Raw genomic sequence first — 63,271 nt, forward strand, 5'->3', positions numbered from 1 at the left:
GGCAATTGGGCCTGATTCGGCCCGCAGGCCTTAGTTTGCCAACCCATGCACTAATGCAAAGAAACCCAGATTGTGGGAAATAAAAATGTACAGAAGTCTTTCTAACAATACTGGTAGCATTATTTTGATTTGACTCTCCATTTACGTACAATTCCCCTCCCTATATCCCTAAAAGCCACTTACAATGAGATTTTGGTAATACTGTATGGAGTGTTAAGTAATTGATTAATCAGTTGCAAGACAGATGATTAATCAGCTAAAAATTCTCCAAACATTTGACATCCTTGCTTTATAGTGAAGGTAAATTACTTTGGACTGAATGATTTTGCTGAATCTTTCAGGGGATACAGTGCTAGTACTTTCATTCTCTTATGTTTATTCTGAGGGCAAAGCATTCAAATTGAAGTCACCCTGTTTTATGCATGTTTGAATTTAACAGACAATGGAAAAGAAGCTCAACATTTCAACTGAACAAATTGGGAATGTATCAGAACAGTAATTAGGCTTTATTGGCAGTGTCGAGGCTGCAATAATACATTCCTCTAGGAATTCTTAATTTAGCAGTCAGTCTCAAAGCATTTGTAAAAGATTATAACTTGTTGCCTGCAAAATTAAATCCATGAACTCCTGTCACTTCAAGACTGGCAAAAGCAGAAGACAACAGAAGATGTGAAAGTAGTGGTGTAAAATGAGAAGTGCAAGTTCTGAAAACTTGTTTCTGCTTTCTGGCCTAAAATAGCCAGCAGCAACTGCTAAAACAAGTCTTGCTAACCTCTCCTTCAACTCTAGACTAACTCATAACAGGTTGGTTTATGAACTCCTTTGATGGCTCAGTTGTGCCTTGGTTTGGATACAACAAATTCGATTTCTTATTAGAGAGTAGGGCAGGGTAGCAATTTGATTTAGTTCACTTTTAAAGGCAAATTTACCCAATTTGCACTTTTCCAATGCACCTTCTTTGAAATTTGCACTTCTCTGACTATTCCAGTGCTGTTCTCTAGCCATGTAATACGCACAATAATGCATGTATTAGTGGGGTGGGGAGAGAAATATCAATACACATTATATTATGGGAAATGGTTTTGCAAAAATGGCATATAAAATAAATGTGTCTATTTTAAGAGAAATTCACACAAAAATGCTGATGAGGTTTCATAAACCCTTTTTGGGGGAAGCAGAATTCGCAAACTGACATGGCAAGGTGGGTGAACTGAACTGAAGATTGTGAAATTAGATTCTGAGAGAAACCAAACCAACAGATTCACCCATTCCTAGCAGAGAGTATCCCTGTAATGATGGTTGGTGTGCTGTAATAATTTGTAATGGGAAATGGGAAAGACTGGTTTGTCATTCGGAGAACCCATAACTCAGGTCTTCCTTGACCCTTCCCACCATGCCTAGCTGAAACAGAAAAATTACGCATTGACCACGTGCTTGCCAATATGCTTGCTTTGCATTATTTAATCTGGAGGCCAGATTAGAGATCACGTGAGAGATCCGTGAAGAAGACCTATTGGTTTGTTTGCTTTTTAAGAGCCACCTAGGCCCTCAGTTTGGATGATGATCATGGGGTGTGTGGGTGTGATCCCCCTCCCACAAATTTTCTGTTAAAATTCTTCCCCAGGCTTTTACTTGCCCTACCAGTGAAAAGAGGTACTTGCCATTTCTCTACAAGGGTAAAATGTTTTCTTTGTACCTTTCATGTATACACTCGGACATTAATGTTTGCATTACATTAATGCAAATTTAGTCAATGTGCATGGAAGGGGGAGGGAGGGAGGGGAGAGATGGCTACTTATTATATGGCCAATATGGAAAAAACACAAAATACTGTTACTCCTTTACAGTTGGGGAAATCAGGTCATGTAAATGGGTCATGCAAATTTAGCTCAGTGGCTGAACTCCGGTTGACTTTGCTCAGTCCAGCTGTGCAGAGGCAAACACTGGTTCTTCACTTGAGTATTTTTCCATTCCTTTGCTGATGCTCCACGGTTTCCTGCTTCCTGGGGGTGTACATGTGAAGAAAAGGAGGGATGCACCTTCTTTGTAAGTGACAGTGCCCACATTTTTGTACTTCTCCCAAAGCCCAAACACAGGGGGGATATCTTTGTAGCAAAACAGCCTCTTGCATGAAGTGCCCCTTCTTTACGATTGACAGGGAACCATACCCCGAGGGAAGCAATATTGTTATCCGATCTCCTCAACACCATTTTAGCTGATTGCTGACTCAGGCTGACACGTTAAACCTTAGGGGAACTCACTGTTATTAGTCTCAGGCTTTCTCTGTGTAAATATCACCAGAAGGTCATGTAGACAGATGGAGGGGGATCGGCAAATGGAGGGGTAGTGTGTAAAATTGCAAATGCAACAGGAATTTAAGCAAAACAAAGGTGAATCTAAACAAGCACGCACTGCCTTGGTGGGTAAAAAGCACTGTTTATTTAGCTGTTGTTTGCTTGGCAAATATCACTGATATTTCACCATGAGGGTTAGCAGGAATTTTTAATCAAAGCGTTCCTGAATTTTAGTAAATGTGGGGAAAGGTCCAGTCCTCTATTTAGCCACAAGCAAAGGAAAAGCAGAGGAGGGGGAGAGATAAACATGACAATAGAATGGCAAGTGCTGTCCTACTAAGAACTAACTTAAATTAGGGTTCAAAAGGACTCTAGTTTTCAGCCCTAGGATTCAGTCCAGGTGTGAGTATCTTTTAAGCTTAAACATGTGCAAAGTGCCACTGAATAGCCACAAACCAACCCCACACAACCTTGGCCACATACCCAGCATACATGCAAAGCACTGTGATACCGCTTTAATAGCCATGGCTTCTCCCGAAGAATCCCAGGAACTATATTATAGTTAGTTAAGGGGGCCATGGGAGACCCCTGTTCCCCACATAGTTCTGTAAGTCCCTGGGAAGAGGGACTGGTTGTTAAACAAAGGTGCCAGCTTGCGAGGGAGACTGGGGAGTGTTAGGTTTTTCCTTTAAGACTGATGTGGTCAATGGCGCTACACAGAGATGTGTGTTTGTAACCTTGATCCGAATATTAACACACCTGTGAGCTTTTGCTAATTTGAATAATTGAAGGTAGAGTTTGCTTACTGTAATGTGATTGGGTAATTGACTATTTTGAATTCTGTATTTAAGCTACCCAAATGGTTCATGGGTGTGGTGGTGATGGATTGTGAAATGAGAGGAAAGGAGTAGAGATGTGTGTTGTATATAATTGTAAATAAAAGCAAGCAAAGATACTGAAGACGACTTTGTTATATCGTTGACCCTGCCGCTGTTGCCACTCGGTTGGTGCGTATTGCCCAACAGGGAGATGTGGCATCGGGACGTCGGGATGACCCAGGGGCGGAGCCAAATGCAGCAGTAGCGCTGCTTCAATGGCTGGCAGCTCCTCCTCTCTGGTCCTCAGCCGCCTCCTCCACCTGACGCTGGACGTGGGTTGCTTCCCCCACCTTTCCCTCACACAGCCAGAAGAAGAGCTGCTGGCCAATGGAACCATGCTGTGCTATGCCCAGTTCCACATTCAGGCTCCTCCTGCCACCGCCACTGGCTGGGGGCTACTTCCCCCTCCTTCCCCTCCCTGGCAGCAGTAGGAGGAGAAGGAGCCGACCACTGAAGCCATGCCACGCTCGGCCTCCTCCGCCCCTATTTTTTTCAACACAGGGGCACCTCCCAAAAAATTATGGGAGATCCAAGACAGCTGGGCCACTACGAGTTGGCACCTATGTTGTTAAACCATAGCTTCCCTAGCTTCTGATCCGAATATTGAATCTTCCCAGGAGCAGGAAGACAGTATAGATTTGGAACAGTGGTTTGCAGAGGGACATCGTTCAGAAGGCAGAAGCTGGGAAATATTGGATGGGGAGCAGCTAGGAGAAGAAACACAGAGAGAGGGGGTTAACTGTCTCTGGAAAGCATTCATCCGCTCTCCCGAAGGTCAAGAAGAGCTGAGAAAGTGGCAGAACAGAAAACACACAAAGCACAGAGGGTACCAGCTCAAGATTACAACACATAGGAGTGGCGTGGATTAATGGGGATGTCAGGGGGTGGGATTCTTAATTGGGAGCACCACCATTCCTAGGAGATGGGTTCTTTGTTCTCACACTGTGATTATTAAAGTTTCTAATGGGTAAGAAGACTCCTTTTCCATTTTTCTGCTTATCTACTGCCACAGGGGGAGGAAACCGATTCCCTGAAGCCTGACACCATGATTCTTTGAGAGATTCATATGGTTGTGTAGGCAGCCCTCCAAATAATTTTGTGATGCTCCTGTAAATTACCACAACATGGCTTACCTTGCTGACTTTCCTGGAACACATGTCATTTAGGGCCAGTTTCCCCATTGCAAAAGCACGTGGAAGTAAACTGATCATATCAAGCAGTTTACTCATCTGGAGATTCTTTGTGCAACTGACAGCGGCTGCTGTTGCTTGGAATGCTAAACAGTGGTATGAAGATTCTCAATGTGTTGCCAGAGATCTTTGGTATATATTCTTGTATAATTTATTTGCTTTTATGGATGTTTTTGAGCAAGGCTGGAAACGCTTTCCCAATTCAACCTCAAAGGTGAATGAGGACCCCGTTCAGAAGGCTAGCTTCCCCATGAAACATCCACATTATTAATTTATTCTTATTTATTAAACATACATAAACAAATATTCTCTGGTTGCCTTTACAGAGCACAAAAGCAAAATCCAATCCAATTCAGTATTAAAAATGCAGTATGCAATGATTGAAACAGCTATTAGTTCTTTGACGTTTTTCTTCGAGAAATCAAACCCTCCCATGCCACAATCTTGTTTCGAAAAACTGATATTTATTGGTTTGTCATGCATCCCTCCCGAGAAGCTAAATTTAGCACAAGTGTCTGGGCAAAATGTCAGACGACACGAGAGGATATCTGTTGCACAACATACCATAAGAGTGTGTAGCATTTAACTCGGTTAAAAATAGTCATATACTTGACAAATGTGGCAGGCTCCTGTATTATATCAAATAGATAGTGTGATAAACAAACTTTACAGCAATAATAGAGGTCAAAGGTATGCGGGGAAGACTGAACAGAGGCAATCCAACAAACTAGTAGAACAAGTTATCTTATGCTTAATCAGTTTTTGGATGATCTCTCTCTATTTCTAGCAACTAATACAGATCATTTTAAGCAATTTTAACTAAAGAAGGACAAAAAACACCTGCCGTTAACAAATAAAATAATTCCTAGACAAAATTTTGAGGGAGGTGGGGGTATTATGTAATTTTTTACATGTTGTAAGCCACCTTGAGCATGGTTTCGATTATGGAAAAGTGACATACAAATAAAATGATGATGATGACTGTTAGATAAACTATTATATAGTCATTATATATGTACACACATATAATATTTCAGTATTTTTCCAAGCAGCAGGCAACAGTCAAATTTTTGCAGAAGTCCTAAAATCTGTGATTGAAAAAATATATACACAAAAGTATCTACTATCTATTTCAGATCATGAAATGGAAGCCAACGAATACTCAAAATAAGTTTCTTTGCTTCTTCCTAACCTTGGGGCAAGGCCTTTTCCGTGGTGGCACCCTATCTTCAGAATACCCTCCCTGGGACCTTTGCCTGAGCTTTCTATTTTAAGCCTGTGATTCAATGGAGAATGACACAGGATCTGTTCTAAATTTGCTCCAGACTGGTTGGTAACCCTATCCTGAAAACAGTAGTCTGAAACAGGAGCTGCTTCCACGCTGCACATTTACTGTAGAATAACCACAGTTTGCTCACTCAGTTTTTTTACAGGGCATCTGCATGATATCCTGAATATAACATCCTGCTCCCATATTTTCTCTGTTCAGATTCCACCCCCACCCCCATCTGAGCTCAGAAAATCTTATTTTTTCCCCTTAACACAACAGAACTGCACAATTTCTCCAGGTGTAGATGACCCATTGCACAACAATTCAGATTCTTTGACCAGTTATGTCAGAAAGATCCTCCTGATGTTTAGCCAAACTCTCCTTTCTTGTAACTTGAATCCATTGTAAAATAAAAAAAATTCCTTCAGTAGCACCTTAAAGACCAACTAAGTTTTTATTTTGGTATGAGCTTTCGTGTGCATGCACACTTCTTCAGATACAGTGAAATGGAAGTTTCCAGGCACTTATGTAGAGAAGGGGTGGGGAGGGGTGGGGATGGGGAGGGGGGATCACTCAGAAGGGTGGTGGAAATGGGTGATTGACTGACTGATAGCTGTTGATGACCGCAAACGACTGCAAATGGTTTTGCATGAAAAAGCAAGGGTGGAGATGGCTGAAGATCGCTTATCATGTATAATGAGATAAGAACCCGATATCTCTGTTCAAACCAGGTCCCTCCATGGTTTTGAGCTTGGTGATAAGTTGCAATTCAGCAACTTCTCTTTCCAGTCTATTTCTGAAATTCTTTTGTAGTAAGACAGCTACTTTGAGATCTTGTATAGAATGTCCTGGGAGATTGAAGTGTTCTCCTACTGGTTTTTCTGTCTTCTGGTTCCTGATGTCAGATTTATGTCCATTTATCCTTTGGCGTAGGGTTTGGCCTGTTTGTCCAATATAGAGAGCTGAAGGGCACTGTTGGCATTTGATGGCATACACAATGTTAGAGGATGAGCAATTAAATAGTCCTGAGATGGTATGTTGGATGTTGTTGGGGCCAGTAATGGTGTTGTCTGGGTGTATGTGGCAGCAAAGTTGGCATCTGGGTTTATTGCAGGCTCTGGTACCAGTGTCCATGTTAAGTCTGGTGGTTGTATTATTGTGGGTGAGGAGTTGTTTAAGATTGGGTGGCTGTCTGTAGGCAATGAAAGGTCTTCCTCCCAGAGCTTGAGAAAGGGAGCGGTCATTGTCCAGGAGAGGCTGTAGATCTCTGATGATGCGTTGTACTGTTTTAGCTTGGGAGCTGTATGTGATGACTAGTGGTGTTCTGTTATTTTCTTTTTTGGGTCTGTCTTGCAGCAGGTTCTCTCTAGGTATCTGTCTGGCTCTGTTGATCTGTTGTTTAACTTCATCAGGTGGATATTTTAGTTCTAAAAAGGTTTGCTGTAGATCTCTTAGGTGAGATTCTCTGTCTGTAGAGTTGGAACAGATGCGGTTGTAACGTAAGGCCTGGCTGTATACGATGGATTGTTTGGTATGTTTGGGATGGTAGCTAGAAGCATGTAGATATGTTTGTCGGTCAGTTGGTTTTCTGTATAAGGTGGTGTCTATACGTCCATCCTGTATTTTTATAGTAGTGTCCAAAAAATGTATTTCTTGCATAGATTGGTTATTGTTAGGTTGATGGTGGGGTGAAAGTCATTGAATGTCTGGTGGAAGGTTTCCAGGGTCTGTTGTCCATGTGTCCAGATAATAAAAATATCGTCAATGTATCGCAGGTACAGGAGAGGTTTGAGTGGGTAGGAGTTAAGGAAACGTTGTTCTAAATCTGCCATGAAGATGTTGGCATACTGTGGGGCCATGCGGGTGCCCATGGCTGTGCCGCTGATCTGGAGGAACAGGTCATCACCAAATTTGAAGTGGTTGTGGGTAAGGACAAAGTGGCAGAGTTTGGTAGCAAAGTCCGCTGTGGTTTTATCTGAAATGGTGTTCCTTATGGCTTGTAAACCATCATTGTGTGGGATGTTGGTATATAGAGATTCCACATCCATAGTGGCTAGTATAGTATTGTTAGGAAGATTGTTCAAATATTGTATTTTCCTCAGAAAATCTGTGGTGTCACGTACGTAGCTGGGAGCACTGATAGCATATGGTTTCAGAACAGAGTCCATATAGCCGGAAACACCCACTGTAATGGTGCCAATACCTGAGATGATGGGGCGTCCTGGGTTTCCTGGTTTGTGTATTTTGGGTAGAAGATAGAAAGTTCCTGGCCGAGGTTCCGCTGGTGTGTTTGTGAGGATCTGTTCTTGGATGTGTAGGGGTAGCTCCTTAATAATCCATTGGTTTGAGTCCTACCCTCCAGAGCAGCAGAAAACAAGCTTGCTTCATCTTCCATGTGACAGCCCTTGAGATATTGAAGATAGTTATCATAGCTCCTCTCAGGCTCCTCTTTCCCAGGTTAAACAGACCCAGTTCCTTCAACTGTTACTCATAAAGCTTGGTTTCCAGACCCTTGGTCATCTTGATTGCCCTCTTCTGCACATGTTCCAGCTTGTCAACAGCCTTCTTAAATTGTGGTGCCCAGAAGTGGACACAGTACTCAAGGTGTGGTCTGACCAAGGCAGTATAGAGTGGTACTATTACTTTCTTTGATCTGGGCTGGATCTAGACACAGTAAAAAAACAAAACCCGTTTTAGGAAAATGTGTTGTAAATCTCATACAGTCAAAACTCCGCTCCCGAATGCCTCCATTTTGGAATGTTTCAGCCCCCAAACGCTGAAAACCTAGAAGTAAACGTTTTTCAGAAGCTGAATGTCCGATGCTGCTTCCGCATCGGACTGGGAGCCAGTGTGGTGTAGTGGTTAAGAGCGGTAGACTTGTAATCTGGGGAACCGGGTTCGTGTCTCCGCTCCTCCACATGCAGCTGCTGGGTGACCTTGGGCTAGTCACACTTCTTTGAAGTCTCTCAGCCCCACTCACCTCACAGAGTGTTTGTTGTGGGGGAGGAAGGGAAAAGGAGATTGTTGGCTGCTTTGAGACTCCTTCGGGTAGTGATAAAGCGGGATATCAAATCCAAACTCCTCCTCTTCTCTTCTTCTTCCACTTGCGTGCAGGAAGCTCCTGCAACCAATTGGAAGCTGCACCTCAGTTGTCGAACATTTCGGAAGCCAAACGGGCTTCCAGAACAGATTACGTTCCACAACCGAGGTTTGACTGTAATGTAATGTAAAATCACATTGCCAAAGATCAAACTCTACAGTGCCATCTAGTGTCACAGTGTTATTATGCATTCATAATGGTTTTGGATGGTTTTTTTTTTTTAAACTAATGTAGCCAAGTCCCTGGATCATAGCTGCCAAGTTTTCCCTTTTCTCGCGAGGAAGCCTATTCAGCATAAGGGAAAATCCCTTTAAAAAAGGGATAACTTGGCAGCTATGCCCTGGATACTATACTTTTGTTGATGAAGCCTAGAATACCATTAGCTTTTTTCGTTGCTGCATCACACTGTTGACTCATGTTAAGCTTGTGGTCCACCTTTTCTGTCTTTCTGTCTATCTATTTGAATTTATATACTGCCCTATACCCTATACCAGGCATCTCCAAACTGCGGCCCTCCAGATGTTTTGGTCTACAACTCCCATGATCCCTAGCTAACAGGACCAGTGGTCGGGGAAGATGGGAACTGTAGTCCAAAACATCTGGAGGGCCAAAGTTTGGGGATGCCTACCCTATACCATTGGTCTTGCTCACCCCTGGCTAGCAAGACCCAATGGTCAGGGATAATGGGAACTGTAGTCCAAAAACAGCTGGAGACACAAATACTGGAAAACACTGTTCTAAATGAACATACATACAAACAAACAAATACTATGCCTTCTTTCATGCTATAGTTGTGATCAAGCAGACAAAAAATATATTCATCCGAAGCGATTTAGCAAAGAGGCTGCTGCAGTGTTTGCGCTCTTTTGTTTCCAGCTGTGCTGGGGAGAGGGGGGAGAGAGAAAGAGAGAGAGGCCGCTCCCCAGGGAAACACAAGGACAGTTCTCCCTGGGCACTCGAGGCCTTGATCCGCACTGTGTGCTGGGGTTGCCAGGGGGATAGTGGAAGCACCAGCAGGCAGAAAGGTAACTGAAGTAGCAACGCAGAAAGTTCACCTGGCACACTGAGCCCTGTGCTTCCAGCTTTGCAATTAGATCTGGGTTTGCTGCTCACACACGTCTGTCTCTGTCAATGCAGCGAAGGCAGCACCGTCGGGCTCATTTGGTCGTGCCGAGATAAGCTTTACACAAACTGAGGCAAACTGGACACTTCTTTCCCCTCTTGACCGATTTCCCAGGGGGTGAAACTGCTGTGCACGACAGTACACAGGATTCCTGCAGGAAAGGGGAAGGAGAAGCATTTCCGCACCCCCCCTCCCTTCCTAAAGAAACATGACTTCTCTGATGATGACAAGGGACAATGATCCCAAATACTTTCTGCAGGTGGAAAACGGGCCGGGAAATGTTTTCGTGACCCAGCTAGGAGAACACAGGTAAGGTGGCCCTTAACATGTGTGAATGTGTGATGCATTCCTTAAAACAGGGGTGTGTGGGGCAACTTTTATTCAGTTTGAGGGCCGCACTGTCAGCTGGGAAACCATCTGGGGGCCACACGCCAAGGTGAGTGGGGTCAGGGGATGCTGCCCTAACCCCCTTGTACAGAATCATAGAATCATAGAGTTGGAAGAGACCACAAGAGTCCAACCCCCTGCCAAGCAGGAAACACCATCAAAGCATTCTTGACATATGGCTGTCAAGCCTCTGCTTAAAGACCTCCAAAGAAGGAGACTCCACCACACTCCTTGGTAGCAAATTCCACTGCTGAACAGCTCTTACTGTCAGGAAGTTCTTCCTAATGTTTAGGTGGAATCTTCTTTCTTGTAGTTTGAATCCATTGCTCCGTGTCCGCTTCTCTGGAGCAGCAGAAAACAACCTTTCTCCCTCCTCCATATGACATCCTTTCATATATTTGAACATGGCTATCATATCACCCCTTAACTTTCTCTTCTCCAGGCTAAACATACCCAGCTCCCTAAGCCCTTCCTCATAAGGCATAGTTTCCAGGCCTTTGACCATTTTGGTTGCCCTCTTCTGGACACGTTCCACGTTACAGTGGGTTACATTCTAGCCATGGAAAAGATAGGTGTGCCTATAGGCATGCTGCTGATTTGTATACATGTTGGATGGGCATACTGTACGTATTTTCTGGCAGGCTAGTTGCATTTTGATTCTTAATATTTAATTAGCACATTTATGCCCATCCCTTTCCTCCAAGGAGCTCAAGGTGAAGCAAACACTTCTCTCCCTCTCGGTTTTATCCTCACAACAATCCTGTGAGCTAGGTCAGGCTTGAGAGACAAAGGCTGGCCCAAAGCCACGCAGTAGGCTTCACGGCTGAGCGAGGATTCGAACCCTGGTCTCCCAAGACCCTAGCCACTACTCCACACTGTCTGCCATCGTTGGGACTGCTTGCTCAAGGAAATTACCATTTCCAGGTTACACACCAAAGGCTTCCAACAGGATACAGAAAAACATAACAAACCCATTCTTATTCCGATCAAATCACTTGGTGGTACAGCTCAAGTGGATCTCATCAAACTGCACGGCTAGGGCCAGGGATGATGTCACTGCTGCCTCTTTCTGCAGTGTTAAAGTGCCAGAACAACAGTAACACAGCGTATAAAACGGTTCCCACAGACAGCCCTGCATTTGGTGTTTGTGCTGCATGGGGCAAAGATTTCATGCTGGCGGGGGGTGGGGGTGGAGTGGAAACACACCGTGGAATTTTTTTAAGCTGTTGACATCATTTAAGATCTCCACATTTACTCATGAGAAAACAGCAAGAACTTTGCAGAGAGCAGCAAAACACGTGGGCCCTGAATTTGTGGCGATTCTAGGGAAGTCTGACTAACCCCTATGCATCCTCATGAACTTAGATGCTCAGCTGGCGGAGACAGCTTTGAAAAGGCCTGGGTGGATTTGAAGAATTATTTGCAGCTTCTACATGTGGGCGTCTCTTTAGCTGTCTGCAATATGTCATGGGTCTGCCAGATAATGCTTTACAGAAGACTTTACAACACTGTAGACTCTTTCTCCACGGACTTCAGCTGTAAGTGTTACCTGAACACGTGAATGGTGAAAGTGTGGGGAGGGGCAGGGCATTCAGGCTAGCCTTGCTCCCAGTGTCATCATGCCCGCTCCCCACTCAGTCCCCAACACAATATGGCGAAGGTCATCAGAGTTTTTGACTGAGGGCTTATTCACACTTCCCGCTGCTTTCCACCAGAGAAAACCACTCTTTAGTGCTCAATTGGAGCAAACAGTGATTCAGGTTTCCTTCAGATTGCCATTTGTTCCGATCTATCGCTAAAGAATGGGTTTTCCCTTGGAAAACAATGGGGAAACCGCTCAGATCCATGCCTAGAATAAGCGTGGGTCAAGACAAGCCCTGAGTATCAGTAGACTCCTGCCCATTCTGAATTGAAAAATTTCCTGTGGGGAAATAAAGCATTGGAAAAAGATACTGGCTCATATTACTGCTGGGTGGTTGAGCAGGGAAGAGGGTTCTTCTTACTCCCCACAATATGTAGGAGAATTATTAAATGTATTGTATTGTCTGATCCAGACTGAGGATTAACAACTTGCGCTGAAGAGCTGCCCTGGATGATTATTTTTTTTTTGCACCTTCTGCTCCAGCACAAGATCTGGTTTTTCCTGATCAGGTGGCAGCCCAACTTGTTGGTATAGAAAATGAACCCTTGCAAAGCACAGCTGCAGGATTAGAGTATGTGTAATTGCAACTTGGATTTGCATTCCACATTTGGTTGCTCACACTAGGACCTTGATTTGCCATGGGCTTCTTTTCTAGCCATTTAATCTGATTCATTCAGGTATGCTTGCAGCAATTGCCTGTAAAGGAGGACTCTATGTAGAAAAGACTTTCCCAATTCCAACTCCCATCAACCCCAGCCAGCATGGCCAGTGATCAAGAATGAGGGATCTCCTAACAACTGCATGCACCCTTAACAAACTATATTTCCCAGGATTCTTTGGGGGAAGCCATGAGTGATATAACATTGCTTTAAATTTATGGTGTAGATGTGGTCCCCCAACTGCACAATATACATTTAAAGCAACATCACACCACTGTGTGGTTTAACAGTTAATCCCTCTTCTCAATCCCTCTGGGAATTGTAGCTCTCTTGAAGGAACAGGTTCTCCTAACAACCCTCAACACTCTTAACAAACTGCAGTTCTCAGGTTACTTTGGGAGAAACCATGGCTGTAGTATTATGCTACTTTAAAACGATAGTGCAGATGTGGTCCTTATTTGGATACAACCCGAAGCAGGATTCCCCCCCTTTAGAACTCTGTAAATTAATGTATATTAATAAATTCATTAATTGCTTCATTAAAACATATATCAAATCAGCTAGCAGCCCAATCCCATATGGCTACTCATAAATAAGCCCAATGAGGCTGACTCCTAGAAAACCGCATGTGTGAACGCAGCCTGAGTTTTCATTGGGTGACAAATCTAATAATTTGTGATCAAACCTTAATTCCCCCCCCCCCTTTGTCCTGTCATCAGTCCTGGTTCCTCTTCAACTGTGTTGAACACCTCTCACTGCAGTATGTGCCAACCCAGATTTCTTGGAAGACAACTCCCATCAGTGGACGGAACTGCAGTTCAATACATCTGGATGGCACCAGGTTGGCAAAGACTGCTCTGATGATAGCAGCTGAGTGATAGGACCATGGAACAAACCCAGCAGGTGGCACTATGACTGTTTTGTCGTCTCCTGGATGGGGCAATGTAAAGGTCCCACCTGGATTGCTTGAGTTGTGACCTTGTAACCCTATGTTGCTAGCGGTACTATTTAGGAAGGAGCCGCTGCCGAACTACTCCCCTTAAACGTTGCTTCCTTGTGTTGAAAGGGGGGAGATGCCTCCTGTAAACTTGGATGTTAAGGGATTTACCCTGTATAGCATGGGCGTAGGCAGGGAGCAGTTGCCCCCCCCTAGAAGCAGGGCCGCTGGCCAGCCTGCCCCGCTGCCCGACGCTGCCCGGTGTCGTCTCCCTTCTCCCTGGCTGGCTGTGGGGCGGGTGGAGGGAAAGCCCCAGAGCCGCGCAAAGCATTTGATTGGCTTTCCCTCCGCCTGCCCCACAGCCAGTCAGGGAGAAGGGAGACACCCTCTGGGGCTTTCCCTCCACCTGCCCCACAGCCAGCCGGCTAGAAGGGACGTCTCCCTTCTCCCTTGCTGGCTGTGGGGCGGGTGGAGGGAAAGCCAGCTTTCCCTCCACCCGCCCTGCCGATCGTGGAGGGGGAGGAGGGGGTCGGAACAGCCCAATTTCAGGCTGATCCTGGCGCCCCCTCACCCCTGCCGATCGCGGGGGAGGGGGGTCGGAGCAGCCCGATTTCAGGCTGATCCTGATGCCCCCTCGCCCCTGCCGGTTGTGGAGGGGTAGGAGGGGGTCGGAGCAGCCTGATTTTGGGCTGATCCTGGTGCCCCCTCGCCCCTGAACGACCATGGCTTTCCTTGCCCCACTGTGGCCCCTCCCCCGTGCCTTGGCCCCGCCCCTTGCCCCCCTAATTTTGATCCTGGCTACGCCCCTGCTGTATAGGGTAAGTGCTCAAGGATGAAGCAAGATGCCATAGAGGTGCCATTGTGATGCTTCTGGCCATCTCCCCTAACTCCTAGATACTGCTGTTGTCACTGCTGTCAGCCTCCAAAAGTTAAAGCATAGATTTATATCCTGGAGTTTTAAGGAGCATGGACAGGTGGGTGACTTGTAGCCTGGGGGCTCCATTACCATTTTATGCAGCCCCCCAAACCTGCCACTATCCATTTCTTTCTGCAGAGATCCCACATTCCATTTATTTTATCACTGTTGTTGCTGGCTTTGCCTCCCTCCATCTTTCTATATAGTTTCTCGATAATTGGAGAAGGCGGGATTTCGTTTTTTAAAAAAAATCCACCCGCAATTTGATTTTAAAAAAATCCTGCTGTTTGTAAGACTCCCGTTCAAAGGACTCCACAGCTTCTGCGTTGAAATATATGGGGCGATCAGATTCAAGAAGGGCATACAAAAGAACTCATTACGTGGTTGTTGGCAATAGCTAGGACATCTATTGTACAAAAATGGAAGACATTGCAAGAATTGCAAATTTCCATATGTGTTGAACATTGTGATGAGGGGGGGGGGAGAGAATAGGGCATAATTTAAATGCTGGAAGCTCCAGAAGGTTGCCAGGCCATATGGTGGGATTTCATTTCTTACAGTGCTGCAAATAGCCTCTGGGACTGTATGGCTTTGCCTATGCATGAAATACGGCAGGGGTCAGCAAACTTTTTCAGCAGGGGGCCGGACCACTGTCCCTCAGACCTTGTGGGGGGCCGGACTATATTTTGGAAAAAAAATATGAACGAATTCCTATGCCCCACAAATAACCCAGAGATGCATTTTAAATAAAAGGACACATTCTACTCATGTAAAAACATGCTGATTCCTGGACTGTCCGAGGGCCGGATTTAGGAGGTGATTGGGCCACATCCGGCCCCCGGGACTTAGTTTGGGGACCCCTGAAATACGGCTTTCTGAAGGGTTTGTGAATGTTTTATATATCATTATGTCCCTCCATTTTGATTTTGTATAGACTGAGAAAATTTATATGTAGTCCCTGCCCTCCCTACTTGGGTTATATCTCATGGTGTGTATATACAACAGATAATAATAATAATAATAATAATAATAATAATAATAATAATAATAATGCTTCCATCATGTAAGTATGTGTGTGCATGTCTGAATGTGCAGCACACAAAATTTAGAAAGGAATTACATTTACTTGCTTTCTAAAATGTGGTTGTTTTGGTCAGCTTTACATAAAAAGAAAAGAAAAGAAATTCTCTGTATACTTATTTCAGAGTAACGCTGTGTCCAGGATCAGGCTTGACCCAAGAGTGGAGCTGCCCAGGCACAAGAAAGCTGCCTCAGCAGCAACGTTGTGAGCCATGATGCAGCCAAGGAGAGGGGCGGCAATATTGCCACCAACTCTCCTCTCTCTGCCCCCGGAGTGGAGCTGCAGTTGGCAATGTTGGTTCGCCATGCAAAAATGCTGCCTCCACAGCTCTTTCACAGCTCCAGTTAGGGGACCTGTTGTGGGGGCCCCTTCAAAAAAATGTGCCATGCCTCCCCAACCACCTATGCTATGCCACTGCCTGTAATACGCCATTGATCACCCGGACCTTGAGAATGAAGATGGTGCCTGTTTTCATCTTCATCTACATAAGCTCTAGTTATCTCCTGCTTGGACTACTGCAATGCACTTTGCAGGTGACTCGGAAACTGCAGTTAATCCAGAATGCGGCAGCTAGACTGGTGACTGGGGGCGGCTGCTGAGACCATATAACACAGGTCCTGAAAGATCTTCATTGGCTCCCAGTATGTTTCCGAGCACAATTCAAAGTGTGGTGCTGACCTTTAAAGCCCTAAACGGCCTCGGTCCAGTATACTTGAAGGAGCATCTCCACCCCCATCGTCCAGCCCGGACACTGAGGTCCAGAGCCGAGGGCCTTCTGGCAGTTCCCTTGCTGTGAAAAGTGAGGTTACAGGGAACCAGGCAGAAGGCCTTCTTGGTAGTGGCGCCTACCCTGTGGAACACCCTCCCAGCAGATGTCAAGGCAATAAGCAACTATTTACTTTTAAAAGACAACTGAAGGCAGGCCTGTTTAGGGAAGATTTTAATGTTTGATGCTGTATTGTTTTTAATATTCGGTTGGAAGCCACCCAGAGTGGCTGGGGAAACCCAGCCAGATGGGCGGGGTATAAATAATATATTATTATTATTATTAGCTCATCCAAAGTTCCATTTCCTGGTCACACCAAAGTGTGACGCAACATTGGGAGCTGCCTTTAAGGGTCTATGACAACAATTTACCTTTTTTTTAATATATAGGGAAGAAGAGGATAAAGATGCGCCTCAGATTCCTGTCATGCGAAAGGTCAGCTGCCTTTGTCATTCTCTTTCTCAGACAAGAGGGCCAGGTTAAATATAGGACAAGGCTTCTGTTTCTTTATTAGGTGTGCTAAAAGCAGAGCTTTGGCAGAAGTCGAGCAATTCTCCAATAATAACCGTGCTGGCCGGGCCGGGGGGGGGGGGGTGTTGAACTGGTATCCAGGGAAGATAATATTCTTGTAACTGTTTTTTTTTTTTTTTAACATACTTTTTATTAATTTTACAAAATACAAAAAAACAAAAAAACGGTACATACTTAAACCCCTTTTCCACCTCCTTCCTACCCACCCACATGGGTCCTCCCCTGCCACAGAAGTATCCCATGTTTGTGAACAGTCAGAAATGGTCCATTTTATGCTTGGATTTCTGTCCTCCTCCCCCTCCCCTGACCCCAAAGCCCCCCCCTGCCACCAGGGAGCTCCAGCAAACCAGGGCAGTACGCAGGAGGACATCCATCCAACCATCTATTGTTATACCAAAAAAAGAAAAAAATAGAAATAGGAAAAAAAGGGGAAAAAGAAAGGGCGAAGAAAAAAAAGAAAAAGAAAAAAACAATACAAAACAGAAAAATTTTTCTTGCATTCATAGTTGAAAAACCATATTTTATGGGCTTCCCCTCCCCCCCTTCCCCGGTTTTCATCCCTTTTTTATCATCTGCAACAGTTTCTTACTTTATAAAAATACACCTTTGTATCTTATACAACTTATAAATCAATTGTTAACATTTTCATCTAATATTCAAATCACTGAAAATTCAAACTCCCATTTTCTCTTCCCGTGCCTAATTTTTTTTTCTCCCTCTATAAGCCTCCATATTTTCACATTTTCCAAAATCCATTCACTTTTAAAACTATAACTATTCTCAATTTAACCTTACATCCCCGATTACCGGCTCCACCCCCCCCAATCCAGCAAATTCCAAAATCAGCAGACCAGTTATAAACCTGTTAATCCATCCTTATAATCACAACATCACTTTCCCTTCACCCCACCCCCTGTTTACAGTCTCTTGCCATCCAGGTCACCATACAGGACCCCTGAATTTCTTCTCTTCTCTGCATATTTTTTCCTTCTTCCCTGTGGGCGTTCTGGAGTTCCAATAATACCAATCGTGCCCCCCTCAAAGGCAGGGCACTCCATCCAACTTTTTGTAGAGTAGAGTCATCATTTTTTTCATGGTGTGTTTCATTTTGTGTTGAATCATCACAGTCCTCATCTTCATCTTTTCCTTCCCCATCATTGTCATTCTCACATTGCTCTTTTTCAGTGTCAAAAGCTTCATCTCCTAGAAAATCATATTCCGCCATCACCTCCTGAAATTTCTGCTGTAACTCCTGTCGTCGTGTCTCCTCTTGACATAACTCTATTCTTGTTTCCCACATTAAGGTCAAAACAGACCGCTGGAACTCAGGGGAACACTTTTTTGTTGACATATTTCAGTCCTGCCAAGGTCAAAACTTATCACGTGGGGTGGAATATGATCACAGTTTATTTTCTCGACTCCATTTTAACAAGCTGGCTGCATTCTTCAAGTCTTGTTAACAATAAAGTTCGAACTCACATTTCACAAGCACTTAAGCCAAAAAAGAAATTCCACAAAGTCCAGAAATACAAAGTGAAGTAAAAATTGACTTATAAATCCTGATCAACTCACTGGATTGCCTGGGCTGCCGGCTCCCGAGGGAAAGAAAGGTTTTTCTTAGGCTTTACCTCATTGCTGCAGGGCAGTCATAAACCACAGTCTCTCTCCCCTTTTCACCCTGCATCAAAGGGGATATTCTCTTTGATGCCTTTGAGGGATCCTTTTGAATTACAAATCTTCTGTTTATGGCTTCGGGTTTCTATTTACTGTCTCTTTGTTGCCGTGGGGGGGGGTGGCTTCCTCTTTTCTCCCCTCTCTCCCAGACCAAATTGTTTTATAATCCAAATCGTGAGGTTACTTACAGTCTTTTCCAATCGTTTTATTTTCGGAAGAATCCAGCGCTCTCCGCCTTCGGCTTGAAGCTTCTCCCTGCTAGAATAACGTTGCCGCTCAAAATGGCCCCCGCGACTTCTACCCTCCTCGCTCCGGAGCTCTTATTAGAGCTAACCGAAGAGTTGGGGAGTCCGGATTGGGTCTGTGCCGAGCAAATTGCCCTCGGGACGCCCTTCCCGAGGTTCTAAGGGGCGCAGCGTTGCTCTCGAATATTCTTGTAACTGTTAAAGCCCTACTTGGGAGTTTGCCTTCTGTGCTAATTCAACATGCAAGAGGGAAGAGCCGGCATGAACATGCCAGCTCTGGCCTTTTGTCAGCATGTGCAGTGGAGAGCTTGCTTGACTCATGCAGGCTGAGGCTCCCTGCATATGGGGAGCCTTGGCCCTCCAGATGGCCACTGAACTACAACTCCCATCATCCCATGCCTTGTAGCTCTGCAGGAGCGTGTATTGTTCAGCCTGGAAACTGAGGTACAGCTCTGAGGGCATTCTGGAAGTTCCCTCATTGTGAGAGCACCCCTGAACATTTTTTTAGAAAAAAGTTTTTTGTGTGTGTGAGTGTGTGACACACACATGCACACACATGTACTAGATAACCTTTGAGGGCCCTTCCAACTCTACAGTTCTCTCTCCTTCCATTGCTCTCTCTCTCTCTCTCTCTCTCTCTCTCTCTCTCTCTCTCTCTCTCTCTCTCTGTATATTTGTAAAAAAAACCAGTTTTGTTTTCTAGAGCATCAGTGACATTTTGCAGCATCGCAGAAAAGCACTGCAAAAATTTCGGCTTCGGAAGAAAGAAATTGAAAATGAGCAGGCTTCTGCAGAACTGACTGCAAAGAAGCAAGAGTTCAAAGAGAGGATGGAAGCGCTGGCCCAGCGAAGAGAGGCGCTTGAACAAAAAGATCAGGATGTAAGCATCACTCTGCATCTATAAGGAGGGCACTTGGAGTCGGGTTCTAGGCTGGATCTACATTCATCTGTTAAACGTTATTTAATATAACGTTATATAGCGTTCAACACAGTTTTCCATTGCCAGTGGCTCCCTACTCGTCATCGCCCTCTGGTGTCAAATTTTAATAATGCATTTTCAGGGTGATAAACCACGAGTGTAGATCTGCCCCTAGACTATGGTCTGCTTCACACATGCTGTTCAGCCATAGTTTTAGCATTGCGGGAATGAGCCTCAACAGTAAGCCTCGGGCTGACACCCTTCTCCTTCCTCCTGAGGTGCAGCTGTGTGAAAAAAATTGGAAGTAAAGTATTTGCTTCATCCTTTAAATTAGAGTTCCCCAGTGTGCCTGAACTTGAGGACCTCTCATTAGTTAAACTGTGAGAAGTTGAGTTGATAACAAGTCAAGATCAATAGCCTGCTGGATCAGGCCAATGGCTCCTTTTGTGCAGCATCTTGTTCTCACAGTGGCCAACCAGATCCCTGTGGGAAACACACAGGCAGGGCCTGAGCACAAGAGCATTTTGCCCTGCAGTTTCCAGCAACTCATACTGCCTCTCCTCATGGAGTCAGAGCGTAGCCTTTGTGGTTAGTAGCCATGGATAGCCTTTACTTCCATGAATTTGTCTAGTCCATCTTTCTCCTTCTTTGTTCAGAGGAAGAACCGGATTCTTGAATTTGACGCATATATTCAAGAGTGTCGTCAGAAGAAGGAGCGTGTCATTCAGCTGTTCCACGAGGAACACAGGCTGAAAGCCCTAAAGAAGCGTGAGGTATTCAAACTGAAAAAAGAGCTTAAGAAACTCCAAGTTAGGTATGTGACTGGTGCTTTTAAGACGGATTTGAGACTGAGCCACGGGTATCTGGGCAGGGGTGCAGTGAGGCAATCTTAGACACTGGACTTCTGGAGGCCCCATCTTTAGATGCCAATGTGTAGCTATTACTTCACTTACTTCAAAATGTTGTAAGCCAGCCTTGCTATATTTGGGGACTCCTGCTGGGGACATTCCTCTGAGTGGGGCTCTGGACTTCAGTCCCAAAGTCTTCTCCTGATAACACCACTGCACATTATTCTCCAGCCGGCAAGCATGGCTAGCTTTCCTGATCTGAAGGTCCTGTGCCCTGGCAGAATAGAATCATCACCAAAATTATATTTCTTAAGAATGGGGGCTTGCTAAGAGGGCCATAGCTTCAATGGGGAAGGATGTAGTTCAGTGGGAGAGCATCTGCCTTGCATGCAGAAGGTCGCTGGTTCAATCCCTGGCATCTCCAGGTAGGACTTGCCAGTCAGTGTAGACATTATTGAGCTCTGAGTTCTGCTGGTGCCTACCTCACTTTCAACTTTGGCCCCTGGTTAAGAAGACCCCGATTGCTTTCTCGGGGATTTATTACCAGTAATTGTTAACTCTGCTTTGTAATAATAAGGGGATCAGCCACTCTGCGTTTTAAGATAGTTGTGATTCATTCATCTGTTTTTATCTTAACTAACCAAAGGGTGGTTCCAAATGTATCTGTGTACCTTGCTCCGAGTACAATTTGATATAGACCTGGTCACAAATATTTTGATAAATGAATGAAACAAAAGCCAAGACAGACCCTTTTGGGTCCTCAGGACATCATCTTGATGGTGCCGATCACATTTTTATCTGTAAGCTACATTGAGTCCCTGTCGGGGGGGGGGGGGAGGCGGCATATAAATAAATATATATATATACAGTGATCACTATCACCAGCTTGAGCTAATGAAGGCTGGTCCATTAGAGCAAAAGGGGCAGTATTCCACCAACTTCACTGTGCCCCCAGCCAGCTCCTACCTGCCTGCCTTTTTAGTTACATCCATGCCACAGGCAGACACTCAGTCTCTGTGTTGCCTCGGTAGAACTCCTTAGGGACAAGGATGAGAACATAACTAGAGTTAGTTGACTCTGCTCATCACTGGCTCTGGCTTTACCTACTGTTGACCTCTCTGCCCTCCTCCCTACCAGTCCCTATGGGCACCAGCCTGCCAACACTGGGCTGAGCTGGTCTTATCACTCAAACGGACAGCTGGCAGGAGCTGGTGGTGCGACGAAAAATGGGCCATCTCTGCAGATGTTTGGCAAGCTTGAGATGGGGGAGGATTGTCCCTCACATTTCTAACTGAGTAGTGCTACAGCAACGATCCCTTTCCAGCAATTTCTAGTCATTTGTTGATAAGACGATTTTTATTGTCTGAGGCATTCCAAGCACCGCTAATATATATTTCTTCAGAAAAAAGAAACTACAGAAGAAGATGGCAAAATACAAAAGCTTACAAGATTTCCTGAAGGAAGTTACCGCCACAATCCGACCAGGTGAGTATAACCATTAAACTGGGGGACGACGACTCTGTACTTGACAAATGCTTATTTAGATTTCTTGCCTTTTGACTCATAAAAGGATCCACAAGACATCTTTCATAAACCACTTTTGAAGAGCCATCAAAAACAAAGAGTAGCACAAAAATACCGAAACAATAAAAACATGACCCTGATATGTGTTTTCCATGTACAGTATAGCATAATCCTCCCTGTTTTCAATTGCAGACTTTCTTGGATATCCGGAAGACTCTGTGGTTGAAGCCCTCATCAAAAGGCACAAGACACTGTTTGAGGAAAACCAGAGCTTGAGGAAGAATTTGTCCACTCAGCAGTGTCACATTGAGGAAACCCAAAAAGAATTAGAGAGCTTGCGAGAGGAACACAACATCACGACATTTGTAATGTTCACTGAGCATGTAGTTTCTATGAAGCCAAATCCATTCATTCCACAGGTCCAATTGTACTAAGCACCGAGTGTGCTGGTTCTCTTCTGAAACCTTAGAGAAGGTCAATTCTATCTTCTGAAACCAGCCAAGCTTTGAGAGTATTTGCAGCACATAGGAAACCCATGCTGTGTAATTCAGTAGGATTCTCAACTTGTAGATCCCTTCGGAACAGGGCCCAATTGACTCTATAACTGGTCACACCACAAAGCCTCAGAGAGGATTTGTTGTTGCTGCTGTTGCTGTTTTCTTTTTCTGCAGGAAGTGGGTGAATGATCTTTTTGAAAGACTTTTTGAAAAATATGATTATAGCTTCCCGCTCTTCCCCCATTGTGTGCTACTAGTGTACTGCTGTTGCTGCTATTGTTTCATTGTGTACTAGTTTGCATCTTCCCTCTCACTACTAGTGTACATCTCCCTTCTCATTGGGTACTATTAATACTATTAGTATTAATACTATTAGTATTGAATGGTGTTACAATACGGACAGGTATTGTCTTTTCTGACTGGCAGTGGCTTTCCAGAATCTCAGGTAGAAGATCTTCCTTTTGGCCTGCTACCTGTTCTGTTAAGTGGAGATGCTCCTGGGATTGAGCCTGGGACATTCTGCATGCAAAGCATGTACTGTATCACTGAGCTATGGCTCTTCCCCATAAGTCTAAGTGCTGTTGTGGTGGAGGGAAAAAAACATTATTACAGCTCCAGACTCTTTTGTACCATTAGGAACCGCTGCTGTTTTCTCAGCAGTGCCTCTCACTTTTTCTCAGGGAAGCCTGGGAGCCTTGAAATACTCTATCCTGAACTTCCCTGGCTAGTACCTATGAAGGCTATGTTCTACTTCCACTGCTGAAGGAAGTTTGCCTCTGAATACCCATTGCCAGACACTACAGAAGGTGTGAGTGCTGTTGTGCTCAGGTTCAGAGTGCTGGACTAGATGGGTCCTTGGCATGCTCCACCACAGCTCTTATGTGCCCATCAGAAAATCTCAAAACAGTCAAAACCTCTCTGGATAGTTTTCCTTTCCTTCAGCTGCCATGCAGTTCCAAATAGTCTAATGTTACTGGGAAGTGTTTCTGCATATATTTGCATGTGTAGGTGGGTGAAATCACTTGCAAAGCCTCTATTTCCTCTTGCTTGGTTAACATTCTTATTGTTAATTATTACATTAATGTTTACTGTATGCCGCCCCAAGATCCTTGGGTAAAAGTCAGATTACAAATACTGTAAAATAAATGTACGTACAGCGCATCCCTAAATTCCCATTTTATGGCTTTGCCTAGATGCTACTCGGCAAAATTTCTGAACTTCAGTCAAAGAAAAGTTCGCTACAAGAAAAAAAGATACACTTGTGTCACTACATTGACAATGAGGAATGTCTCATCGATCAACAGGTAAGTTTCTCTGAGTCCCCACCCCACCCCCAAAGCTCCTGTTTATTGAATGGATGTTGTATACAACTTAGAGATTAAAAATGTATATGGTACAGGGTTTATAAATACTTTTGCTTTTAAGTAAATAAAGTAAAATACAGCTCCCATTAGCCCCAGCCAGCATGGGAGTTCAACAATATCTGGGCTGGATCTACATTGATCTTTTAAACATTATTAAATACTAGTATCATGAAGCCTGTTAAATTAACGGGTGCTAGAACAGTGAGCTATAATTGGTGATGGACTATGTGTATTGTCATCATGTCTTGTTTGAGAACTTCCCTGGTACCATCATGGCCATTAACAGAAACATATAATTTCCCTGGAGGGACTCCCGATTTAATTTTACCAGGAATGTGTAAATAAACCCTTCTCCCCCCGAGTCCCAATTCCCTCCCCGTCCTGCGCGCCGCCAGCCAGCCCCACCCCCGCGCGCGTGCGCTCCCTTCCTCTCAGACCAACCGTCTCTCCTGGTCCCCTCAGTGCCCGACCTACCTCCGGGCTGATGTAGGAGACAAAGGAGGGCTTGGCCGGCCTGGCCCCCACGCCGCCCCCCATGCCTAGCATGTCTGGCCCCTGCGAACTGGCGGCGGCAGCACTGCCAGGTCTCCGGCCGGTGCTGGCGGGCGGGAGCGGCACTGTGGCAGGGGCGGCAGCTCCTCCCAGGAGGACTCTGCGTCTTCCTCCAGCGCCGCCCTGCTTCGCCTCATGTAGTTAATCCTTCCCATCACAGCGAGCGGAAAGAGCCTACAGTCCTGGCGGTGCATGTGAGCCTCCAAGTCCCAACGGCTGTCCGTGGGGCACATGCGCAGTAGCGCAATCCCACGGACACAGGGACTGGACACAGAGACACTTGGATATTATTATAGAGGATAATGTTCTATAACATTGTTACAGTTTCCCTTTGCCAGTGACTTGCTGCTCTGCGGCACCCTCTGGTGTCAACATTTTAGCAATGCATTTTTTGTATTATAAACCACAAGTGCCCCCGGAGGGCTAAAAGTTCCCATGCCTGCCTTAATTTGCGAAAGCCCGCTTTGAGGATAGTGGAGGGGCAGGACTGACGGCTGAACTGGGATTTAATTTGCTGCGGTGTCCCATATGAAATGAGGATTGCAAAGCTGGGACGAAACTGGATTTATATTGCTAATGAAGATGATGAACGAGCTGCATCTTCTTCTTTTAAAAAATAAAATAAAAAGTGCTAAATAAATGTTGTCTTCTTTCACTACTCCCCAAGTATATGTGGATGTATAGTGGTGAGAAGGATAAAGTTCATCCATCTCTTTATGCTCATGTAGAGGCAAGATCTAAGCAGGATGCTGTTAGCAGTTAACAACATGGCAGAGCTATGCTACATGCCTCATTATGGCCCTTTGGACGACATGACGTTGCTGTCCAAGCTGGACATGATCCAGGTAAGTGAAACCAGCCGTGTTTTTGAAAACCCAAGACTGAGTGTAACATTTTACCCATAACTGTTATGAACAGCAATAATCTAAGGGGACACAGCATGCATTTAGATCAGGAAGTGGAGCAATAATACATTGCATTTTTACCCCGCTCTTCAGCCTCACTCTTCCTCTTGACTTGACTGACTGCTGCCACTGGACCTGGGCAGACTACAGACTGCATGCACTAGAACAGGCATGTTCAACAGGTCGATCGGGATCTACCGATCGATCACGGGAGACTAATGGTAGATCGCGGTCGATCACATGACCCTTAGGGTTTGTCCTCCAAAAGGGTTAGAAAAAAGGAACCAAAACCTCCCCCCCCCCCAAAAAAAGCTCAACAACTTTGCCTTCCCTAAAAAAAGCTCAACAAACGTGCTCTAAAGGGTAGGGGGAAATGTCCACTCTTTAGAACCAAAGGATTCCTGTCTCCTGGTGTTGAAACAACTCATTCATAGTGGTGACTTCATTTGTGGACTAAAAAACACTGAAAAGCAGGAAAAGACAGGCTTGCCCTTCTGTCTGCACGTTTCACTTCTGAACTTTTTAAATAGGTGACTGGTTGACTTTCTCTTTTTTAATGAAGGCTCAGAGTCTAGGTCCCCTTGCGATTGCACCACTGATAATCCAGTCTTGTTGGCCATGCAGCAAGATAAGAAGGGAAGCAGAAGCTCAAGAACCTGAGGCTTTGCTCAAGCATGTTGCATGTAGCAGCTCAGGTACATAGTATTGAACCATGGTTTACTGGTGTCTTGCAGAAGTTTCAGACTGCAACTTGCCATCAGCCCCAACTAGCATAGAGCAAGGATGATGAAAGTTGTAAACTGAAACATCTGGAGAGCACCAGGATCTGGATAACTGTTTTAGAGCTATGTGTGAACCATCCCAATGTGTTGTGCAAGATTAATTTTCCATGTGAATTTGCAAGACACTTTCTCAGTACTTCGGCTTAAGCCACTTTCCTTTTAGAAACTAAGCTTTATTAAGAACCTTTCTCTCTTTTTATTCAGGAGTCCATTATGAGGAAAAAACAGATTGTAGAGGAAACAAAAGCATTGCAGTCTGATGAACTTACAAGGTCATCCTCTCATCTTTTGAGGGAAAAGTCATCTTCTACTTTTTCGAGGGAAAGGTCATCTTCTACTTTTTCGAGGGAAAGGTCATATTCTACTCTTTTGAGGGAACAACTTAAAAAGCAAATAAGCTTTGCCAGTCTGGACAAGCTGGAAGACAAAGGAGGAAAAGCATAAGGAGACAAATCTCTTTTAAAATCCCATATACAGAATGGGAGACACTGTATGGACTAGTGGAATATTTATAGTAGGTTCTGCACACAAATCAACACAGATGGATGTCAATGCATTACCATAAATGCTTTGATTTGTGAGTGAAAGGGTCTTTCATGCTTTTTTTTTTTTTGCAAGTATGGGTTGAGTGATCCTGAGGGGGCACTTTCTTTCTGCCTGTTAATTCTATGTATTTTGGTGTTTACAGATTTACTGGAGGAGTGGAAGCCAATCTCTGAAAGAACCAATGCACAATTTGGAAGTGCTCCTACAGCCATTCATTCTCCTAAACAGGCAGGCAATGACTTTGATTAGCTGGCAAACCAACCATGGCTAGGTCTAGGAAAGTTTAGTTTAGATTCTGCATTGATACACTTTGGATGAAAAGCAGTTAAAGGCACAGCCTGCTAAGTGATGTAATGGTTAAAGTGTTGAACTAGGACCTGGGAGAGCAGGGTTTGAATCCCCACTCAGCCATGAAGCTCACTGGGTGACTTTGGGCCAGTCACCATCTCTTAGCCTAACCTTCTTCACAGGGTTGTTGTGAGGATGAAATGGGGACAAGACTAACCATGCACACAGTCTTGAGATCCTTGGGTGGTGTGTGTGTGTGTGTGTGTGTTTCTGAGTAGACATTGGTAGGCTGTTAGGCTTCTACAAAATGATTGAATCGTAGAGTTGTAAGGGACCACAAGGATCATTTAGTCCAACCCCCTGCAAGACAGGAAGGTTTTGCCCAACATGGGGCTCGAACCCACAGCCCTAAGATGAAGGAGCGTCTCCACCCCCATCGTTCTGCCCGGACACTGAGGTCGAGTGCTGAGGGCCTTCTGGCGGTTCCCTCACTACAAGAAGCCAAGTTACAGGGAATGAGGCAGAGGGCCTTCTTGGTAGCGGCGCCCGCCCTGTGGAATGCCCTCCCACCAGAGGTCAAAGAGAAAAACAACTACCAAACCTTTAGAAGACGTCTGAAGGCAGCCCTGTTTAGGGAAGCTTTTAATGTTTAATAGATTATTACATTTTAATGTTCTGTTGGAAGCCGCCCAGAGTGGCTGGGGAAATTCAGCCAGATGGGTGGTGTGAGGGGGAAAGGGTACAGAGAGCCCCCCCCCATCCTGAGGAATAGCTCTTCCACCAGCAGTAGCGTCAGCGGGGAGGGGGATGAGTCCAGTGAGGAAGGAGGAAGGAGGAGACGGGGCTCTAGCAGCATAGGAGAGCTCCTGCTGCACGTGGGACAGAAAGTGAGAGAGGGGGAAGAGGGGGAGAAGGAAAACATGGAAAGGAGACCCTTTTTCCCTCCGGTTCCGGAATTACGCGGGAGGAAACGCGGGAGGAGATTTGGGGTGCCCCGACTCTTATGTTGGAAGAGGACGTGGAGTGCGCCATTCCAGGTGTCACGGTCCGGTCGGCGGGCGTCAGGACCAGAGGCAAGATGGTGGTGAAGAAGCAGGAACAGGTGCATGGCTGAGGGTCCAGCAGCAGGCAGTTGCAGGGTCAAGGAGCAAGGCAGAGACGAAGGTCCACGGGGCAAGAAGCAAGGCGAAGGCTCAAGGAACAAGAAGCAAGGCGAAGGTCCAAGGAACAAGAAGCAAGGCGAAGGTCCAAGGGTCGAGGAGCAAGGCATTGGCAAGGCGAGGGTCCAAGGAGCAAGGATCAAGACGTCGGCAAGGCAAGGGTCCACGGAGCAAGGATCAAGATGTCGGCAAGGCAATGGTCCAAGGAGCAGGAGCAAGATGTCGGCAAGGCAAGGGTCCACAAAGCAAGGATCAAGACGTCGGCAAGGCAAGGGTCCAAGGAACAGGAAGCAAGGTGAAGGTCCAAGGGTCGAGGAGCAAGGCGTCGACAAGGCGAGGGTCCAAGGAACAGGAGGCCAGATGCAACCAGGCAGGGAAAGCGTTGCTGTGGCAAAGAACTGAAGGGAAATGCTGGGCTTTTATCCCTCCCAGCTCCTGCCACCAGGTGCAGTGAAATCTCAAGTGGCCTCACCTGGGTGACTACTCCTTGCCTCTCCAGCACAAGCTGATGTCTTCACCTGTGTGGCCACGCCTTGCTTCCCCAGCACAAGCTGAGGCAGGCCCCAGTCCTGCAAGGCACTACAGGCCCCAGAGCCTGACTCCTGCCCATACTCCTGACACCAGGGTTCTGGGTCAGACAGAGCAGATGTATCCTGTATAGCTCTAGCACTGTAAATAGCCTGCACTCAATAAAAGCATGAAAAGGCAAAGGTCTGGAGAGTCTTTACTCTAGAGTAGTTGCAACTATCGCCTGTGACAGGTGGGGTATAAATAATAATAATAATAATAATAATAATAATAATAATAATAATAGTCTCGTGCTCTATCAGCTTTAGTATTGGGTATATATTTATATTCAGATCAAGACAATTATCAACTTATCCCTTTGGGTTTTACAAAACTATGGGGAGCAGAAGAGTCTTCTAACCATTAAATTATTTTGAATCAGTGCCCAATATACTGTTTGTGTTCTAACTGAGTCTCATTTTAACAGTTAGGTTGATATGTTTGTTTTCCAACTGTGGTTGTGAAATGAAGTTTAAGTGGATTTGTTATATAAACTCTGTTTGTATATTCCAACTATGTTTCTCGCCGTTGTAAAATAAATGATGCAATTCTCAATTCCTTTGTTGCACAATACACGTAATATCTAAACAGCAGTTGTACTTTTGGAGGCTGTGAAAGTGCATTTGAGTCATTCTCCAAATATTGTCTTTGCAATTTTGTATATTTTGGCCAACAGTGAATTTTTATTTATTTATTTCAATATGGTTACTAACAACTGTGTAGGTTGCTTCCATGTTGTCTTATCAATTACAGTAAGAAAGCTGATTGTTCATTTTTGTCTGGTAAAACACCCAAAGAACCCAATTTTAATATATCCTACAAATGTATATATTGGTTTTATTCCAGTGTGGCTTCTCCAAAAGAACCTTGGGTATGGTGAAGGTGCTGATTTTTTAAATGGATTTCCCAGGGTCATCTGTGGAGAGGGAAGGACTATTAAAGCCAGTTTAATTTTGCAGATTTGATGCCCTCAGTGTCCAGATACTTTACCTGGAGCCAATATTAATGTAATAATAAAAAAATCTTTTTAAAGTATCAGAATGTGTATACCACTTAATCGTAAAAACCCTAAGCCATATACAATTTTTAAAAAAATATAAATTAAAACTATTGATAAAAACCAGAAGTTAAAAACAAGTTGGCCTAATTTCTCCCCAAGATAGTAAAAAACCCAGCAGTTAAAAGCTATGCCTTAAAATGTAAAATTACATATACATGTCAGCTTTACATATTAAAATACATGTCAGCTTTTGCCTAAGAAAAAAAAAGTTTTAGCAGGTGCCAAAAACAGTACAACACGGCAACAAATATTCATACAATAAGCTCAAAAGTGATTATACATGATTTATCAGTCTTGTGTGAGAAATTCTTACAAAATGCCACAGAGATTTGCAAACTACTCAACCAAAAATGAACTTATAATATCTAATTTGATTAGAATTATCCAAGTGCTTAACTCAGTCTTTTGTTGTCTTTGTTTTTTAAATGGGTTCATGAAGATTTAAGCAAGAGGTAAGTTCAATGTTGCTCACATTAACCATGGAGTGGTGATGGAGTTGTAGACACGGTGCTGGCGTTTTGCACCTGTTTTGCCCTAGCAGTCCGAGTAATTAGAAGGCTGCTGGTTTGCCCCCGATGGGGCCCGTTTACTGAGGCTGGCTGTTAGCCCACTCCCTGGGTTGTTTTCCGGGCTAATTCGGTAATCTGATCTTGAAGCATTGATACATGTATTGATATTAACTAATGATAATTCAAACAAAACCTTATTATGATCAACTTAATGCACTTATAAACATTTGATTGTATACACAGAGCATGCACAATAAATACAAAATAGATACAAAGTAAATTTACATTATGCAAAATGTTACATTTGCTACAACAATTTATAAATACATACTTATATATCATTGAAGATACAATTTCTTGGTTTAAGCTTAAGACACTGGTTTGCTTAGCAAAGTTACCGGTACCCTGTTTTCTTCTGGATATAAATACACTCTTTCATTATTGGTTTCTCAACAGGTGTTGGATGTTAACAAAGTAATGAGGAGGTGTAAGAGAGGATGAAGGAAAGGATAAGGACAGGATAAGGAAGATAGTGCTAGTACTTACATCACCTATTTGATTTCAATTCCCTTGACTGTAGTTTTTTTACCGTAAAAAAAAGTTTTAGCAGGTGCCAAAAAAAAGTACAGCAAAGATGCCTGCCTAATGTCAAAGTGTAGGTGCTACCATGCTGAAAATACTGATTCCGTACAAGTGCAGAAGAAACATCATGTGGCACTTGTAAAAGTGCCAGTTCATCAGATCAGAGGGATTGAGTGGGCATCTCTCTCCCTCGGCTTCTGAGGAGTCAGCATGAAGAATATTCCATTGTGGGGTCACAAACCATTTTGGTCCCAAGGGCACATTTGCAAACTGGAGAAACTGCACATCCACTGCAACCACACAGATACCACAAACTGCATATGATTGGCTGTGAAGCTTAATCATGGCCTGAAAAGTCAGAGCTGGAAAGGGGAGGAAGGGATAATCCTTCCCTCCCAGTTGTGACCATCCTGAAATTCCTTCTCTGCTATTGTAGTTAGACTTGAAATAAGCACTGTGTATCTCATTAAGGAGTAGCAGACATTTTAGACAGCGGGGTTGCATCTGGGGAAGGAAGGGTTATGGACATAGTGGGGGGGGGTTAATTCTCTGCTCCCCAGGTATGAGCCCCCCCCCAATCGCTATTCATATATTTGTATCAGAGATGCAGTTCAAGTCTGCTCAGATTGGAATTCACATGGATGGTTGGTGAAGGACCCTGTGTGAGAAGCAAGGAAGGGAAGACCTCCCAGGGTGGGAGAAGAAAGGGAAGCTTCCAGGTAAGCCAGTGGCGTAGCATGGGTTGCCAGGACCCATGGCAAGGAAAGTTTGGCACTCCCTAACCAGCGGCTCCATGTGGTGCTGGGACCATGTGTGCATGCCTCCTCAGGCTGGGGCGCTGCCACCACTGTGAGTCTTGCCGTCTGTCCACCTCCTCTGCCAGCAGGGATGCCGCCTGGCCAAGGGATGCAAGGGCCCATTCTCTCCTAGCTCCTGCCCAGCATGAGGCGGGCCAGAACAGGGAGCCCCTTGCAACGGCTCTCTCTCTCTCTCCCTGGCGCGGCTGCGCCAGGCCTGTGTTTCCCTTTCCCTCAGGTAAAATCCCCAATGGAGAATGAATCACGAGTGAGGGTGGGTTTTTCTTTTGGGAAAACAGGTTGCAAACAAACTTTATTATAACAGATGTAAACAAGGAGTTTTGGTTCTTCTTCTTCCACAGAAATGTAACAAAACAGTGCTGTTGCTTTTTATTAAAACGTATACTGTTCCAAGTTATAGGCTGCATGCTGTTCAGGCTTTAGGTTACTTTCTTTTACACATCTTCCATAGATCAGACTTCTCCACTCACACTTCAGGAACGTAGGTTTTTAACTGGACTTTCCCCCTTACAGACATCCAAATCCTCCTTGGCCTTGGAATCACTACTGCCCTTTCCTGTCAGAGTATTCCCTCAGACGACCCGTTTTCTTGTAAACGCCATGTGGGGCTGTGTCTTTTCTATTTTAACCATGTTCTGCGATTCAGAACCTTAGAGCATATACTGAGAGTGCTCGGCTCTCCTCAGCTCTACCACCTCTCAGAACAAACTCTCCTGACAGAATCCGACTCCCAGACCCCATGAATCTGTCATGAGACAAAGGTTCTTGAGAGCAGAAGCAGTAAGGCCTACAAGGCCTACACAATCATTCAAGCCTGCTAACTGCTAACTGTTAACAGCAAACTGCTAAGTGACTGTGACTCGGGACTCATCTTGAGTGATGACTCATTCTCCCTATAAAAGTAGCCAGTCTCTGTGCGAGTTTGTATCTCAGCCAGTGTGTTGTGTTGTGTTGTGTTTTGTTTTGTGTTGTGCAGTGCAACAAAAATTGTGCCAGGACTAGTAAATCGGTAACTAAGACTGGTCCACCCATTTCTGTGTGAGACAAGAGTTAAGAGTTACCAGTGAGAGAGGACTTTGCATTTTTCTTTTCTCTCTTTATTTTGGTTTACATTAGTTTGTCTTTCATTGGAATGTATTATGAAAAGCCTTAATAAAATCTAATTTAAAAAAGAAAGTTCCTCAAGCCTCTCTACCTAGAACTATCTAGAACAAGACAATGTGAGACTGTAAATAATGTTACCAGGTTCTCGTTTACAGAGAAAGGGCAACTACCTTGGAAATGTAACATAAATGTCAGCCTGTACATGAAATTAAATGATGATCCAATACCATTTAGAATGCTAATAACTCTTGTGCTTGGCCCTAATGCATCAGATTAAAAATAATGTCTGCTTTTAATCAATACCGCCTGAAAACTATCAGAACAGCTTTGCTAATGGAAGCATCAATACTGTTTCTCAGCACTGGAAATGAAAGCGGGCTCCTGCAAGATTCTCAGGGTCAACGGCCCAAATGTCACAGAGAAAAATCACAGCCAGGGAACTGATTACTCTGTGCTTATATAAAATGGCCTCTGACATGCCCCAAGGTGGCGCACTTAATAAATTCACTCATTTATATCACAGGAAGTGGTGGATAAATGACAAACCTAATGAACATCAGTAGTAATATAAAGTACTGTAATCAATTTTGGAATTACCTTTTTTTTTAAAAAAAAGACATTGCAACATTTATTGTTTTAAGCCTTGGAGCAAGCTCATGAGATTGATCTTTTATAGTTTATACTTGGTGTGCAGTGTAGTGAGGTCATTTTTCCACCCAGATATAATCCCAAAGCAGCCATACAGCTACATGCAGCACTTTCAATTTGTAAAAGGAGTGGGATTACGAAGGGGTGCTGAATGTGGCAAACTGGATGAAGATGAGCTCCATGAACAATTGTCGCATACACCCATTTCACGTGGGGAAAAGACACACAGTATCGTAGAGGTTTTTTAAACCCATCTTGTTTTTATTCTAAGATAAGGAGCCTAAATCTTTCGTAATGTAAATTAAATGCACTTTCCCCCCCAATTCCCAAATAATGCAGGGAAATATTGCTTTCCTGCAAACCTCCTGGATTGTAACTGCTTTATTTGTTTTAGCATTATATATTTGATTGTTGAACCTGAAAGGGTGGATAAGGAATCTAATAAATACATGCATGCATGCAAGGCAAGTAGGATAATGTTCATTTTATGCCACTTTTTGAATCATAGCTGTCAAGTCGCTGACAAAGAACTAAAATATGAAAAAGCCAACCAAGATAAGTACAATTTTGATACAAAATGCTATAATTTATTTACACTGATGTAAATAAGAAAGTATTTCAAGATTTAAATGATTTTATTTCATTTTAGTAAAATGATATGTTAGGATGTACTTTTGGTGGTAGAGTACATATGGAACAATAAGGTTAGTACTTAGAAAATTTTTCTGTTTTGTTGGTGCTGGACTTCACTCAACCTCAATATTTATTAACCATTTGCTGTACAGGAATGCATTTAATACATATACCAGATTGGTGCGGTGGCTGCAGTGTTGGAATAGGACCTGGGGGAGCAGAGCTCAGATCCCCACTCAACCACAAAATTCACAAGTTGACCTTGCACCTAGTCACAGTATCTCAGCCTTGTGAGGATATAATGGGGAGACCATATGCCTCACCTTCAGCTCACTGGAAGAAAGTGGGATTTAAAAAGAGGGGGGGGGAGGGAACTATATACAGTACTGTAATATGAAGGGAACAGTCCCAGGCTCCCAAGAACAGGAGCTGGGAGGACATTGGGTACTGCAGACCACTCTTTCCCTAGTTGCTTTTGGGGGCATATGTTCTCCTTTAGTGTGAATAAGTGCTTTTTTGCTGGGCTTCTCTGCTCTGCCTTGGTTTCTGTTCTCCCCACCCACCTCCCCAGTACAGCTTCTCAACAGTTAGGTTTCAGTCACTGATAGCGGAAGTTGAAATGTCAGCATGCCGGTTGAGGAGTTGTCTGGTGGAAGGGATGGGATGGTGTGCAACAATAGGATGGAATCTGTGGTATAAGAAACTCGGTCAAATTATGGAACAAAATCATTCTGTAGCAGATTTGAGGTTTGGGGCTCTGGAAAAGTTGCAAACAGATCTTGTTAAGAAAATAAATGGAATAGTTATGGAGGCTGAAGCCTATACCTTTCTGTTCTTCTTGGGTTTATTTAGGAGTTGAAGAATTTCTTCCTCTCTTGTAGGGTTTAAGATTTGGAGACATTCCCTTGGGCTTTTTTGCACTGTCATGTTTTATAAGTTAAAAACTTTAATTTCTTATCACATATTAACAATGCCCAGCCTGTGTAATCTGTTTTAATCAGTATTGCATTTTGATATTTGTACCGTAACTGTATTGTGGGACTTTGACAGCTGTGAGTTAGAATTCTCAGTATGCAAAGTACAGGTTACAGGTAGGTAGCCATGTTGGTCTGGGTCGAAGTAAAATAAAAAAATTCCTTCAGTAGCACCTTAAAGACCAACTAAGTTTTTATTTTGGTATGGTGTGCATGCACACGAAAGCTCATACCAAAATAAAAACTTAGTTGGTCTTTAAGGTGCTACTGAAGGAATTTTTTTATTATGCAAAGTACAGTAATAGGCACATATTCAATTCGTGGGTGCAGGTTTAGAATAATTTGGATAATGTGGTTGGATGGAGTTAAGACTACTGGGTGGTGGGGAGCAGAAGTGAATTTGTGGCTGGGTGACAGTCAGTCTGCTTCAGTCCATAGAGAAGACAACAGAAGAAGAGGATCGAGGAAGACAAAACTAAAACAAAACAGAAAGGCAGAGTGGCACAACCCTCCTTCAATCATTTGAGCACAATATCTGGAGCCTCAACCTTCAGCTCTCCAAAGGCAAGGATATCCTCTTTTTTTAAAGTTTAAGAATAGCAGAGGAAGGCCAGGAGCCTACTTAATATGAATTGTTTTTCCATATAAAATATATGCATATAATGCATATATATATTCTCGTTGATTGTTTGTTGTTGTAAAATTCCTTTGAGGTGTTTTAGGAAGTAGTTCATTAATGGAATTGATTGAATAAAAATAATTGGAACTTCAGGCTGACTGACGCTAGATAGATGCAGATGAACGGGTGCTAGAGAATAGGCCAATCTATGGGCTTCTCCTTCTGCAACAGGACAAGCCATGACCACACGGAGGCTCCTTGATGCCTGGCTATCATGTGGTGTGGCTCCTTCACATGTGAGGACAACAAATAGCATCAAGCGGTGTGAATGGGGTGCAACATTATACTGCTTAATATTGAAATTTTAGATTGCGTGACCTGCCCTGGGACCTTATGGTGCGAAGCAGGGAAGAATTCAATATATAGTAATAAAGGAGACTGCATGCTTTCTCCCCGAGGATCCCCATGTACCTCACATTTGGACACTAAGTACTGGTTACCCACAAATGCAGCAGCAAGAATGCAGCCTCCATTCTGTGCACCAGAGCCCTGTCTCCTTCCTCTGTGGGCTCATCATGGTGTAGTTATACTGCCTTTATAATAATCAGATCATGGTGCCTTGCCCTGACACAGGGATGTAAGAAGCTGTCTTATCCCGAGTAAAAGGGCTCTTCATGCCCCTACTGAGTGATAACGGGTCTTTAACCTGGGACAATGTTCTTGTAAGGCAGAGGCTCTACCACTTCACCAGTTGCTCTGGCAAATAAACTCAGTTTATGCAATCAGAACTCTGGTGAACTGAGTTGGCCTCTCTCTGCAGAGCTGTGGCTAGAATGGGCTGAACTTCTGTGATCTGCACTGACAGGAGATTGACTCAAAACACACAGAGCAGCAACAGTTGTTGGCAAGAACACCTGATGCACTTTGGTTTACGAACTGAACCACGAGTTCAAATAAGTTAATGCAAACTAAACTGACAAGTCAGTTTGAAAGAGAATTTAACATTGGTATAAGGGAGATATTATCCCAGCTAATTACAGTAATTTTATGGATGTCTATAACCTGTTACATGAGTATATTTGAGCTTTGAATCAGTGTAAAAAGGCCAGCTAATATACACAACAGGATACCTATTTACCATACTTTCTTCTTTTTGACATCTTTTTTTGAAATGCTTGAGGATCACTCCTGTTTTAGGAGCTACCCCTTAAAAGGCGACCTCTCAATACTTCAAATAGATAGCTTGGCAGGCTTCCATCATCTTGCTCCCCTCTTGTACTAAGTATGATGCTCTTCTAAGAGGTGGATGGAAGAATTGGACTAAATGAAAACAAGAAGTTAATGTTCTGTGTCACCATGTGCACTAGTGACCATGGTTTTGTCCCCACTAGGGCACATGAGTCACTGTTTTGAAGAGCACATTGGTGTGTCTTATCAATACAAAAGCACTTCCAGGTTTATGTTTCCAAAATCTATCTTGGTGTGTCCTGTCCACATTAGTGGGTAGTGCTAGATGGGATTGTTGAGGGAAAGTGAACAAACTTCCTTCTCCTGAACCTCTAGCTAATCCATGTATTACTTTAAACCACACAAGAGCACTGTTTGTATAGCAATCTAGCCAGCACTTGATTGTAGTATTTTTCTAAGTTAACTCCACCTGTAAAAGCTGAACCATTTTGTTGTTCTCTCCTGATGAAATGCCTGCTATTTCTCTCTCTTTTTATCCCTACCAAAAATCCTGCTATGGCTTATTTTATGGGTATGTCATAAAATATGAGAAACAGGGTACTCATCCTGTAAATAGTTCTTGCCAAGATAATCCTGTTCCTGCATGAATAAAGCTGTAGAAATCCAGAAACTGTACGTAAACTTCTCAGTCTAATTCACCCAAGCTGCAAGGTCTGCTAACAGGGATGTATTTGTGCTGAAGCTGAGGTCCATTATGGACCTGCCCTCAAGTTTTTTTTTCCAAATATGTGTGTTCCAATAGTCCAGACTTGCCCAAGATTGCAGTAATTTATTTTACATGTGTGTTGCTCCAAACCATGAAATCTGTTGTCTTTTTTTGTTTGTTTGTTTACCTGTTTGGCATACATACCTTTGATTTTTTAATAATAATAATAATAATAATAATACAAGTTTTCTCTACACTTCTGACACAATTTGTCACATTTGTGGGCATCTGAGGTTCAAGAAACCTCCAACCAAGCACACAGAGTGTACAATAAAATCTCCTGCAGGAACCTTAAAAGCAGAAGCATTTGCCACAAGGCTACATTACTATGTTTTGCAGAAATAAACCGAACCCTTGGTTGTCTTACATCACAGAACTTGTGCACAGTAAATAATGCCGTTATCATTGCCTTACTAATTGATGATGAAAAATACAGACTTAAGCATAGCTGCCAAGTTCTCCCTTTTTTAAAGGGAAATTCCATTATGCTGAATAGGCTTCCTCGCGAGAAAAGGGAAAACTTGGCAGCTATGGACTTAAGTTCAGAGAAGTTCATTTCTTGATTATACAACCTGATCTACTTAATGGCTAATCTCATTTACTCAGAGAAACCTAGAATTCCTATTCGTGAAAGTCCATGTATATGTGACCTCCTCAGAGTATATAAAATTGGAAAGCAAATTAATTTGTCTAGAGTCATTTCAGTCTCAGTTAGCTGGTGCCATGGAGCCTCTAGGGACAGTGATCATTTTGATGATCATATGTATCTCTTGCCTTGTTTTCCTTGCAGTCAGGAGCAGGACGCCAGAGAATGCAAAGCTGCTACCACCTGGCCCAACTCCACTGCCCATTGTAGGGAATGCTCTGCAGCTGAAGATCAACAACCTGGCCCAGGTTCTCCAGGAGGTAAGCCAAAGAAGAGCACCTTCCTCGACAGCTGTCTGTTGATGACTGTTACCTGTTTGCAAGTTTCTTGCCATTTGACTGTTTTGGAAGGGGACAATCCATTGTCAGTTTGTTTGTTTGTTTGTTTGTTTGTTTATAGATGGTACCACATGTGTGCAGGGCACATTTGCAGAGTATAAGGCAACAGACTCTGCACTTTGACAGAGGAGAGGCTGAAAAGGGCAAGGAGGCACCCAAGCAGGAGGGAAAGAATAGCAGAATCACTATTATTTCAGTGGCATGGATTTGCGCTTGGCTACATCAGCAGGGATGGGGAGCAGGGACTTGTCCCAAAGGCTCCACAGAAAAGAGGTGGACTTTGAGCAGGTCCCACAGCTCCATAAAGAGCTTATTTTATTGTGATTTTATTGTTTTATGCTTAACAGAAACGCCATGAAGCCCCTTTCTGAGTAAAGAACTTTAAAAAGCAATAGTGCAATTTTATATTATACTAGAGATGGTGCTGGGGGTGAGTCTAATTCTCCCTCCACACATGGATGGTTTGGGCATTTTTGTGTGAGGCAGACATGATAACATATTATCATATTCACGATACAGAGAAAGTGGACGGGAAAACACTTTTATCTCTCTCTCTCATAATGCAATACCCTCCAACATTTCTCCATTGAAAAGAGGGACATCCCATTCCATAATGATAATTTTACTATTTATAGCCCACACACCTTACTGGGTTGCCCCAGCCACTCTGGGCAGCTTCCAACATATATAAAAACATAACAAAACATTAAATAAAAACACTTCCTTTTTCAGGATTGCCTTCAGAGGGGGTCGGATAACTCTATACCCTCCAATATTTCTCCAATGAAAATAGGGACATCCTAAGGAAAAGGGGAGGCATTCTGTAATCAAACTGGGACGGCTTCTCTAAATCAGGGGTGTCCCTGGAAAATAGGGACACTTGAAGGGTCTGTAATGCTAAAACTTGGAGCCTTCAGTTAAAGATGAATGTTGGAAGATTTACAACACACACAAGATTGTAGTCCTTCATGCATTGCATATTTAAACTGTGGAATTCACGCCCAAAGAAGTAGCGATGATAGCCTCCAACTTGGATGATTTAAAAGAAATGTGAAGACAAAATTCACTGAAGATAAAGCTACCCATAGCTGTTAGCGATGACACTGTGCCTCCACCAGTTCCTGGGACCTGCAGGAGGGGAGAGTGCTACAGTATTGCACTCAGGTCTTGTTTTTGAGCTTCTTAGAGGAACTGTGTTGGCCACTGTGATAACAGCCATGGACTAGTTGGCCTGATCTAGCTGCAGAACTCTTCTGTATGTTATTAAGAGTCATGTGGTTCAGATGCCCATAGTGAGTCCGGGGGTAGTGGGCCTCTACATCAGCTATATGACTCTCTCCTAACCCGCAAACCCACCTAGATGTGTGTCCTCTATCTTTTTTCCAGTTTAGTGAGAAGTATGGCTCTGTGTTCACAATGTATTTTGGAGCAGAACGTGTTGTGGTGCTGCACGGCTATGATGCAGTGAAAGAAGCACTGATCGACCATGGAGATGAATTTGCTGCCAGGGGACACCTGCCGTTAGCTGATGATTTCAACAAGGGATTAGGTATTTTATGCTGGTTGACCAGTGGGGGTGGGGGGACAGGAAAATCCCTCTTTTCATGAAAATAAAGCAAAAAAGGTTCAATGACAAGTCCTTGCATCAGTAGCAATAGATAATTAGCAGCCTTTTAATGGCAGAGCTTTATATTGGCCATTGGCATTTAAGAGAGAAATGAGCCATTTCATAAACATACTTAAGCAATGTCTAGGGCAGTAGTGGAGAAAGGTGGGTGTGGTGCCCCAGGTGCCATCCCTGAGGGGCAGTGACATTGCCACAGGCGGTGCCCCCCCTGGGATGCACACCACCTTACACCCGGGGGTGCTTACCCCTGCCCACGCAGGCAAGCACCAGAAATCAAATCAGGATTGAATGAGTTACTAGCTTTTAGAAACAATGTTCTAGGGTAATTCTAGTGTGGGTAGTAAAGTGTGAGAGTTATGTGAGCAGAATTCCCTGGCCTGGATCTTGTGAATCAATAAACTCTCCACACCAAGAAAGAGTCTTTAAATTTGTTACAAAAAATAATAATAACTAAGTTCTTTCTCATTAATATAGTCCAAGAACTATTGCTTCTTCATTATGCTTCCAGCTTCAGAGAGAGACCCAGGCTCCAAGAGATGAATTATAAATTAGCATAACATAAATATTGAAAAGTTGAAACCTCTTTTTCAGCTTTAGCTGCAAAATGAACATTGTGCAAATGCAAACCTCCACTAAGTTGCATACACAACACACACAAACATAGCATTTTATACACACTAAACACATATATTTTACAGTAAGGGCATGTATCAGAAGACTGGCCAGCTGCTGATTATGGAATAAGGAGGCACCAAAGTACCAAGTCTCTAGTTGGTCCGGAGCCAAGAATAAGAGCCTCCTGCTCTTCCAACCTGCTTCTTCTGCTCTCCCTTTCAGTCCAGACATCTCCTTCATGCCCATTTCTCTTCTGCTTTCCAGGAATTATATTCAGCAATGGGGAAGCGTGGAAGCAGCTCCGACGTTTTGCCCTTAGCACCCTGCGCAACTTTGGGATGGGAAAGAAAAGTATTGAGGAGAGGATCCAAGAGGAAGCACAGTTCCTGCGAGAAAAGTTCCAGGACACTCAGGGTGGGTATGAAACAAATATGTGATGAGTGTGTGGCAATTTGGAAGGCTTCCCCTGATTGATCACAGTGATCTGACCAGTGTGTATGGGACAAGGTGGTCCTTAGGTCACCTGGTCCTAGGTCACAGAGGGCTTCATACACACCAGTAATGCACTGAACTTACCTTGTCAATGTAATGGCAGACAATGCATATCTTTCAGCAGGTGTGTAATATGCTGACACAGACCGGTTCCAACTAAAGCCTGGCTGCTGCTTCTCTATCTGCTCCACAGATGTTATTGAATTCAATCTTCTTTCAGCCCAACAGCAGTCATCAGTGGTCCAGGAGTTAGTTTACCAGCAACAGAAGTGCTTTAGATTCCCTAGTTTTAGTCTAGAGTTCACCAAGGCCTGCATCACTGTGGTCGCTCTTTCCTATCCAAGGAAATACCAGCTGAAGCTGAAAAAAAGAACGTTGGAAAGTCCTTGGAAGAAACCACTCATAGCCACTGAAGATGTGTTTGCCTCCAGCATTGTTGTGGGAAAGGCAACTTCCTGTCTGACCACTGAGGCCAGGAGCCAGGAAATGGCAGCTCAGAAATTCCAGACTAGATTATTGCCTTAAAATCTGTAGTGGGGTTTGATAAATCTTTTGTTGTTGTCCTTCCAGAGAAGCCCTTGGATCCAACCTACTTGTTCAGTTGCGCTCTCTCCAATGTCATTTGTGCAATTGTCTTTGGGAAACGATACGACTATAATGACAAGAAGTTCCTATCCATGATGAGCTTAATGAATGAAAACTTTCAGGTTCTTAGCTCTTCTTGGGGACAGGTAGGTGCCATCTGGTTAAAGGCATCCTTTCCCACAAAGTCTAAAGTTTACTTGCATGTGGAATAATTATTTTATGTAGATACTGCCTCTGGCTGTGGCCATTTTCCTGCTGTTTAAATGTCTTGCTTCCAGGCTTCTCATGGCCCATACTGCCTTTGCCTCTTAATATTTCTGTTAATGTCCTAGTTACAGGCTTGTCATGGGCAACTGGTTAGTCACTGTGGCAGCAGGATGGGCCCCTGGCCTGAACCAATAGGCTCTTCTTAAGCTCTTATGTTTTTAATTTGGAGATCCAATTAAGGCTGGTGCATACCATGCCAATACCTGGGTCTAGTAACCAAGGTTTGACTTGACAGCAGCCCAGTGGAACAGGAAGTAAAGCTTAACCCAGTGATGGGCAACCTTTTGAGCTTGGTGTGTCAAAATTCGCCAAAAAACCAAGCATAACTCGGGTGGTGTGTCACTTCGAGAAAAAACCCACAATTTCATGATATTTAAATTTTAAATAACAAAAATGTATAATTGTAATATATAACTGTATTTAATGAACCAAAAACTAATTATTTAAGCAAACCAAACAAAAAAACCCTTATTTATCACAAAGTGCCCAGAGTTGTTGAGCTTTTTGGGGGGAGCTGCTGACCAAAGTTTTGGAGGTTTTTTGGGGGGTGCAAAAGTTGCTTTGCTTTTTTTGGGGGGGTGCCCCAAAGCTGCTGCACTTTTTTGAGGGGAAAGAGAACAGAAATAAATGACGAATAATACCTTCGCTGGAATGAACACGCAGCACCGACATAGTGTGCCAAAGTGCCAAAAACCAGCACAGAACGGGTTAAAAAATGAACGCTGTTACACCCAATCATAGTCTGCCAAAGCGCCAGAAAAACAGCACAGAAAGGGTTAAAAAACCAATCTCTGGCAACCAGCAACAACAACAAAAAAAGGATCCGGGTTTTAACAGTGGAGAGAAGCTGTAGCGAAGACAAGCTCTAGCGGAGACAAGCTGTAGGAGGAGCGGGAGAACAAATGGGGGGGGGACAACAACAGCGCGAATGGGCCGATGGGGCGTGTGCCAGCAGTGAGGGCTCTGTGTGTCATGTCTGACACGCGTGTCATAGGTTCGCCATCACTGGCTTAACCAGTAAAACCCACAGGCTCAAGATTATAACTGGAACTAATCACTTTGGATGTATACACATTGCCATTGCCTCTGCATCCAGTGTGTTTCCACTACTGATTTGAGAAGGTGTGAATACATGATTTTAGCCACATTTCATATATATCCTGCCATTTCTTATGTGCCTTGCTGCATTTTAAGCCAGTGATGTGTACACAGCCTGGTTTCAGCAGGCGGAGCACTAAATTTGGAGATATATATGTAATCCCATAGCTCAGTTTTCCAGCATTTGGCTTGTTTATATAGGATCCCAGAGTCAATCCCTAGTAGCATCCCTGGCTAGGAATGGGACTCCTGAATGAAACCCAGCAGAGCTGCTGCATAGGCAGTACTGACCTTGAGAGACAATGGTCTCTCTTTTAAAATGTGCAGGTTTTTTGGGGGGGGGGGAATTGGGTTGTTGTTTTTAATTTTATTATGCATTTTGTGGTTTTATATTTTGATTTTATTTTGTGAACCACCCTGAGACCTGTGGGTATAAATTCAATAAATGATAAAATAAAATATTATTATAATAATAATAATAATAATAATAATAATATAAGACAGCTGGCAGGGGGTGTATTGTTGCATGATTTCTCAGATTTTTCTAAAGGTACACATAGGTGAAATTAAAAAATAAAAATCTGCATATGACCTCTACAAACATTAGGTAAAGGGTGGGAAGGCACAAATAGAGGGGAAGGGAAGATAATACAATGCAGTACATTCATGAAGCGCCACCCAGTAATGCAGATGGGGAACATCTACATAGATTTTGGAGCCATTGGTAGTGAAAATGCTGGTGTGTGGACCACAGAGTTGAAATGAACACAAGGCAACAGTGGCCAACATTATATTGATGCCAGAGTGTGGACAATCCCTGACTGAGGTTGGTGCCAATGGGTCTCTTGTGGTGTTTCTTCTAGCTCTACAACCTCTTCCCTTCTTTGATGAAATGCATCCCTGGGCCCCACCAGAAAATGCTGAAAAACAGCTTGGCAGCCAAAGAGTTTGTTTTGGAGGAGGTTGAAGAGCACAAGGCCACTCTGGACCCCAGCTCACCTCGGGATTTTATCGACTGCTTCCTTATGAAAATGGATCAGGTAATCATGAAAATTCACAGAACTCTCCAGGTGGGTTCTTCTGCTACTCCTGAAGCTTCCCAGCTAGTAGACTTCCATCCAGCTTGTTGTGGGGAATGCCAAGGAAAGAGATTCCTGCCCACATTCCATTGGAGTAGATTCATTTCCCATTGCTGACCTGTTTTTGCAGTACGTGGGAAGTTCTTCGTAATGATTAGCCCTCTGGGCAAGGAATGTCAAGAGGAATGAGCTGTAAAAGGACTTAAGAGAAGATGTTGCGTCTTGGGAAGGGAGCTGGTCCCAGTGGCGCAGTTAAATTCTTGTTATGTTGTATTCAGAACAATTGAGTTGACTCCACTGACTGTGTTGTGTGTTTCTGCAGGAAAAAGGTAGTAGTGCATCCCCTTTCACCATTGAAAACTTGGCCATAAGCACAGTTGACTTGTTTGTGGCTGGAACAGAGACCACCAGCACCACACTGCGATACGGGATCATGACCCTCCTCAAATTCCCAGAGATACAAGGTAAAACGGATGCGATGTTAGTATTTATTATTCTAGTTCTTTCCTAGATTTATGTTTCACAGGTCCAAGAGGTTGTTGTTCTGCCACTTTCCCCAGGAAAACCCACTGTTCATCGCTGAATAAGGGCAAACGTTAATCCAGAGAAAACCCGACTGACATAAGCAGTAAACAGAAGGCTTTCCTGGAGAAAACCGGGGCGGGGGCGGGGAAAACGAAATGCTTAGACCCATGCCTAGTAATCACAAACCTGTGCCTAGAAATCCCAGTAAAAACAGAAGTGTGGATGAGCTCTTATAGCTGGCCACATTGCAAATCTTAGGATTTTATATACAAACAGTAACAACGTGAACTTGGCACAGTAGTATAGTGGCAGCCAGCGCAGATCGTTTAGACAAAGGCAGGCATAGGCAAACTCTGGCCCTCCAGATGTTTGGTACTACAATTCCCATCACCCATAGCTAACAGGACTCAGAATCACTGCAGGACAGTGCCTCCAATAGGAATCCCTCTAAACTGCACCATCACTTGCTCCTATAACTTCCCTAAAGAGGGGGCTCTTGTCCCTCTGGGCTCCTTTTGGATAGAAATTGAAATAATATATAAATAATTGTAGTTATTATGTTTCCCTGTTTACAGAGGGATTGCTGAAGGTGAGCTACAATAACTTGTCTGTGGTGACGAGTTAATGGAAAGTTGGCATCAGAAAGCTCCAAAATGTGGAGGGGGGCTGGCAGCCACTCCCATGGAGTTTCAATTGCTTCTATGATGTTTCCTGCACTGGTGTTAAACCTCATTCTTCCCATTACAGAGAAAGTGCATGAAGAAATTGACCGAGTTATTGGCCGATCACGAAGGCCTTGCATGGCAGATCGTGGGGAAATGCCTTACACAGATGCTGTCATCCATGAGATCCAGAGGTTCATCTCTCTCATCCCACTGAGCCTCCCTCATGCAGTACTCAAAGACACACGGTTCAGACAATATGTCATTCCAAAGGTCAGCTCTTTTCATGGCTCTGAGTAGTAATAGTAGGCTACTAGCCATGATGGCTATATTCTACTCCATGACAAGAGGCAGCATGCTTCTGAATAGCAGTGGGTGGAAACCACAGGAGTTGAAAGTGCTGTCTTGCTTAGATGATATTTAAGGGCTTCCCATGGGCATTTGGTTGCACACCATGAAAACAGGATGCTGGACCAGATGGGGCCCCCGGACTGATCCGACAGAGCTGTAGTTATCTTCTTATTTACAAGCAAGGGAAGTTTAGGCCAACGCCTGGGCATCTTGAGGCCTGGACCTCATTTTAAACACCCTGTTGCCTTCTGAAGCGGCCCCATTCTTCTTCTGTATCCTCAAAGTACCTTCCTTCCTGTTAGTGCCTTCCCACACCATTCCTTTGTGAGAGTCAATCTTATCCTTTCATTGGGTGTCATGGCCAACCAGCCCATTTCTTTGCACTCTCTGCAGGGCACTACCATATATCCTATTCTGACGTCTGTGCTACATGACAGCAAAGAATTTCCAAACCCCAAAGAATTTGACCCAGGACATTTCTTGCACAAAGATGGCACCTTCAGGAAGAGCGACTATTTCATGCCTTTCTCAGCAGGTAAGATCTCTGCTCCCCCGGTAGGCTGCAGTCTTAGCCAGCTCAGGTCTTTCCAGTCTCCCTAATTGGCTGGTGTCGGGCCAATGGGGGGGAACCTCCTCCCTCCTGCAGCCTACACTGGGAGGGCTCCCAGTTTGTGAGAGAGGGGCAGAGGCTTCTGGGTCCATCAGAACTCCTTGCACCTTGGAGAAATGGTGGAAAGAGTGACTCTCCCAGGAGCTGTTCTTGGAGCAGCACCTTTGCTCCTTTGGCATGATTGTTATGTTCTCCATAACAGCCAAAGTGGTTGTTAAGCATCTTACACTTTGGGTTTCCCTTGCAGGGAAGAGGATATGCGTGGGAGAAGGTCTGGCCCGTATGGAGATCTTCCTGTTCTTGACCACCATATTACAGAACTTCACTCTGAAGTCCATCGTTGACCCCAAGGACATCGATCTCACACCAGTGATGAGCAGCATAGGCAACTGCCCTCGGCCCTATCAGCTCTGCATTGTCCCTCGCTGAAAAGCCTGTCTCAGGAGGGCTGCACGTGTGGAAAAGTCACAACCTGGAAATCTTTGTTCAAAGAACCTGTAACAAAATATCACCTCATGTGTGGAGCCCTATATTCTTACCTGACTATTCATGGAACTTTTACTTTGGGGATCCTGCTAGAGACTATTTCACGCTGAAGACATTATTGCAATGGGCAGTATTTAGAAATTAGTCACAAAAAATAAATTCCCTTCTTATCTTTCTTGCCCCTTCATATGCATGTTTGTGTGATGGGCAAAATCTGCCAAAATGGAAGTTTTTTAGCCACTGAGAAGTCGTCTTGTTACTCTTTGTTCTAAATGAAGCCAATCAGAGTGGAAGGAGTTGTGTCAACCACTGAGGAACTGGTGGCCCTCAAAGGTGGTTGGACTCATGCGCCCATCATCCCTGATGTTGGCTGGGGCAGATGGGAGCTGGAGTTCAGAAATCTGTGAAGAGTTGCAGGTTCCCTATTCTTGCCATGAGGGCTCAGTTGGGACAACTCCCATATTCCCATTTCATTGGCCAGGTGGCTGGAGATGGAGCTGCAGTCTAGCAACAAAATCTCCAACCCTGACTTGGTGGGCTGAAGTGCTGCAGGGTGTAGAAGTTGGGTGGGTCAAGGCCCCTGTCTGAGATGACCTTTTGATTCCCTCACGTGTCCTACTCGAGATACAGCAAAGTTGTTTAACTGAGTGACAACATAAGCTTTTTTGGTAACCCTTCTATACATCTGTACACTGAGATTGGCAGATGTGCCAATGCTAAAAATAAAGCACAGGCAGACAATTGTATTTGGAAAGTGTCAGGGGATTGTTGCTGCTACTCTCGAGTAAAGACACTCCAGTCCACTCTGTCTTTAAGAGCTTTATTGTGCATATTTTTTACAGTGCAAGAGATATCAGAAAACATGACTGCCTAGTCCGATTCAGAACCCGGCAATGGCTTATGTCGCATCTTGTACCAGCATAAAAGCCTGGGCACCTCCCTCTACCTCCCTCTAGCCCTGCGTGTGGGGGCGCGCCTCAATTCGGGCGCCAGAAGGGGCTGCGTTCCTTCTCCCGTCCTTTGGCTGGAGCGTTGCAAAGGCTCCAGCAGGGCACTCACTGCGTTGTCCTTCCTCCTTTGACCAGCCTTGGCTCTGACACGTCTGAGAGCCCCCTCTCCACTCCGCTCCATTCCTCATTCCCTCCTCCTGACCCGCTGCTAGCACTGTCACTGGGCAAAGTGCTGGTCAGGATGACTGGGGGAGGGTGCCTGTACGGAGTCCCCCTGACAGAAAGATATTCCAATAAACTCAGTTTGGAGTCTCCTGGTGCTAGAACAAACTGTCTAAAAATAGCTTTTTGCCAGAGCTAAGAAGGAAAGTCTTTGGAGGGTGCTGCAGAAATCAATTGCTTTTAAAATCTTTTCCCCTTTCACCTAGTAGAACAACCTTGAGACTTGACATTTACAAATGTCTGCCTATAATCCGTTTAAGGGTAACCATGTTCTAAAGAACAGATAGCAATAATGGATGCAACTGAACTTCTAAGTACGTATGGGAGATGAGCTAAGTTGGATCCAGTAATCTACTAGTCCTGGGAAGCATATCTTCAAGAAAGGCACAGAGCATATATGGAACTTGCCAAGATGACCGGAAGGATCCGCGACCAGAAGGAGGAGAAGGTGGAAGAAGATTGGAAGAAATTTAGAGACTATTTGAAAGAAATACTGTAATATTTAATTTACCTTTAAGGAAGCAAAAATAGGTTTCTGGCAGTGTATTATATGTAAGATAGAAAATAAGATAGAATGCTTTATTAATGATGTATTTTAATAATGTGTAAGATTTTGGACGAGGAATCTACTAAAAGTAAAAATGGACAATGTAGTTCAGAGGGGGGGACTGAGGGAAGTCTCCACATTATGAAATTGATAATGTGATGAATTGTGGAAATATTTCGTGTTATTTGTGTGTATGTCCTGTTTGTTGTTAGTGTAAAAAATAATAAAAAATATTATAAAAGAAAAGAAAAGAAAGGAACAGAGCATAGATGAGCAAGATCTCCCAAGCCCACCTTGAATGAACTTGGAAATCATCCAAGATCTTCCAGGATAAGAAAACTTTTTTTTCCTCCTGAGCCCAGCTGAGGCTCTCACTGTCTTTAAAAAATCTAGAATTGAGTAAAAATGGGCCTCCCCCAAAATCCCCACTTACTTTGTGGGTGGCAAAGTAAGAAAGGTTGTTTCACTGAATATTCTCCAAGGGAGGACTAAAAATCTCCCAGAGGTGTTTGAGAGGGAGAACATTTAAAGAATTGTCAGAATTTATTTCATCTCAGTCTTCCTCCAACCCTGCTCCCATTCAGTGTAACAGAAAAATGTTTCCCTAGTACAAATTCAGAGGCAGCATGGGCAAAATTGGTGAGGGGAAGTCCACCTATGAAGTTAACCAAGGAAGAATGGTCTTCCTCTTGTGCCTTCAGATTTTTTTGTTTTGGGTTGCTGCATCCTCTCAGTTATGCTCTTAATCAAAGTAATGAAGTAATATTTCTCCATTGAACTGAATGGAAGGGGCAAGAGGAATGAACCTGTCTCTGATTTGCATTTTAATTCAAGCTGGAGAAGAATTCGGAGCTTGAAATGCTTGTCCCCTTTGAAACTCCTGAAGGTGTTCTCCAAACCAAAGTTTGGAGAAGTGTGCTGGTTTCACTAGCATAGAAAACCACTGCTCCACTTCTGGAGAATAAGAACACATCCAGATGTATTTTTTACCTGTTTGTGAAACGGAATGGCTTTATAGATGTATTTCACCCTCCCAGAGCTAAATAAATAATACTATGACAAACTGAATGCTGTCACTTGTAAAGATTATGCAAGTATAGCAATTTTATTTTATTTGCAGATTCATAAACTGCTTCACAACCAAACATCACTGAAGCCTTGTACAGTAAAATGCAAAGGATTCCTAATGCAGTAAACAACATTTGCTTTGCATAATTTATTCTGACTCTGCAAGGCTTCAGGAGGAAAGAGTTGCTTTGCAGGCCACTGGTACCTTCACCCCCTGAAATCCTAAACTCCTCCTTGTTTCTACCAGGCATTGCTTATGCACTTCTGAGCTTTGCCTTTGTTTCTAATGTAACCCAAGCTACTGCCATTCATTGTATTAGCAGCAATCCAGCACACCTTCATTTACTAGAGTAAGTGTGGCATTTATTGTTACCCCTTCTCTTCCAAGAGATAGATGCTGGAGCATGCTCGGTAGGTTGCTTTTTAGGGTGGTCTGAATGGCTGCTCTCAGAAGATTCTGGCAGTCTAACCTGGCCCTGGGAGAGAGAACATAAGACTAAGAGAACTCTGCTGGATCAGGTGAAATGACCATCTAGTCCAGCATCCTGTTCTCACTGTGGCCAGCCAGATGCCTATGAAAAGCTCTCAAGGAGCAACTGAGTGCTACAGTGCTCTCCTCCCCATTTGCAATTCCCAGCAACATTTGAGGGCAATTCCTAACTGTGAAGAGCATCATGACAGCTCCATAATAAAATCCAGAGTCAGGCCACCGGGATTTAAATATCTTGTTTTTCTAACACATTGCTTTAAAAAAAAACACGCCACTTTAAAAACACAGACATTCAAAACAAATTGCTAATAAAATCTCTTAATTAAATTTATGGCACCTGACTGCAATTCCGTGCATGGTTGGGAGTAAGCACCATTGAACATAGTGGTACGTATTTCTGCTCTATAGGTTCAATTTTAAAACACATTTGGTTTTAGCAAATGACATCCAGATAGCATAAACACAACCTTTTACTTTTAATTAGCAATGCAAAGAACTTTTAGTTAGAATTTTACAACAAAATCAAACAGTCCCCTATCTCCCCACCCCCCCTGTGCATCCTCCCCCCTTCCTAACATGCCCCCAACGCTCTCATTTTTCCCTAGCCCCAAATCCCCATAATCCTCTCCCCCACCCCACCCCACAGCATTTGTATTTGTTTGTAAACTGTTTTTCAAAGGGATCCATTTTATTTTTATTTTATTCTTATTTTATTTTACTTTTAAGAGCTGGTCCTCGACTGTAATAATAAATGAATCTGAATCTATTTGTTTGTATGATCAGTGGGAAACCTGTATTTTCACTACCTATCCCTCTGACACATCTAATCTAAGGATGACCTGCTGGTTATATATATTTATTTTTTATTAAAGGTTTTCTCAGTTTACAAAGACTTGGGCAATGTCTCTCATAGCTTTTTTACAGATCAGTTTCAATTGTTGAGACGTTGGGGAGGAAAAGGGGGTAAGAGCGGTAGATAAGGGGAGGGGGTGGTGTGGTGTGACAATGTTTCTAGTTTACTTAAAGTGTGTGTGGGGGGGGGTTGTCAGCATCGGTTGTGCAGGTTCTTTGTTGTGCATTTGTTTTCCTTTGATGGTGAGAGTTGTTGGGGTTGGCCTACCGTGTTTCTCATATTATAAGACACGTCTTATATTTATTTTTTCCTCAAAAAAACACACTATGGCTTATTTTCAAGGGATGTCTTATTTTTTTCCTCCTCCTCCTGCCGCGGCCGGCATTGCTGCTGCTCCTATCACTATGTCTTATTTTCGGGGTATGGCTTATATTCCTTGAATGCTTAAAAATCCTGCTATGGCTTATTTTATGTGGATGCCTTAAAATATGAGAAACAGGGTAGGATATAGTTTTCTTTTGTGGTTGGCTGTGCTTGTCTGTTTTATGTGAGTAGGGTGGGCGGGTGTTCTGGGTCAGGTTAGCCATATTGATTTGTATGCTGTTGGTAGATTTCTGTCGTTGTCTTGTTGGGCTGTGTATGTGATAAAGGGGAGCCAGACTGGGGTGAAGCCGTCTTCTTCTATTTGACCCCGTGTCAATTTCAACTTATTGGTTAATTTTTCTAGTAGGGCTGTTTCCCAAACCGTCTGGTACCACTGATCCACGTTTACTCCTGCCAGGTCTTTCCAGTGTCTGGTTATGGTGTTTCTGGTAGCTGAGAGTAAGTGGGTTATGAGTTCTTTGTGATGTAGGTGGGCATTATTGTCCTGGAAGATGTTTAGCAGGGCCAGTTCTGGGGTAAGATCTAATGTTTGTTGGGTTATTTTACCTATTTCTCTTACGGTTGTTCTCCAGAATTGTTGGGCTTTGGGGCATTCCCACCACATGTGGAGATATGTGCCTGTTGAGGTGCATCCTCTCCAGCATTTTGATGAGGTTCCTGGGCGTATTAGTGCTAGTTTTCGTGGTGTTAGGTACCACCTGTAGATGGTTTTCAGAGTGAGTTCTTTCCTTTTTGTTGATATGGATTTAAAGGGGGGTTTAGACCACATTCTGGTCCACTGAGTGGGGTTAATCTCATAGCCTATGTCTTCTTCCCATTGTTTTTTTATTGTGTCTGGGGAGTTTGTGGTATTTTGGAGCAGTATTTTATATATTGCAGATACCATCCCTTTGCCGAGACCCTTTGTCGTTAGGAGGTTTTCAAAAGGTGTCAGGGGTCTTGTTGCTGCTAATTTTATTGCTGGCTTGTTTAAGAGGGCATGTAATTGGTGTTGTGCTAACCAGGGTATTTGGGTGTCTTCTAGTTTATCCTGTATTTCTTGTGTTGTCAGAGGTATGTTATTTTTATAGAAGTCTGTTAGGCGATATAGGCCTTTGGTTTGCCAGGTTTTAGTTTGGATGTTTTGTGCTGCATGGTGGAATAATGGATGGTAGACCAGGGGGAGTAGTGGGGATGTGGTTGGGGATAGTTTGTCCGTTTCTGTTTTCCATGCTTTGAACATGGTTTGTGTGTATCTATTAAGTGTTGTGGGGATCCTTCTTAGTTTGTTTGGGAGGAATGGGTATGCTGTGGTGCTGATATTTTCAATTGTGTCTCTCTCTAAGTGTATCCATTGTTTTGTCTCATCTTCCAGTATGTACGGGATTATATGTCGTATTTGATTGGCCCTATAATATGTTTCTATGTTAGGGATTCCCCATCCTCCTTGTGAGGTGGGGAGGTGCAGGTATTTGGTGCTTATTCTTGCTTTTTTATGTGAGAAGATGAAGGAGTGCAGTTTCCCCTGCCATCTGCGGAGTTGAATTGGAGGGATCCAGATTGGGAGGGTTTGGAATAAGTAGGTTAATTTTGGGAGAGTGATCATTTTGATCATTGCCATTTTATCTGAGAGGGTGAAGTTCATGTTGTCCCATCTCTTCAGGTCTTTGTTTATTTGTCGCCACAAGGGTTTATAGTTGTGTAGGTATAGTTTGTTGAGATTTTTGGTTATTTGTACCCCTAGGTATCTGAACTTGGTGTGACAGAGTTTTATTTTGGTGATATTAGTGAGTTCTTTCTGGGTGTGGGGAGGAGTGTTGAAGCACATGGCTTCTGATTTTGCAAAGTTTACTCGCAGGCCTGACACCGTTGCAAATGTGTTGAGTTCTCTGGTTAGGGAGATTGCTGTATTTAAGGGGTCTGATGTTGTGACCATTAGGTCATCTGCAAAGAGCCCTATTTTATATGTTCTGCCTTTTATTTCCACTCCCCTGATGTCTGTGGCTGCACGGATTCGGATTGCCAGCGGTTCTAGGGCCAGTATAAATAGGAAGGGGGATAGCGGGCATCCTTGTTTTGTGCCCCTTTGGATTTTTATGCTATTCGAGTCTATGTTGTTGATTCTGCATTTTGCTGAGGCTTGGGAGTATATTTGTTTGAGGATTTCTAGAAAGTTTGGGCCAAATTTCATGCTAGTTAATACTGCTAACAGGTACTTCCATTCTAGGCAATCAAAGGCCTTGAGGATGTCTAGAGACATAATTGTCAGTGGGGTTTTGGTTGCCTTGCTGTGTTCGATTAGGTTCAGCAGTTTTCTGATGGGGTCTGTGATATTGCGACCAGGGACGAATCTGGTCTGATCTGGGGCTACTAAGTTGCATAAGAAGTTTTTTAAGCGGTTGGCCAGGATTGATGTGAATATCTTATAGTCTTGGTTTATTAATGAGATTGGGCGATATGATTCAACTTTGAGGTTGTCCTTCTGTGGTTTTGGGATGGAGACTATTTTGGAGTGGGTCCAGGTTTTGGGGATGGGTCCCCCTTTCATGATGTCATTAAATAGGCGAGTCATGTGTGGCATCAGGGGTTCTTTGAATTTCTTATAGAATTCTGCTGTGAAGCCGTCTGGGCCTGGGGCCTTGTGTGGTTTCAGGTTTTTGAGGACCATGTCTATTTCCTCTGGGGTGATGGGCCTGTCCATGTATTCCTGTTCTTCATCTGTTAAGGTAGGCATGGTCAGTCCTGCTATGAATTCTTTTATTTCCTTCTCAGGTGGGTTGTGGGAGGTGTATAAATTAGAGTAAAATTCTGCAAATTCTGAAGTTATTTCTTTGGGGGAGAATGTTGTGTTGCCATCTTTTTTGGTGATGCAGTGTATTCTTGCTTTGAGTGTTCTTTTCCTACACCTATTCGCTAATAGTCTGGAGTTCTTCCCCCCATATTCATAGAAGCGTTGTTTAGAATATAGAATGTTGATCATTGTTTTATTAATATCTAGGGAATCTATTTCTCTTCTCTTTTGTTCTATAAGTTTAAGAAGTTTTTTGGATCCTGTTTGTTTGTATCGTGATGTGAGGGTTGTAATGTCTTGTTCCAGTTTACTAATCTTTGTGGAGGTTTGTTTTTTAAGTAGTGTTTTCTCTTTTATGCAGGCTTCTCTGGTGACCACTTTCATTGCGTCCCATAGGAGGGGGGTTGTTATGCTGTCTACATCATTTTCTTTGAAGTAATTTTGGAGGGTTTTTGTGAGATTTTCTCTAATTTGTTTGGTTGTGGTTAGGATGGGGCTAAAGGACCATGATGGGGTACTATGTGTTCTCTCTCCTATTTTAATGGTGACTTCTACTGGGGCATGGTCTGTGATTTTAATGTTGCCTATGTTTGATGATTCCACCCGAGGGATTAGATCCTGTGTGAGCAGAATGCTGTCCAATCTGGACGTTGTGCCATGTCGTCCAGATTGGAATGTGTGGGTAGTGTCTCCCGGGTTTTGTTCGCTCCAAATGTCGTAGAGACCCCTGTCTTTTAGCAGTTTTATTAACTTGTAAGAGTCCCTAGTTATTGGGGGTTTTCCACAAAGGAAGGTTGCCCATGGGATTGTAGATTGGATGTTTTTTAGGGATATGCCTTTCATATTTAGATTGAGGTCGCCTCCTAGGATGGCTTCCCCTTCCATGAAGGAGAGGAGTTTGTTCAGTGTCTTCTGGAAGAATTCTAGTTGTTTTGAATTTGGGGCATATATAGAGCCGATTGTCAGTTTAATTTTGCCATCTAGTGTTCCTTTGATGAAAATGAATCTGCCCCTTTTGTCCTTCAGGACTGTTGTGGCTTTGAAGTTTAGGTCTTTATTAAGTATTACAGCTACTCCGCGAGCCTTTCCTGAGCCTTGTGTCACCCATTGTTGATTGAAGCGGGGGTCGCTCAGAAGTTTGTTCCCTTTGGGGGGGTTATGTACTTCTTGTAGGAAGGTGATGTGTGGTTTCATGGTGTTTATGTATGAGGTAAGGCGTTTTCTTTTAATGGGGTTTCCCAACCCCCTCACATTTAGTGTAATCGCTTTTAAGCTAGCCATCACGTCTATCTGTTGTGTAAGGCGATTCCTTGCCAACCCGTCCAGGTTGTCCTGTGTCTCTCACTATGTGTTGTTTACTGAACCATTGGGGGTTCGCTGACCTAGGGTGTGGTGGGTAGGGGGCTAGTGGGGTTAGAGTTAGATTTGGGTTAGAGAGTAGGGAGTAAGGTGTATAGAGTTTCCTATGTGTAGTCTTATGGGTGTTCATTTGGGGTATTTTGGGCCATCCGGCCCTTGGCCGATTGGCCCTGAGTCTCAGCTGATGTGGAGGGCCGTGTTCAAAGACAGGCCTTCCCCCTTGTCGTTTACGATGGGGGATGGGCAGCGAGACAATGTAAAGTGTCCTTGCGACATGGATGTCGGGTATGAGGTTTGGGAACAATGTTGCCAGTATTAATAGCAACATCATTTTTGTGTTAGGGTGTAGGTGTGAGTGTTGGTGGGCTCTCTGGTGCCACCATTGTGCTAATTAGGTATTATCTTTTAGCCTGATCATAGGTTGGGTTGTGTGGGTTGCATTTGTTATTTTTCCTTGGAGTGGATTCGGGGGTGTGTGTGTTGAGGGTGTGTGTTGTGAGTTGTTGGATTATGGGGGATGTGGTTGAGGTTGTTTGGACTGGTGTTGGAGTGGCGGTTTCTGTGGGGATGTGGGGCGGGAGGGGGGAATGTTGCTGGTGTTAGTTTTGTTCATAGCCTAGGGGGGAGGGGGGGAGGGAGGGGGAGTCACCAGTCCTTCAGCTTGCGATGTTTTCCGGCTGCTTCATTTTGCTGTGGTTGTTGTTGCAGTAAGGTCGTTCCTCTGTGCTGTGTTGGTTTCGTCGATCTTGGTCAGGCTTCTTGTGTCGTATGGTCGGCCGGATGGTTTCGTGTGTGATGGTGTTGTCTGGTTGTATTGGCGTGCTTTGTGTTTCTCTTGATTCTTTGCCTTTTTCTTCTTGTTGTTCTGGACTTTCATCCAGCCATTTGCTGTTGTTTCGTTGTCTTGGTCTTGGCTGTCGCTTGGTGGGTCGTCTTGAAGCCATTCCGGTGGGGTGCTGAGTCCGAGGTCCTTCAGTAGTTGCCTGGCTTCCGTTTTGTTGGTAGCTGTGTATTGTTTTGCGTTTTTTGTTGCAATGAGGCGGAAGGGGAAGCCCCATCGGTAATTGATCCCTGTTTCTTGGAGACTTCGGGTGCATGGGCGTAAGGTTTTCCTCCGGTTTAGGGTATCTTGGGACAGATCTTGTAATGCCAGTATGTGGTTGTTTTTGTATTGAAGGTTGGTCGAATTTCTAAGGTAGTTCCAAATTTCTTCTTTCTTTTTGTAGCGTGCGAAGCACACGATGATGTCCCTTGGGGGATCGCCGGGTTTTGGCATGGGTCTTAGAGCTCTGTGCGCCCGCTCCAGGTCATCTATCTCGATTTTCAGGTTTGGCACTGTGTCTTTTAACTATTTTTTACTATTAGGTTCGCTGGGCTTTTCTCTTCCGCTTTTTCCGGAAAGTTGCGGAAGCGGATGTTGCAACGTCTGTTCCGATCTTCAAGGTCCGCTTGTTTGATTCTCAGTTCTTCGTTTTCTGTTTCCAATTCGTTCAGTTTCTTTCTTATATGTGTGTTTTCCTCCTGGTGTTGCTCTATTGTCCTTTTTTGTGTTTGGTTTTCATTCTCCAGAGCTACCAGTTTGGATGTTAGTTCGTTGATTTGTGCCTGTAGGGGGGCCACTGTGTCCTCCAGTTGTTTTGTGAACTGTTTTGTTAATTCTTTTGTTATTCTCTCTATCAGTCTTGTTTCCAGGTCCCTCTGATCTTTTTTGGTCATCGGGTGGTCGTCTTCTTGAAGAGGTGTTGCGTTCTCAGCGCTGTGTGCCATTTTCCTGGTTGGTGTTGTCGTGATTTCCCTGGGGTTTTGGTTTGGGGTCTGTTTGGTGACTTCTTGGAGTAGAATGTGTTGTGGTTGGAAGTCGTGGTGTTAGGTTGTTGGATTGATCAGGCGTTGATTGGTGGCTATTCAGAGCGTTTGAATTAGGCGGTCATTTATGTGCCGTCTGGGTTGTGTTTTGCAGGCTTCTCTGGAGTTCTTGCGTTCTCCTCAGTGGTGCACCCTCGTGCGTTCAGGGTGTGTGTGTTGGGGTCCAGTTGGGGGTGGGAGGTGGGGTTGAGGATCCACAGCAGGTAGTAAAAGGATTTAAGTTTTGCAGGGTTGCTTTCAGGTAGATTTAAGCAGAACTGTATAGTGTCAGAGGGTGGGAAAGAGGGGGGAGAGGGGGTTTAGGAGGAGGGGAAAAGGTGGGGAGGAGGGAAGGATAGGAGACTGGAAAGTAAATGGGAGTTGGAGGGAAGGAGGGGAGTGAGGGGGAAGAGGGGGGGAAGGAAGGAGTGAAAGGGAGAGAGAGAGAGAGAGAGAGAGGGAGGGAGGGAGGAAGGAAAGTAGCAGCAGTGATGGTATATTGTATTGGTGGTCTTAAGTTTGGTGTGGGGTAAGGGTTTGCTGGGGGGGTTGTTGATGAAAGTGGGGGGTATAGGTATGTAGTTTTAGGGGTTAAGGGGGGAGGGAGCAGGGATTGACAAGCTTAAAGTGAGGTATAAATTGGGGGCTGAGGCAGAGGCTGGGGTGGAGAACAGTGTATTTGGAACTGTGAGGGATGTGGGTATTAGCAGTAAATTAAAGTAGGGATGACTGCAGCGGCAGTGGTCCTCTTTGTAACAGAGAGGTGCTGGGATTAGGTATGGGGTGGATTTAAGAGATAAAATAAAATAAAGTGGTCAAACGAGCATGGGGGGTGGGAAATGGAGTGGGTAGGGTAGTGAGAGGGAGATGCGTAAAAAAAAGAGAGGGGGGTTGGGTATTAGTAACTAGGGGGGGTTCTGTACGTTAAGGGTGGGAGTGGGGTGTTATTGGTGGTGTAAAGATGCTGGTGTGTGGGGGGGGAGAGTAAAGGGGGCTTAAAAAGTAAGATGGAGATAGAAATATAGGTGATTGATATATGTGTATATATATATACACACGCTCACACTCACACTCACACTCACCCGAGATAGAGCCAAAAATGTGGTATAAAAAGCAAAATTATGTGGAGGAGGTGGCTGCAATGGCAGCGCCCCCCTTAAAAAGGGAAATATTCAAAAAGAAAAAAGGAGAAAAAAAAGGGGGGGAGGAAAAGAGGAAACAAAAAGGAAGGGGGGAAATTGGGGTGGGAAGGCCTTTCTTGTTTTTATTTTGTTTTCCAAATTAGAAGGACTGGAGAGTGGGGGGGGGGGGCTAATAATAACAATAGGTATTGAAAAGTGAGAGTAATATAAAAATTGAAGGGATAAAAAAGATAAAAATAGGAGAAGTAATACAAAACAAAAACAAAGTAAAAAATAAACAGAGGTCTCCTTAGGTGATCCCAAGCAGTGTCAGGAGTCCTCCCTCGCGTTGCCTCTCTCTGGGTCTCGCCCGTTCAGAGCAGCAAGTAGTATATGTATATATGTGAAGAAGAAAAAAAGGGGGGGACTAATAATAATAAAAAAGGAAAAATAGAAAAATTATATATGAAAAAATAGAAAAAATAAAATAATAGCAATAATGATAAGAAATTAAGAGGAAAATTATTTAAAAAATTGCAAAGGCGATGTCTTTTCCAACGGGCCTCGTTGGTGGGGTTGAGAGGCGGGCTTGGGCCTGGTTTTTGCCCACGGCCTTTGTCCTCCTACCTCGCCTCTTCACTCTCGTTAATGGCGGTGGTGGTCCTTCGGCAGGGCTGCTGGGCCAGGCCGCGACGGTGGGGACAGTGGGGTTCTTTCGCCCTCAGCGGGTTCCTTCTCTTTTCTCTCTCTTCTCTCTTCGTTGCGGTGGGGGAGAGAACGGCTGCAGCCGCGGCCGCGGCAGCGCACCTGGGGGCCCGGCTCTCCCTCTCTCTTGACGCGTTCTCTCTCTCCTCCCTATGTCCCAGGGGGGAGAGAGTGGTGGCGGCAACGGCAGCGCGCTCGGGGGCTCTCCCCCGTCACCGGAGCGTCGGCGCTCCGAGGCGCAGGCTTTTGTGCGCTCAGGGGCTCTCCTCCGCCGGAGCGTCGGCGCTCCGCAGTGCAGCCCTCCTTAAGCCGCAGGGCCACGGAGCTTCGGAGCTTCGCGGAGCTTCGCTCCGCCGATGGGCGGGTGTCCCTGGCACCGGGGAGGGGTGTCGGCGGCTCTCCGGGTGGTCCTTTGGGACCACTGGGCTCCCGCGCTGCAGCGGCTGCGGTCCCGGTGGCCTTCCGTTGTCCAGGGGCTGCTTTGGCGGCGTTGGCACGCTGGTCGTCTTTAAGAGCTTCGACCTGCTGGTTATGATGTAACAATGCAAACAATCCAGAATTTACAGACATTTATAAACCACTTCCACACAGGATTATAGTATTTTGTCTCAAACTGGCCCACTGAACAAGCTTATATTAGCTGACGAAAACCTGCCCCATGCCCACACTTTTAAGCAGTTTGCCATTGCTTCTTTCAAGTTGTATATAAAAATAGGAGGTAGTCTGTGGCAATTTAAAGACTTAACTGTATTTATTTGTAAAGGGAGTAAGATTTGCTAGGGCATACATCCTCAGATGCAGAATGGGTGGCTACAACAACAACAACAACAACAACAACAACGTATTAGTATTATTAATGAGATACAGTGCTATTTTTCTGGGGGGATGCAGGGGTAAGCATACCCCAAAACATTTTGTGAATCTAACAGGAGAGAAAAAATGGAAAAAATTAAAATAATTAATTTCTTCTCTAGCAAGGTGAATCGTCAGTTCCGTTGCTACCCTCGATGGCAGCCTTTGGTCCATTTACTGCATTTATTTTTCCCGATTTGAATTATAAAATAGTGATTTCTTGAGTCAAAATGAGAGTACACCTACATATTATACTGCTTAATATTGAAATTTTAGATTACTGTAACCTGCCCTGGGACTTTATGGTGCAAAGCAGGAAAGAATTCAATATATAGTAATAAGGGAAAATTCTTGCTTTCTCCCCGAGGATCCCCATGCACCTCACATTTGGACACTAAGCACTGGTTACCCACAAGTGCAGCAGCAAGAATGCAGCCTCCTATTCATTCTGTGGACCAGAGCCCTGTCTCCTTCCTCTGTGGGCTCATCATGGTGTAGTTATACTCAGTGGCAGAGCTTCATGGTCTGGCACCGGGGGGGGGGGGCGGAGAGCAGGCGGGGGCGGGGCTGGCATGCATCCTGGGGAAATGGCGCTCAGTGCAGGTGGGGGAGCAGCTGCGATGCACCCGACCAGGATGGCGCTGCCGGGGGTGGTGCGCTCCCCCCGCACTCCTCTTCCTCCGCCAGTGGTTATACTGCCTTTATAATAATCAGATCATTTGAGGAAATAAGAGGATTTGATGTTGATAAGTGGCAGTATATACAGCTTACAAACATGTTTAATGCTGATCAAAAAAAAGGGGTTCTCGAAAGAAAATTCTAAATTTGAAAAAGAAGTGATTCATAATAAAAAGAAATCATTATCAAGAACATATAATTTGCTCTTAGATTGGGATTTAATGGATGAGGAGGTGAAAGAAACAATGATAAAATGGTCTAAGGATTTTGAACCGCTAATATATCTTGAGCAATGGGATAAATAATAGAAAGAAAACATTAAATTTACAGCCTCAAATAATATTAAGGAAATTTTTATTAAAATCTATTACAGATGGTACCTAACGCCAGTAAAGCTCGCCAGAATAAACAAATTAAAGACTAATCCGTGCTGGAAATGCAATAAAGAAGTAGGAACGAGAATGCATATTTGGTGGGGGTGCAAGAAAATTAAAACCTTCTGGCTTAATGGTGCATGAGGAAATGACAAAAATGCTGAAAAAAATCAATAACCAAAAAGCCCAAGGCATATTTGCTATGGTTAATAGATGAAGAAATACCTAAAGGAAAAGGAAAAGTGTTTCTATATGCCAGTACAGCGGCCAGGGTAGTTATAGCATCTAAGTGGAAAGAAGGAAGAATGAATCTATAAATTAAATGAGTATTTATTAATAACAAAATTAGCTGCAATAAGGAATCAATCAAAACAAAATTTGAAAAATGAATGGAAATGCTATGAAGATTACATGGCAAAACATTGCTCAAAGAACGATGTGCTTGCATGCCTGGATTAAGATATATGAAGGAAAAATGGAGAGAAATTAAGGAAATAGGACAATGTTGTATAAAGAAGAGAGTAGAATATAAAATGCATATTGAGATAATGGTTTGGGACGGAAGTAGAAAGAGAGGCAGGGGGAAGTCAGAGGGGGGAGGGGATGCAGGGAATAGTGGTGGGTTAGGATTAAGAAAGGATGTGAGAAATGATTCAAAGCTAATGTAAAGATAAATGTAAATGTGATTGTAAATGAATGATATTATCAATGGATGGATTAGTAATAATGGAGAAAAATTAATAAAGCTATAAAATAATAATAATAATAAGATCATGGTGCCTTGCCCTGACACAGGAATGTAAGAAGCTGTCTTTTCCCGAGTCAAAGGGCTCTTCAGGCCCCTACCAAGAGATAACGGGTCTTTCACCTGGGACAATGTGCTTGTAAGGCAGAGGCTTTACCACCTCACCAGTTGCTCTGGCAAATAAACTCAGTTTATGCAATCAGAACTCTGGTGAACTGAGTTGGCCTCTCTCTGCAGAGCTGTGGCTAGAATGGGCTGAACTTCTGTGATCTGCACTGATAGGAGAATGACTCAAAACACACAGAGCAGCAACAGTTGTTGGCAAGAACACCTGATGCACTTTGGTTTACGAACTGAACCACGAGTTCAAATAAGTTTATGCAAACTAAACTGACAAGTCAGTTTGAAAGAGAATTTAACATTGGTATAAGGGAGATATTATCCCAGCTAATTACAGTAATTTTATGGATGTCTATAACCTGTTCCAGGAGTATATTTAAGCTGTGAATCAGTGTAAAAAGGCCAGGTAATATACACAACAGGATACCTATTTACCATACTTTCTTCTTTTTGACATCTTTTTTTGAAATGCTTGAGGATCACTCCTGTTTTAGGAGCTACCCCTTAAAAGGCGACCTCTCAATACTTTAAATAAATAACTTGGCAGGCTTCCATCATCTGCATGCTCCCCTCTGGTACTAAGTATGATGTCCAGAGGTGGATGGAAGAATTGGACTAAATGAAAACAAGAAGTTAATGTTCTGTGTCACCATGTGCACTAGTGACCATGGTTTTGTCCCCACTAGGGCACATGAGTCACTGTTTTGAAGAGCACATTGGTGTGTCTTATCAATACAAAAGCACTTCCAGGTTTATGTCTCCAAAATCTATCTTGGTGTGTCCTGTCCACAATAGTGGGAAGTGCTAGATGGGATTGTTGAGGGAAAGTGAATAAACTTCCTTCTCCTGAACCTCTAGCTAATCCATGTATTACTTTAAATCACAGAAGAGCACTGTTTGTGTAGCAATCTAGCCAGCACTTGATTGTAGTATTTTTCTAAGTTAACTCCACTTGTAAAAGCTGAACCATTTTGTTGTTCTCTTCTGATAAGATGCCTGCTATTGCTCCCTCTTTTTATCCCTACTCATCCTGTAAATAGTTCTTGCCAAGATAATCCTGTTCCTGCATGAATAAAGCTGTAGAAATCCAGAAACTGTACGTAAACTTCTCAGTCTAATTCACCCCAGCTGCAAGGTCTGCTAACAGGGATGTATTTGTGCTGAGGCTGAGGTCCATTATGGATCTGCCCTCAAGTTTATTTCAAATATGTGTGTTCCAATAGTCCACACTTGCCCAAAATTGCTGTAATTTATTTTACAC

The 63,271-nt window shown here is 43.9% G+C and overlaps 2 protein-coding genes across 2 annotated transcripts; both read left to right on the plus strand.

Moving 5' to 3' along the window:
* Nucleotides 1–16,630: 16,630 nt before the first annotated feature.
* Nucleotides 16,631–26,528, plus strand: CCDC197 (coiled-coil domain containing 197; the record flags this gene model as incomplete). Its single annotated transcript, XM_088655319.1, has 8 exons — nt 16,631–16,678; nt 19,397–19,573; nt 20,269–20,426; nt 21,863–21,945; nt 22,177–22,349; nt 23,675–23,785; nt 25,126–25,242; nt 26,289–26,528. Coding segments are annotated over 8 exons (1,107 nt in total), but the record flags the coding sequence as incomplete, so codon positions are not given.
* An 11,680-nt stretch (nt 26,529–38,208) lies between these two features.
* On the plus strand, nt 38,209–49,705 carry LOC118080874 (cytochrome P450 2C19-like). The gene is made up of 9 exons (XM_035106865.3): nt 38,209–38,452; nt 39,917–40,079; nt 41,031–41,186; nt 41,835–41,995; nt 44,078–44,254; nt 44,616–44,757; nt 45,566–45,753; nt 46,225–46,366; nt 46,689–49,705. Exons 1-9 carry the CDS (start codon nt 38,270–38,272, stop codon nt 46,868–46,870), a joined length of 1,494 nt encoding a protein of 497 aa, XP_034962756.3. The 5' UTR covers nt 38,209–38,269; the 3' UTR covers nt 46,871–49,705.
* Nucleotides 49,706–63,271: the final 13,566 nt, after the last annotated feature.

The sequence above is a fragment of the Zootoca vivipara genome, chromosome 1, assembly GCF_965207765.1.
Source record: "Zootoca vivipara chromosome 1, rZooViv2.hap1.1, whole genome shotgun sequence".
Classification (NCBI taxonomy): Eukaryota; Metazoa; Chordata; class Lepidosauria; order Squamata; family Lacertidae; genus Zootoca; species Zootoca vivipara.

What these genes read in the sequence shown, in the direction of transcription:
- LOC118080874 (XM_035106865.3), top strand. Translation starts at nt 38,270, where the DNA reads ATGGAGCCTCTAGGGACAGTGATCATTTTGATGATCATATGTATCTCT. An exon ending in AAAGTTCCAGGACACTCAGG is followed by an intron (nt 41,187 to 41,834) that starts GTGGGTATGAAA and finishes TTGTCCTTCCAG; the next exon opens with AGAAGCCCTTGGATCCAACC. An exon ending in TTTCATGCCTTTCTCAGCAG is followed by an intron (nt 46,367 to 46,688) that starts GTAAGATCTCTG and finishes TTTCCCTTGCAG; the next exon opens with GGAAGAGGATATGCGTGGGA.